The sequence below is a fragment of the Camelus bactrianus genome, chromosome 20 (genome assembly GCF_048773025.1).
Source record: "Camelus bactrianus isolate YW-2024 breed Bactrian camel chromosome 20, ASM4877302v1, whole genome shotgun sequence".
Classification (NCBI taxonomy): Eukaryota; Metazoa; Chordata; class Mammalia; order Artiodactyla; family Camelidae; genus Camelus; species Camelus bactrianus.
In genome coordinates this window covers 5,141,691-5,213,779 of record NC_133558.1, presented here as the reverse complement: position 1 = coordinate 5,213,779, position 72,089 = coordinate 5,141,691, and positions in this window count along the sequence as shown.

Here is a 72,089-nt window from a genome sequence, read left to right as displayed (position 1 = left end):
GTGAACAAAACTCTCTAAAAGTGGCTTAAGCAGAAAACCTTAGAAAATTGTCAAGCCTCATAACTCCAACGTTAAAAAAAACATTAACTCTTCTTCGTTGTTTTACTAATGTGTTTTACTTAAATTGTTTAAAAAAAAAAAAAAGAAAATGAAAACAAACAAATCTTGTGAAATGTATCTCCAAAGGTGAATTATTTTGTTATTACTTTACTACTTGGAAAGACATTATTTGTTTGAAAAATACGTAGGCATAAGTACATTATTTTATTCTTTTCAAAAAGAATGTCATATAATACATTCCATTCTCAAGCAGTGGCTTTACAGCTTTTTAGAAACATTGTCAATATAGAAACGTATGTTAGAGCTTGCAGAAAGATTAAAAGTCATCTAGGTCTACTTTTGCATTTTTACTGATGAAAAAACTAGCCCAGACAGATAGTGATTTACATCCTGTCATACTGGCTGTTAGTGGCAGGGAAGACGTGGGGACCCAAGCGCACTGAATCCATGTCCACAGCTTTCTCTGCTACACCATTTGCTAACAATTTTGAACTTCAGGGAAACTGTACTCATGAAAGAGTGGCTGATAAAGGGTACACCTATAAGCAACTACTTTTTGAATAAAAATGAAGAAACTGATCTCTGAATATTCATGTGACATCTAAAGAGTAAAGCAGGCTATTTGTAGGAACCACTGAGGGAAGACTGTAGAAATACTATTAGGAAACATATACTTTAAAAGATCGTTGACTTTCTAATCTTTTTGTTCCAGAAACGTCTTTTCACAACTCTACCCGTAACCCTTTAATACAATCATGTGGCTCTAAGCCCACTGCTCCAATGACCTAAGAGTTTGTAGTTTCTGATTTTGAACATAAAACAAATTAATCCAGTTAAAAGTCTTCTTCAATGTTTTTAAATCCTAAAAAGTCAAAGATTGATTTTTTTCCTCTCTTTTTCCTGATGAGAGTTCAAAAAGGAAGAAATTTAAGAGAATTCAAAATTTCCTCACATAAAAATTGAATCTCCAAGTCAAAAGAAAAAGTATTAAAAATGTTCTAACAGACTTAGCCAAAGCAATAAAGAAAACTGGGGCCTTTACTAAGTCAGACAGCCTTAAAACTTCAACCCCGAGGCCCGTCCATCTCTCTGGCCCTGCATCTGTTGTGCTCTCTCCACCCTCTGTTAGCAGGAGAAATCAACTGCGAGTGAGTTTCGCCGGCCTGGCCGAGGAGTCCCGAGTTCCACACTTAACAGTCGGTGTGGAAAACAGAAGAAAGGATGCTAGCTAGGGTCACCACCTCTGAGACACTCACCTCAGAGATTTGACAGCATCAGTCTCTTTAGCTTCCATTCCCTTCAGCCAGGAATGGGAGCAGGGTAGCAGAGGCCTCAGAAATAAAGATCTCCCATGAGAAAACAAGAAACAGAAAAAGAAAAGATCTGATCCAAACTTGATGTTTCATAACCTCTAGTCCATATTATCTCCCCTGAAAAAGGAAGTGTCTCTTTTTTTCAGAGCCTTCTGCAAAAGAAGTTACAGAAGTGTACCCATCCCCAAACCAATATCCTGAGCCACTGAGAGTCCACTGCAGTTTAAACTATCAGTTGCCTGAGATGCTTTATCAAGAGCTTTTTCCCCTAATTTCATAATTAGCCCATAGAGTGATGTGAGTGTCAGCAGCCAGAGTCCACGACCTGATGTCTGTCCCATATCGTGAGTCACTCAAAGTTCAGGTAATACAACACCTGACAAGAGGTAAACATTCTCAGAAAACATCTAAGTATAAACCAGCCCTTCAACGTGCAAGCAGTCTGTTTGTTTTGAATTAACGAAAAACTTCCCTTGAGTCATTCCTCATAAACAGAATAGCAGACATTAAAGGAAACTATGAATAATTTGCTTTGACTTGGAAAGGACATTGAGAAAAGGCCAAAGAGATTTTTTTTTTCTTTACTTGATGTTCCAAGCTGATTTGAAACAGGCCAACTGCTTTCACGCATACATGTTAATAGAGTGGTGCTCTGCTCGCGCAAATCAGAATAATCCAACTGGTCTACTAGCCTCCTAACAGACTCACAAACTTTGGCTATCATACATATCAATCCATCATTCAAAGAATAAATCTATTCTATAGGCTCGATGACCCTCAAGCTTTTGGGTCACTATCATAAATAAACGGAAGCTTATTTCGTCCCAAGTTAACTCATTCTGTTGTTGGTTAAATCAAATCGTCAGAAAGTTCAGAAAATTCCTTCACATATGACATCAAAATATAACTCCTTCTAGTACCCACACCTTGACCCCAGGTAAACTCTCTGAAGACTGTTCTCCAAAATACATCTACACCTTTTACACAGTAGGTTTCCAAATATTGGAAGACAAGTCTCACTCTATAAAGAAATCTCTTCTCAAAAAAAAAAAAAAAGTGTCAGTTTAGACCACACTTGATGATATTATCCAGAACATTCAGTATCACATGACTCTCTCTTTGCCCAGCAACAGTCTGTAAAATGTTGCACCAAAAATGTAATGCAATTCTCTAATAGTGTGTGCTTTAGTCTTTTAATCCGTATAAAAGCATTTAAAGGAATGTCTGATACTTCATAAGCACTCAATAAATGTTTGCTTTTTATTGGTTTCACCAATTTGGAAACAGGCACTGCTTCAGGAATTGGGAATAGAGTAGTAAACAAAATAGACAAAAATCCTTGCCCTTTTGCAACGTACTCTTGTTTATTTGACTTATTGGAACATTGATTCAAATACACCCAGGATTGTTTGAAATGTAGTTTAAATATACAGGATCAAAAACCAGAAGACCAACACATAGTTGCATACTTTTCAGATAGGTAATCATTCATAAGCTTGAGATCATTTTTATTTCCTACTTCTTAGAATTGCTGAAAGATAAGTGAAGGAAAACCTCTTCTAGCTGTAAATATCTAGAATAATTTGTAAGATCCTCCACTGTCTGTCTCTGATCTTTTCTTTTTTTCCCCAGATTTAAAATCTGGCTTTCTCCTTTTGTTTCCTAATCTCTACCTAATTTTTCCAATATCCTGTTTGCTTGCACACCTACACCCTTGCTAGTCCCTGTCCTAGAATACACTCCCCCAGTTTCTCCCCTGGGACAACTCTGCATCTTTTCCAGTTCAGCTCAAAACACACATTAGCTTCAAAGCCTTTTTTGATCCATCTGCATTTCCCCACAAAGAATTTGTAGCTTCCTTCTCTGTGTCTACAATATTATATTTATACTACAATGATAACACTGGTCTTCTCAGATCATCATTATTTCTTCACTTATCTGTCTAGACTAGAAAGGATGTAAGTTTCCTAAAGGTAGAAACAATGTTTTACTCATTGCTTTCAATCTGGAGTTTGGAAAAATGATGACTCTCACCACAAATACACAATAATACTCACAAGAGGACTTAGTGAAAACATTGAATTATATATCAGTAGTATAAATATAAGATATTATTTATAATATAAAGTTTTATTATATAAACAAATAATATTTCTTGAGTCTATCATTTGATTCTACATACCCAGGAAAGTTGATTTTAAATGCACATATTTAACTGATAGCATTAATTTTGGAACCAGAATATGTATTGGTTTAAAAAAATTGAAATAGATTTTATAGAAATCATTAGCAATAGTATAACCCCAATAATTATCTTTAGTTTAAATGGTTCCAATTTAAAATATTTAATATAACCTAAAGATATACTCTTAAGTGTTTTAGTAATCTAAGGTTATACTCGGGGGAATTTTTAAAATAAATTTTAAACATAATAACAATAAAAATTTTAAAAATAATAAATAAAATAAATTCAAATATTGCTTATGTCCTATTTATGAGGTTCAAAAGAATAAATAAATATTTAAATTAACAATGATTAGAATTAAAGTAGATGGCAGAAAACATAGTATATAGATACCTATATATTTCTGATAGATTAAATTAAATATCACGCATCAGATAGAAGCATTTAAACATTTCAAATAAATTTCTATTGACAATGTTCTTTACTGCAACAAATACTCAAACTAAGCAGAAACATGATCAAAAAACTTCAAAACGCTAAGATATTTATGCATTTAGACTTTCCATTCATTGGAAAGACAACACAGAAAAAGCATAAATCATTAAAAATTCTTGACATGTAAAGATGCTCACTGAACGAACGCAGCCTAATAACCACCAAACGCTGCTGAGAGCAGTTGAGAAAGAAAAGAGGAGAAAATATTCAGGTAAATTTGATGTAGATCTTGGCCACCACTCTTACCAAATGAAATCATCATGTGTTAGCAACATGACACTGGATTTCTTTGCCCCAAAGAATCTAAAGCTAAATTCAATACCTGAGATGCCCCCAGGATCCATCAGTTACGCACACTCTGGTCCTATAATTAAATACACCTTGATCATCTGCTTTCCTTTGATAACATAGGGGACATTTCTCTGCTGATTTTCGTCTCCAGTTTGGGTTCCTTTTGTCCAGATATTACCAGAGTTTGGCTCCCCAGGCAGATCCGAACTCACACCCTTTCCCACTTACTTCCTACTTGTGAGTGGGACTCTCAAAGCCAGGTGGTGAGATTCACAATTTCTTTAGACCCTTATTCCAAAGTTCTCTCAAGGCAGACAACTAATTCTGAGTTTTCCCTCTGGAGGTGTGATACTGTGATTTATGAGAAATACATATTTGGTCTTCATCCAGATTCGGTCTTTGTCCCAATTTCTGGCACAGAGTTCATAAAACGCTAGGAATTTCCTAAGTGATGAAAGCGAGGAAGGTGTCTTTTATTATGTTAATGGAGTGACTTTGGGACCATATCCAAGGATGGGAGGCTGGTTGCCTGGAGATTACAATGTAATTACAGGGTTGGAACTTTTACTCCCACCTCCCTGACCTCAAAAGAGGGGAGAAGGGCTGGAGGTTGAATCCATCACCAGTGGCCAATGGTTTAATCGAAGCCCCTAAGTATGAATTTATACCTGGCTCTGTACTTGTGGAACTGTTTTGCTTCAAGGCCATATAACAAAAACAAAAACCCTAGGGGAGCTATTTACAAAGGCATTTTAAAAGCTGGAGAATGTGAATTTATCCAAGAAAGAAAAGAGCCTAAATGTGTTGAGAATAAAATACAAATGTTATATTTGAGCAAACAAGACAACTAGGACTTGAATTTTCCTTAATTTGATTCCTTTAGAAGCTTAAATATCATTCTAATCTAAGTTTACATCAGTGTGATGGCACAGAGTGCCCAGATATTTGGTCAACATGATTCTGGTGTGCTTGTGAGGGTGTTTCTGAATGAAATTAATATTCGAATAAGTAGACTGAGTAAAGCAGATTGCCCTCTCTGGAGTGGGTGGGCCCCATCCAATCAGTTGAAGGACTAATAGAATGAAAAGCTGGCCTTTCTGGTAAAACAAGGAAACTTCCTGACTACTTTGAGCTGGGACACTGGTCTCTTTCTTGGTCTCATGCCTCCAGCTTTCAGACTAGAACCTATACCATGCTAATTGTAGATCTTAAGACTTCTCAGCTTCCATAATCATGTAGGCCAATTTCTTATAATATATCCTTATCTATCTATCTATCTATCTGTCTATCTATCTATCTATGTCTCCTAATGGTTCTGTCTGGAGAACGCTGACTAATAGTAATACAATAAGTGTTACTGATCTTTATTTAAACTTTCTAGCCATTAGTTTCCTTATCTGTAAAATAAGGGGTTTTGATTAATTCAGAGCTTCTTTCAGTCATACTCTATTCTACAGTTTGATAATTCTGGAACTAGTCAAATGTTCCTTTCATCTCTGGCTTTCACTGAATGAGGACTTAGCATGCCCTGACACTGAAATGGAGGATATTCTGTGTATTTACTAATCTCCTTTCACCAGAACTGGAAGTATGATTATTCCTTATTTTTATAGGTGGGGACAGAGAGACATTCAGCAATGTGCTCAAGATCTCAAAGCTTGGAAATGGCAGAACCAGTAGAAGAACCCAGACATACTGACTTGGAAAAGTTTATTTAAACAAAATGAAACAAAATGGAAAAACAACCTGAGGAAAACATGGAAAAAGAAAAAGTAGTGAAGTTAGGAAAGAACTTTTTGATACTTAAACACAACTCTTTGGGACAACTCTAAATTTACTTTTCCTCCTGATAAACAAAAGGTTCTGGTCACTGAACACCTTTCTCAGAAGGCTTCAGTTTTCCAAAGGCGACTTCTATTTTCATGTCCTAACACGAATTCTCTGAGTTCTGACTCCCATTCTCACATGATAAAAAGAAGTTCTGCCTAATGAAAGGAAGACATTCATGTGATTTCAGGCAAATACTTTATTCTCACACCTTTCTCCTCATTGATAAAAACTGGTGTTCCTATAGATGGTCCCAACTTCATTTGGTATGTGTTCTTTTTTAAGATTTACCTACCAGATTGTTTGGTTTAGAATATTGTTAGTATTCAATATTTTTGGATTGTATTGAGAAGTGAGAAGAAAGTAAATTTGTTTGAAAATATACCTACACTCATCAATATATAACAATAGCTTTTAATAATTATTGTCTCAGGCTTGTTATAATGGCTAATGGTCACTGTGTGTCAGGCTCTGAAGGAAGTTCTTTTATTATCTCCATGTTACAGTTGGGAAAAGTGGAGCTTAGAGATGGTAAATAACAAATACAACATCATACAAAAGCTCATATTTAACTCGTCTAGAAATTACACTTAAATTTAAGGAGATAGATTTTATGTACGTCCATGAAGCAGAAAAATTACTAACTTTGTGATACTCTGATATTGTGCTTTTTTTAATTCTATAATTACTGCATGTGGAGCAAGGATCCTCTCAGAACTATTGACCTCTTTTCTGTTAAGTAAAGTATTGAGTAAATCAAATGTTTTCAGCTATTCTTCCCCTGCTTTACATACAGTGTCTTGTTATAAAGCTTTAGATGGATACAAATTTAGGTAACTAATTACAGATACCAAATCCCTGCATCTGCTAAGAGTCTGTAATATCAAAGAAGCCCAAACCTGCTTCAACACTCTCCTGTTTTCCACGATTTCTTACAAATTCTGAATAGAATCCATTATTTGATAAGCCAGGGGGAGTAGTAAGCAGCCTTTCGGATTAACTCAGAAATTCTCCCATGTGACTGTTTGCCTTTCTGTTCAGAAATCCCCTCACTCCCTGCCTCTGATTGTTAAGGGGTTTGAGTTGGAAAGGGAGGTGAAGATTAGGTACAAACCAGAAGCACGGCTAACCTTTGTATGTATCAAAGCTTCTACTTGTATATATAAACGGGATGAATTTCCCGGAAAGGCGAGGAGCGGAGGCGTTAACTTTGCCAGGGGCACAGGAGTGTCAGGACGTTTGAGCGGCAGTTTGCTTGGCTCTGTGGGGAAGGATGAGTTTGTGCCCAAATGCCCCCACTTTGCTTCCAAGCAGGGCAGCAGCCTCACTTCAAACAAAGCGATCACAGCCGCACCTGGGGTTGCCAGAGCCTTCCAGGGCAGGTTCCTGGCTGCCAGACAAAACTCTGATGGAAGGTTCATTTCATAAATGCTTCCAAGTCAAAAAGCCACTTTTACTCGGCTGGTTTCAAGCAAATTGCTGCCCAGGCTTAAATTCCTCATCGCACACTGCCATCTACTGTCTAATGCCTGGTGCTCTGAAGAAAGAAGGAAGGATTCACGACACACTTGTGCCTGGACTCTTTTCAGAGTCTGATTTGAATGATAATCAAGTCTGATTGTTTCTATGTTCGCCAACAACACTGCTTTTCACTGTGCAGAGTCATATAGAATGCACGTGGACCAAAATCGCAGTATTTGACCTCACTTGGGGGAAAAAAAGCTATAGTCCTTACTGTAAAATGATTAGAACCACGAAATAATATCCAGGGACAAGAGACCCAAAAGGTCTTGACGGAGAGCCATTGCCTCATTATTTTAATTGGAGAAAAACGAAGCTGCCTGGAACTGACTGGACTTCATTAGCCTGAATGTGGCCCTCAAGGTCTAACCATAGTAGACCTTGGCAGCTAACGAGTGTCTGCAAATAAATGGCGGGGTCTGGGCCAACGTCAGAATAGCCATCCAAGTCTGAGGGTGCATCCATCCATCGCTGACTACTGACCCACTGTGGGTCTCCCCACATCCGTTTCCTTCTTTCACCCCCGGTGAGATCATTTCCCCAGGCTGGGTTCTTGCGCTTTTCGATCAGCGGGCTCAAAATCAGATGCATCATTCTTTCCTTCACAGGGGGAGTTCCCAACCGTGACTGCCACAAAAAAAAGCATTTTGCCGATACAACTATCCTATCCACTCGCCGATCATCACACACCATCTCTTAGCTGTTGTTGGTTTTTTGGTTTTTTTTTTTTTTTGGTAAGAGGTAACATCAAGTCATAGAACAAGTTCTTCTTTAGGAGGCCAATGAGTTATTCTTCTTCATGGCTTTGTCACTTAGCACAGGGATTGATGACCTTGGGTAGGACACCTGATGTTTGCAAATCTCAGCCTCAGTTTTACCATCTGGAAATGAGGATAATAATTCTTCCCCTTCCTGCACCATGGGTTGAAAGAGTATAATTTAAATAAGCTACACAAAAGTGAGCTCTCAGGAGTACTGCCGTTGTGACTTGGCTTTTCATGTGCACTTTTTCCATTTAACTCAAGTGTTACCTCCAGTTTCACCCCCAAATCTAAAGCTGTGTCTTGCATGAAGCTGGCATTTCTAAAGCACTCATGGAATGACTGATTCATGGATTCATAAGCTCTGTATTTTCTAGGAAATTCCAACTATTTTCACCGCAGCACTGTGTTCTCCAGAGAGTATTAACATTAATTTTTCAATGTTAAATAATGTCCTAGTAAATAGAAAAATCGCTCAAAGGACAAAGTAGGATGTTTTTAATTGAAAGCCTCTCCCACACTTTTAGTCTTTTAATTTTCAAAAACCATTTGAACTGCTATTAACTGTGTTTTTGAGAAGGTATACAAAAATAGAACAATACAATAAATGTATTTGCTCTGAGTTAAGAAATAGCAAGTCTTTCCTCTCTGAAAAAATCACATTTGAGTGATTGGGGAAAAGCCAGAATTTCCAGAGTGTTAAAACTGAAGATTTTCAGGCCACCCACTACAAAGCAAACGATTAAAAAAATTTTTTAAAAACAACTCAGAAATACATTTTAAAAGAACATTATATAAAGAGCAAAAATTGTGTGTGTGTGTGTGTGTGTGTGTACTGGATATTTCAGGAAGGAATCTATGTTGATGTATATAAATTCATTTATTCTCATTTTAATTATAGCTACCTATTAAGACACGATGGGTTAGTGTTACAGTAAAAAAAAACAAAACAAAAACAAAAAAAATCCTCACATTGACAAAGTATGGAAATCACCTTTGACGGGCTCAAACTCATGTCACTGACTTAATTACTGTCGTACCAAAATATCCACTACTAAATTTGTTCTCAATTCCTATTGCTGTTCCTCTAAACCAGCGAATGCTGTTCCACTTACCACTAATAAGTCTGCATATGACAAAGCTTAAATAGGGTCACCTTTGAGACTTCGGTGACACAATATTTTGACATTCTATTGAGGGAGAAAGGCAGGAAGCCAAGAGGAGGTTGCAACAGGACATGAAGAATTTTTCGGGCCACAAGCTTGCCTGCCAAGAGGTCAGCTAGGGATCTCAAATCACATCAGAGGCTGTGCGACTGCCAGGCCTGCTTCTGTGCCTCAGGAACTGCAACTGAGCCAGGCCTGACCCGGGTTTGGTAGCACGGGTACTTACAGATGGAGGAGCTCGCGCTGGGTAAGACGGCGCAGGGGGCGGAGCGGGTGAGCGCGGGGAGAGGAGGCATCTGGACCAGTGGTTCTCCAACGTCAGAGCGCGGGCGTCAGAACCACCAGCAGGGCTTGTTAAAGCACAGATTGCGGAACCCGACCTCTGGGGTCTCAGATTCTAGAGCGGGGCCTACTTCTCACACTTCTAACAGCTTCCCAGGTGGTGGTCTCTGGAGCAGACTTTGGGCACCACTGCCCTAGGGTAAAGCCACTTTGGAGACGTCTGCCCACAAAGGCAGGCTGGACTACGTCGCCATTGTTCTGAATGTTTCTGAAATGTCTCAGCAAAGTACTCCTTCCTTTTCCTATTTAAACTATGTATAGAGATTGGCCACTGTTGCTTATTTTGAACCATAAGCTATGCTGAAAACACCGAGAACATTCAATCTGTATAGGAGAACCAATCTGTATAGTAGAAACAAGAACTTAGGGACAGGTCTTTTTGTTTTTAATTTATCTTGGCTTCCTTCCTTACTCTACTCACTCCACTATATTTTAATGTTCTTTTACCTCTCTATCTCCCTTCCTAAGAAAAAGGATCCTGTCTTTTATTTCTAAAGCACTAGTACGCGGCCTAATCCATCAGCACAAATCAGAAGCTGAAAAAAAGGTTGTTGAAATTAATAAATGTTTCAGTTAAAGTTAAATGAATATATGAATGAATGAAGTTATCAACTGAAGTTCTATGTGTACTGGAAAAATAAACATAGATGCATCCTGGAGGAAGTTTCAAACATGTTTTGAGTACTTACTATAGGTCAGGTGCTATGCTAAGAGCTAGGGACATAGGGTGAAAAAAAAAATAGATGCCATTTGGATCCTCATTTAGTTTGTAGCCTCGTGGAGAAGAGACACATTAAAGACACAATTACCAGCGTCTACAATGGACTGTGAAGGAGAAAGTCACGGTGCATGGAAACACGGGTATTCTGTAGTCCTGTGGGTGGCCATGGAACGCTTCTTTGGGTTGTGAACAGTTAAGTGGAAACTACTCAGACCTAAACTGTAAGGAAGTGAACATGAAAACTTGCCTCTATATGAAGTACAAAATATGTGAATTTGTTGTATGAGTGATATCACTAGTGAATTTTGACCTTAGAGCAAGAAGATCACCTATTTTTTCCAGGTGTCGTCAGATCAGCAGATACACACTGGTCTAGAGGAACTCTGGATTTTTGTTAATCTTATCAAATTTAAAACATTGTAGAAAAAAAAAGGAACCCAAGTTATTAGTGAGTAATTAGTTGTGGGAGAGAGAAAAGGAACAACAGTAAAAGGAGTGGTAACTAACATGTGTGCTGTAACTGGTATTTATCGCCTCAAATCATGTTAACGCACGGATTACTTCAAATGCCCTAATTATATGCTAAGGATCAGATACATCTCTTGCTAAGAGTCTTGTAGTAAAATAAAAGCATAATGAGTCTAACTCTATCATCACTTCGGCTCTTGTTAATACAACTTAAAAGTTTATTTAAAACCAAGCAAATGCCACTTTCAGGGCACATTTTTGGCAAAAAGGCCATATTAAAAATAATGTGATAATCCACCATAAAAAGTACTTGACTTATTATAAAAAGAAAATTTTACATTAATATTAGCTTATTAAAAAAATCATGTTATTCAAATAAATTTATTCCCTGGACAGCTGAATATTCCAGTTTCCAAATGAAAATAGTTGATAGTTGGCACCTGGTTAATTCAAAGTCCATTAAGGAAAAAAACAGGTATTGGAAATTTAAAAAATTATTTTATGCTACTATTCTGCTTGTATGTCTTCTCAGAGTTTTAGCAATATTCCCATAATATATTGTGTAAAAATAAACTGAAATAATTTGACTTCTATGTAGAATTACATGAGCAGGAATTCACTTCAGGCTCCAATAATTTGAACAAGCATTCACTGAACACCTGTTTGAACAAGGCACCTGGTTACCGCTGGAGGATGGAGGTAGCATTTAAGGTGTAGGCAAAAGTATGCAAAGGCTTATAAACTTAGAAAGAGCACAAGACACTCAAGGAATTAGTATGGCCGAAAGAGAAGGTCGGTGTGGGTAGGAAGTGGTTGTTGACTGAGGGAAAGAACCAGGAAAGGGAGGGACATAAAGTCCAGATGCATGAGGTATTATAAGCCATGTATCATTGTATGTTGTCCCAAGAGCAGACTCTGAGACAAGGCCTTGAATACAGGTAGTTTATTTAAGAATTGATTTCAGGAAGCAGGAGAGAGGAAGCGATAAGGAAGGAAGAAAATCCAGGAAAAGGTCTGTTAATGAGCTGTTGTGACTATGAACATTAGGCCTCAATCTTACAGCGTACCCCTCTGAGATCCCATGTGGAGGATTTGAGAATAAGCCCACTGAGGCTGTGGAAGCCAGGATGGCCGGGGGATTTATCCACTGACGCCTTCCCCACAGTTTGGGAGTTGCTCCAGACGGGTGGCTGAGCATTGAGCAAGTCGCCACGGTGCTAGAGAGAGCCCTCACATGGAGACAAAGAGCAGTAGATCATATGCCTGATACGGGAGTCATCAGAAGTTCCCGGCTTGCCAGAATCAGATGGGTAAAAAAGATACCGGGTGGGTTGGGCATTCATATTGCTGCTACGTCATGGAACCGTTTTAATGTGAAAGGGTTTTAAGCACTGAAGGGACGTGATCAGAGCTGTGATTTGGAAGTTTATGCTGGCGGTAGTGAAGTGAGTACACTGAAGCTGAGAAAGATAGGAGACAATGACCAGTCAGCCACCCAAACAAGTGACAGTGATTCTAGAAATAAAGCAGCACTTAACCCGGGACTTATGCATCAAACCCAAGTGATGGCCAAGGGGCATCACAACACAGGCCAATGTTCAGTTCCCATAGTGGTTTGAATGGAGCGAAATGGAGAGAGAATTGACCCACTCTTGCCAAAAAAAAGTAGGGGCTTGTCAACCTGGAAAGAACACCACCCAGTTCCATGTTCACATTGCAAAAGATGATTTGGTCTCAGCAAAACAGCGTCATCTGTCACAATGCATCAATCTTAGCAATTCAAATACTATTGCTTTCCTAGATTTGCACCAACCTGATTGAGAGTTTTATGATTTTTGATTTACTATTTACAATGCTTATAACCTTATAGATGTATAAGAACTATAAGAATGAGAAGTTTGTAACTTTTTTATTTGGACAAACTTAAATATTATACTGAAACTAATTCTAAGCTAATAATAGAGATCTGCTAGAGTTTTCAAGTGATTAAGTACATTACACAAATTTGGGGAACCTCTGGGCCCCTGGTTGTCCCTTTGCACCACAGGCACATTTAGAATATGATCTGAACTTAGAGAATAATGCATTTACTAAGTTTTATATGACTGCCGTTGTTCACAGCACTCTAACAGAGAGAAACATTCCCTAACATAGCCTTATATCTCCTGCCCTCGGTATACCCCATGAAAATTCATTAAAATAATTTTCCCCTGTTTTATATATATATGTGTGTATATATATATATATATATATATTTACATTAAATTTAAAGTTTAACATTATTGAGATTCACCTTTACCTTCCTTTAGCAACAATTAATTAAAATGTTCACATTCAGTTGCAATAGTCAGGATTCCGACAGCAAACACCATGAGAATAGCTAGTTATTAAACTGTCAGAAAAGCAACATCACTAATATTAATGACACACCAAATACAAAATAAAATATAATAAAAAGCTCAATTAAATGTACCTTTGAGAGCTCTCTTTATGGAAAAAGGTCTTTGCAGCTTAATTTTACAGTGTGCCGAGATTAAATCATTACTGAACACAAGTTACATTGCCAAACTGGGTATGAAAAACAGGGTTCGTGACCACTCAGGAACATCTCAAGATTTAAAAAAAAAAAAAAAAAAAAGATCCAACATGTATTAAATACAATAATATAGAAAATTAACAATTATTGTATCACGTCAATCATCCATTTAATCCCTGTAAGTCACGAAAAAAAAACCTTGATTCCTTCTCTCACTTTCTTGCTTTTCCACCTCTTCCTGAGCTTCTCCCTCCCTCTGACTTTGGGGACCACCACTAACCTCTGCTACGGCAGGCGCCGCCGAGACAGCTTCACCCTCACAAGAGCTGCACTTTAATACATCCGCCTGAGTCACGAAAGCATGACTCTTTCTTACATATAAAGCATCAGTAGTCACTCCATCCTCAGTGTGACTTTCGAGCACCCGGAAATTCCTCCCAGACAACTAGATAAAATAAAATAAAGACATGCCGTCCATCTGTTCGGTGAGGATGGAAATTCATTAAACAAGGAAAAACCAAGTGACTCCTAATATCCAGTCTATCCAGACCTACAGCTTCCACTGTCTAAACCCTTCTCAAAAATATCTATTTTTCTCCATTCTATTGTCCAACTGTAGACCAAATGAACTTGATTTCATGTTTGAAAAACTCCCACCACACATCAGCTGGCCTTCCTGTGACCATTCTCACCCATCCGCTCCCCTCTTGCCATCACTCTGCACAACACAGCCAGCATGAGATGTTAAAACCCAGTTTTGACCATGTAACTCCACAGCTTAAAGGTCTTTAGCGGTTTCCCATTCACCTGAGAATAAGGACCAAACATTTTTACATGGCCTACAAGACTGCAGGACCTCCTGACCGCGGGGCGAGCTTCTCAGGAATCATGCTCCCTCCCGCCTTCAGTTCTCCTGCCTCTGTATCTGATTTTCCATTTCTCAAATCCTACCCCTGGATGCGGCTTCCTACCCCTGGGGCTTCGCACTATTTCTTCAGTCCAGTGTGCTCTTTCCCCTCCTCTCTACTTAGTTATCTCCTACTCATCTTCCACATTTTAATTCGAAATCGGTTTTGGCACATCTCGAGTAGTACCAAGCAAATAGAACACACGCAGTAAATATGTACTGAATGGCTGACTATACTAAACCACCACCAACAGAAGAGAAAAATGTAAGAGAAGGGGAATTTACTTTTACCAACAGTCAGAGATGTTTCATGAGAGAAGATTTAGGAAGAGAAAGGTGTCAGGAGAGAGCTAGATGGCGGTGAGGTACAAGGAGGAGACTGAAGACCTGTAAACCAAGGGCATGACAGCTGCAAAGCAAGCGTAGCTGGACACGTGGTTTTACCGCAATAAAACTGCAGGATTTATAATTAGGTGTCGATGTACTACCAAGACAAAGGAACTCACAGAGAAAAGCCCTTCCCGGCTTTACATCATGTCAGCATAGGTGGACTGGCTGTGAATATGGTTTGTCTGTTGACTGACTCCAGGCTCCTCTGCCTATTGGACCCAGAGCCACCACTGGCCAGAAGTGGGGCACCTGGACAGTGATTTAACATAGCATGCCTTGAAGCTCGGCATCCCTCTGGCATGCCCAAGCCCGTCTCCTACCGCCACCACTACACTCCTAAACCTCTTAGTAAAGGGAATAGCCTGGCTGCCCATTAGGGGCTGTTTATGAAGCTGGAATTCTAGAAGGATCATCTTCAAAACTGCTATGCCTTCATGAAAAAAAAAAAAAAAGAAGAAGCAAGGATATACTTACACAACAATACTCCTGTCTTTTTTTTCCAGTTGAAATATTAAACTTTAGAAATTATCAAGCGAAACAGTCTTACTTTATGAATAAGAAAACTGAGGTTCAGAGAGCTGGCTTGTTCCCACACACACCTAGAAAACCGAGCACCTCAGATCCCCAAACTATTTGGTCCAATGCTCCTTCTGTGAAGACAGAACGTCACCTAGCTTGCTTTCCTGCAGCCCATTAATGTTTAAAGATTTAACCATTTCTACTCAAAAATTGCATACCTATGTGCAGCTTTTTTTTTTACAGTACAACCTCATTTTTATCCAGCCTACTTCAATACATTGTCTTTTAAATTCTTTTTGTTTCCTTTTTTTAAAATTATGATTTTGCTTTGCCACATGTTTCTGCAATCAAGGTACGTTTTCTGTTTTATCTCATGCACGCAAGGCATCCTTAGCTGAGATGCAGTCTCTCGGTTTTGCAATTTAGTGTGAACACTTTCGTCTTTAATAAATAAATATAATAGAAGTGAACTGGCTAAAATAATACTTGACTATTTTCCTATCTGTTGGTCTAAATGTGACAAGAAGATATTATATGATTGGTACTCACTCTCAAGTAGGGTAGATGAAAATTTCAATAAAACAGTAATAAATTTATACCCTCTAAATGCTGTATGATAGCTTCCGCTTCATGTAATACCTTTACATAGTTCGCATTCAATTCACATTTTGGAATCAATTAATAAAAAGAATAATGTTCATTGAGTTTTATTGTGTTCCAGGTTCTTTTCTAAATATCTCACATGCAGATACCTCATTCAAGTCACAAAAAGACTGTGTGAGAGAATACTTAGGAACACGTTTCACAAGTGAGGAAACCACAGCACAGAGAGGTTAAGACACCTGCCCCAAATCATACCGACGCAGCTAGGACTTGAGCCCAGGTAGCTTCTTCACTCCAAGGCCTGCATTCTTAGCCACTACGCTGATCCCCTAAGAAATCACAGGAGGTGTTTCTTGAAAGCTTCAGATGCTTCCTCTTCTGTGGTAATCTTATGGGTAAGTAACATCAAAGGGAATCTATATTTGTAGCTCTTTAAAATGACGCGAATCCTGCAGTTTCGTGTTCTCCTCAATTTCATGGTTGGGATATATCTAAGCTTCAAAAAAAACAAAACAAAAATGACTTTTACCTTGACCTCATCACATCTTCTGTATCATCTTTTGACGTAGACTGTCTATATTAATTGGTTCTTAATTAATCTTTGTGCTTTGGGATTTGAAATAGCGTTAGAGTATTGGTAGCCCGTTTCTACTCTTGCTCATTTTTTTTTAAACAATGTTGATTGAAAATTAATTCAATGTGGAAGAAAATGACAACGGGCTATGTAGCAACATGGCCTGTGGATGCTCCGATTTTAAAGTCCCATCAATTAGAGCCCTAATTTCAACCAAAGTTTGCATTTAGACACTAAAAAGTCATCGTCCCGGAGCCTCAAGGCATAGCCCACGCTCAGAAGAATCCCTTTTGTCAGTCGATGAAGATATTATTCTTTATTCGGGAAGAGGACAAAAATACTTGTTATGGGCATTGAATTTCTAGTTAAACAATATGAAATTATTGAATGCAACTGTATCCTGCATGAGGTCTTTAAAGCAACATTTGAGACCTGAAAACACAAACACACACACACAACTTTCTGAATGTTCCTGTAAAGCCAGCCCCCAGCTATTGAGGTCTGAACAACATTTGATTAAGATTTAGATCTTACTGCTTTTTTTCTTACCCAGTGGGAGTCATTTTTTTTTTTTTGGTCTATTCAGAGTGAACAATATCTTGGAAACTATATTCAGATTGTTCATAATAATCAGTTGATTATTATTTGACTTATTTGTAGATTTCATTTTGCTCTTTGGAAATTTTAAAATTCGTATTTATCCATTGTCTAATTGTCTGTCCTTGAATTTCTCTTCTATAAATCCAAATATGTTACATGATGGATAAGTGTAATAATTCAATTGCTTTAACAATGGCCAATAACCACTGCAAAAATATATTCCTTGCTTACTTAATGCAAACCACAAACACACAAAAGCTTTTTATATTTTTCTGCTAGTTTCTAATATTGAAACATCATGTGCTACATTTAACAGAAAGTGAATTGTAAAAACCTTAGAGCCAGTGTTACGTTTGCCGAAAGCCAAATCAGAACATGCAGAAACTAGATGAAGTTTGAAATGGCAAACTGTATTTCTCTTTAAACTATATTCATCACTCATGTGTCATTAACACAGACTATTAAACCAGTTAGTACACGTGGCTATTTCTGGTTCTGAGTAAGGACAAATAGTTAATAACAAAATTCAGAGAAAACTTCCCTATATTGACATTAATCATGTATCCTTATTGTCAGAGATTTTAGCTATCCATCCAATAGCCATTTTCTCTTTTTAATTAGTAATTGAGCAGTGGAGATTTTGTCTCCATTGTACATCTTGCAGCTAGTTGTGAACAAATGACTAACTCTGGATTGACAGTTTAGGTTATCTGGTGATTTTGCAAGTTCTATAGAACTGCTGAAAAGTCTCCTTTGAAAAATGGAGCTGACTTAGGTGTGGGTTTTTTATGTTTGTTCTGTTTTATTTCGTTTTGTTTTACCCTCTTCTGTCTACTGCCTTCCATATATCTCTAATGTGGATGTGATAGCTGGATTTCCAGCAGCCATCTTGAAACATGAGGCAACTTGGAAAACTGAAACCACGTGCTAAGGATGACAGTGGAGGAAGACCAAAGGAGCCTGGGTAACTGATGATTTCAGAGAAGGTGCTCGCTCTGATTTATTTTTATGAGAGAGAAAAAGTAATCCTTCTACTTTTAGGGTTTTTTTGTTTGTTTGTTTTCTTGCGGCCTTTGTGTGTGTGTATGTGTGTGTGTGTGTGTGTGTGCAGTGAAACTTAATTCAAACTGACATTCCCCACCACAGAAGACAAAACATTGTATGTACTTGTGTCCTTTTAAAATAAAATGGATGCAGGATCTCTTCTGACTGAAGAAGGACTAGATAGGGGACATTGACAAGTTTAGTGTTTTTATTTTTCCGTCTAATTTAGTAAATGTTGGTCCTGCCAATATTTAGGTATGTATTTGTGGGGCCCGAGGGTTGAGGTAGCTATTCCCCAGCCTGGCACACTGGACTGTTCAGAGCTGGTCTAACCAACAAGGTCTCACTATTGTGTGTGGTTCAGATGTGAACATGTTTATAAATAAGTTGAGAAGAGTGTCAAACGGCTGATTCAATTTTGAGGATTCTTCATTTTTTGTATAAATACTGAATGCGCAAATTTTCTATCTCATTTCTTCCTTACCACCCCCGCCCCATCTCATCAGAGTCTTTTTTTCCCAGTAGCTTACGTATATTGAATAAAAGAATTGCCTTTTCATGTCACAAAATAGTTATGTCCTCAGTCTCCATCGGCTGAGTGCTGCCACCGTGTTCTACAAAGCCCTCTGACAATAAAATCTGAATAGCCTCCGTGAGCTTCTGTACTATGCAGTCTAGAGTTGCCTAGGCCCCCAGTTGAAACTCAGGGGCGCTGACCCTGCAGTGCAGAAAAAGACTGAGCAAGGCTGGGAATTACTGGTGAAATTTTTTAAGTTCCTCTGGTTATGACATGGGAGAAAGAGTAAGGACTTTCAAGTGAGACTTGATCTGAATTCCAACTCATCGTAAACCTGGGCAAGTTATTAAATTTCCCCAAAGCTTAGTCTTTTATATATAGGAAAGTAGGGGATGCTATCCTTGTAGGGGTCCTTTGCAGATTAAATGAGAGAAGGTATAGAGAACTGGCACAGATGTGGCACAAAACGGAAGCAATTTTAATACCGGCTCTTTTTCCCTCTTTTACTTGAAATAGCTTTTATATCAGCTCCTTCCATTCAGCTTTTATCACCATCCTCCTGTTTCAGATCCTTGTACCTGAAGTCCAAAGCACTATAAGTTAGTTGGCTGCTTACCCAGCAAACCGCCAACACTCATAGCTTAAGGTAATAATCATTATTTAAATCAAAATTCTAAGACTGGGCAATGTGTCCTGGGTTCAGCTGGGCAGTGTCTCTGACCCGGGGTGGGTTCCCTCGTGATTCTGTGATCAGTGGCCCAGTCAGCGGGGGGCCGGCTGATCTGTCCTGGTTCACCTCCATTCCACACAGCTTCTCATCCTCAACTGCCGATCATCGGCAGTTACATGGTGGCTGGTAAGACAGTTCGGCAGTTTCTCACAAAACTAAACACACTCTTGCCATGGGACCCAGCAATGGTGCTCCAAAGAGGTGAAAACCCAGGTCACACAGAAACCTGCACACAGATGTTTATCATAGCTTTATACAAAATTGCCAAATCTTAGCAGAAACCAAATTGTCTATGAGTAGGTCAATGCATAAGTAAGCTGTGATACAGCTAGACAATGGAATATCATTCAGCACTAAGAAGAAATGAGCTATCAAACCATGAAAAGACATGGAGGAAACTTAAATGCATATTACTAAGTGACAGAAGCCAATCTGTAAAGGCTGCATAGTGTATGATTTTCATACTTTATAATATGACATTCTGGAAAAGGCAGAACTATGGAGACAGTAGGAAGATCAGTGGTTGGAGGATGGGGAGGGGAAGGATGAACAGGTGGAGCAACAGAGGGTTTTCAAAGCAGTGAAAACACTCTGTATGATGCATACAGTGTGTGCATCACTGTGGTCAGTACCACTGTGGTCTGTGAGAGAGTACCAGAGTGCTGTAAGATGTTTCCACCTGGGGAAACTGAGTAAACGGTACATGGGATCTATGTATATCTGCACGTGAATCTGCAAGTATCTCAAAATAAAAGGTTTTTTTTTTAAAAAATTGTACATGCAGTAATACAATTATTTTCTTTTTCAAAATGTACCTAAGTACAATTGTAATTATTTTTATTTATTGCTTAAGTAATAGCTAAATAATGTAATATTTATTACTTCCAGAATGTACTACATCACAGTGTGAAAGAGTCTGGAATGATTTTCAGAGAGAGAGAAAGAGAGGAGGAAGAAGAAAAAAGATGGAGGGGGAAGAGGAGGAGGGAGAGAAGGGGAGAGGGGGAGGGTGAAGACGGGGAGGGGAAAAAAGAGGGGAAGGTGGAGAGAGGGGAGAGAAAACCAGTCAAACCTCAGACCATCACTGCTTTATTATTTTCTGTTATTTTTATAGCAAACTATTTTAAAACATCTTGTTTTTCTCAGTCATAATTTTGTTTTTAACTCATAATCCAAGGGTATTTTAAGAAGCATACTGATATGTTCTATTTCATTCTAACGATGAAGAACGGAAATAAAGTGGCAGTATAAATCTCTTCTACCATATTTAATCGAATACAATGGCTATTAATAAATGGAATTAAGTTTTAATCATGGCAGAATTGACTAAGCCTTACATTTTCTTCCAGTATTAAAATATAATTGAAACAGTAGAAAAATGGCATTACATTCATTGAATTATTCTCAGCAAGAGCAACTGCACTTCAGCAATGACATATATTATCTATGGAACATACGGTCCCATAGAGAGTTCCCAGCTTTCCAGATGGAGGTAGGCTTTGTTGTTATTCTTATTTCTTACTTTTTGGCATTTACCACAGAAAGTCAAGCACAGAAAGTTAATTGTAATACAGTGTTAACCTAAGGTTTCCTGGTTACCTAAGATACCTGTAAAGTATATTTTCGTGTTTCCGTATTCTCTTTATGAAGTTAGTTGTGAAATAGCTGTATTTTCTCCGGAACCGCAAACACGCTCCATGCCCAGCTGTACCATACGGGGGACTGGAGTCAGTTCTAATAAAATACATTGCACGTGTGGGGCACTGTCTTAACGCTGCAAGATTAATTAGAAAACCCTATAAATGTCAGTCATGTGGCTCAGAGAGTTTTGTCAGGTGGTTCCACGTAGACCCTCAGAGGTCTATCGATCAAGAACAAGGCTAGGAAAAGTCTTGTCATTTGCATCTATTTCCTGCAAAGGAGCCAGCATTAGAATTGGGTCATTTGAAGGCAAAATGTAATCACTGAAAAAAAAAAAAAAAAAGATAGGAGAAAATGAAAGGGTAAGAGAAAACGAAATTTAAAAAAGGTAAAGAAAAGGGCAGAGACAAGTCTACCAAGATCAATAATGAATGCTCTTAGACCACTGAAATGAACAAACATAACCTCAGTACTTCTGATTTACATAATTGTGCTGGAGTTATTCACAAGCGTATTTAAAAATATTATTTTGTCTTTAAAAATATACTTAGCCAATCCTATTAAATAGCTCCTTGGGCTTTTTGCTAAATACCGAATGTACACTATTTTCTTTCCTATTTTGTACAAAGTAACATGCAAATTCAGGGCTAGTATTTAGACTTACCACAACAGCATTAAAATCAGCAAATTTATGGATGATTCTGTATGCAAATGTTACATTTGTAATCAATACCTTTACTCTTGTAATCTATTTTTTCACTTACCAAAAAAATTCAGAGAAATCAAAATTAGTCCCTTCGCAGAAAAAATTTGGAGATCCTGTTCTGATGAAACACAGTCGGCCCTCTGTATCTGTGAGTCTGCATCTGCACATTCAGCCAATTGCAGATTGAAAATATTCAGAAAAAAAATTCCAGAAAGTGCAACTTGAATTCACCATGTTCAGCAACATAGCATTTACATTGCATTTGGTATTATAAGTAATCTAGAGATGATTTAAAGCTTACAGGAGGATATGCTTAGGTTGTATGCAAACGCTACACCATTTTATGTAAGGGGCTTGAGCATCACAGATTTTGGTATCAGAGAGGGTCCTGGAATCAATCCCACGAGGACCCCAGGGGAGGACTGCATCTCCTGAGTCCGTCTTGGACTTGCATGTCATAAATTTATTCTGTGTACTTCTTAGGCACACTTTTTAACTATCTCTAAAATGAAGGATCATACCACATAGATTACTGAGTTTCAAAAAGTAGAATGTGATTTGTACTTATTTCATTATTTTCTCTAATTAAGGAGTTTATTTCTAGAAATTCGGCCATTGAGTGGTGGCAAATACCTATGAAGGGTAATAATATTAGTTCCCAATATTTGGGAATGGCCACATTCCAGCCATATAATTTGGAAAATTAATTAAATCCTTATATAAATTTAGAAAGAAAAAATTACCTAAATGTGTAAATACCTGAATAATCAATTGTGTAAATCATTTTTTTGCAGAAATATGACACACCTACATCAAACATTGCATAGGGCACATAATGCAAGATTACAGATTTGTAAAATCGCTATTTTATTCCCAAGCCCATTTCTAGCTCTGTTCTTCCCATTTCTATTAATTTGATGCCACCTTCGCTCCCCCAGGCAAGGAGATGAATACTTACATGGCTTCGCCCACCACCATCCCTGTGAATGCTCCATCTCCTTGACTGTCTAACTCTTCTGATTCTTGGGACGATCTCCCTGCACGGACCTGCCTTTTCCCAGTTGAGTTCTCGTTTCCTCACACTTGAATGATTGTTCACGTCCCCAGTCCATCACCGCCCTCCCTCTCCCTTCTCTCTGCCCATATGATACACAAGTGTAAAGATAATTCTCTTGAAACACATATTTTGCCATAATCCTCTTCTACCCAGAAACCTTCTATACATTTTAACATTATCCTCTCCTCTCAAAAACTTTCTGTAACTTCCCACTGCGTAGAAAATTGTTCAAATTGTTCAGCGTGGCATTCAAGTCTGTATGTAACCTGAACTTCCCCCCACTTCTCCCATGCATACCAGTCTGCACTCCAGAGGAACAGAAGCACTTGCTCCCTCGGAGGACCCCCCTATGTCTTTTGAGCCTCTGTCATAAGATGCTTTCCACAGAGAGCGCATCCCCCACAGATGTGATGACGCTGTCCTGCTTCCTTCAGCTGCAGATAAATCTTCCCTTCTCTGACCCTCTGTCTACAACCCTTAACAGCAGTAATACTTTGGTGTTTATACACACGCTTTCTTTCTCTCGGTAGACTCATCATATGCCCTCCGAGGGTAGGTACCAAGGCCACATTCACCACTGCATGATTCACAGTATCTAACACATAAATATTTGTTACCTGGACGGATATATTCTCCTTTAGAAAGAAGACTTAAATTTTAAAAACTTGCAGATAAAATGATCCTTTAGGTTGCAATTATAATTTGTTCCTATCTCTTAACATTTTACTGATAAGTTAAATGTAGAAGGATATAAAAATAGAGTTTTAAAGCCATCTTTCCTAAATGAAGTGTCCATTGTGGTGTTGCACACATTAGCTAACAGTTTTTGGCCTTCCTGTAAACAAAGTTCTGAAGAGTGCTTGTGGTTACTTTTTAAAGTATTTTGCAATCTAGTTGCCACAAAATCATAAATTTATAGTGAAAATAATTATGAGAACAATGATCTTTAAGGATTCTTTTTGATGCTGTCTCGAAGGTTTATGTGTGGTTTTATTTTTTGACATGTGTGAAAAAAAGACTTTAAAAAAAAAATTCCTTTGTCTGAACTGCGAAAGAATTATAAAAGATCTTAAGATACACTTGGGCAATCCCCCTGCTTTGAGAGGACTCTGTATATGCCCGACTAGAAAGATAGGTAGGTTTTCAAAATCAGGAACGGTGTACGCAGACCTCAACTTGACTTTAAGCTTATTTTATAATACAAGCAGATGTGCAAACATCTTTTAAAAGTGCAAGTACCTTTTGCTATTTAAATAGGCTGCACTTCAGTCTCTTCCACTGAACATTCATAGTCTAATGTGAATTATTTCCCTCATCAGTGCTAGTACTAAGAATGCTCCGTTTTAATAAAATTCAATCCAGGGCAGCACAAGCTTACATAACACTTGAATTACAAAAGAATTCACCACAATGTGCTTTCAAATCATCAGTTTCCTGAGCACGTTTAAAGTATCATTCAGTTTATAACTTCTCAGAAGCATATTCATAATGCAAAGTGAGGGACACCTGTAGTTAGGCTGCATGGACTCTATGTAAAATAAAATGGATAAAAATATTTTAAAACTGCACTAAGAGTCCAGTAAACATAATAAAATCTCTGGAAGTTAGAATCTATTGAAAATAACAGGGAGGAAAAAAGGAGACCAGTAAGCAGTGAGAACTGGCTAGACTGGATGCTAAGTGTGGTAGTAATCACTTTATCAGGGAAGCAGTAGACTCATCTGATTAAAACCACGGGCATCCTACCCAGATGCCGTTCTGCAAGAACGCTGAGAGTTCGCTCAACTTCATATGAGTGCAACGTTGGGGTGAAGACTTTGAAGTAACTGCTCATTTTTATTACGATCTTGCACTCCACTGATGTATTTCTCTACGCAAATAAATCATCTGATGTGATCAGGACGATGATCTCGCCTCTCCTTTCTCTCTCTACATGTAGCATCCCGGGGCATCCACTTGAATTGTCATACATAGATCTGAAAACTAGTTGCCACCAAATAACTACAGCCTATTTTTTTTCCATCCGCGTCTCAGCAGACACTGTGCCACTGCATCTGTGTGTGGCATTGATTTCTGAATAAGCAGTCACGCGGACGTGTGATCAGTTATAAGGACGGGCTCACTGCACTTTCTTCTATCGGAAACAACCCTGGAGGCGCTAACGACTCTAATCACAGACTCTAATCTTTATGGATCTTAAGTCTAAAATTAGAAAACATGGAATATCATGATTACCTACAATATGAAATATTTACAAGGATAAGTGAAACTCCATCTTCTTTATATAAAAAACACTTAGTACAAAAGTGCATGATCAACCACCTTCTCTGCAGTCACTTGCTTTAAAAGATTAACAGATTTTTTTTAAATCAAATTTTTTCATCTAATCTTTGAAGTCACACCTCACAAATTTTAAGCAATTATTCTAACAGACATTGTTTGCTTCCATGTGGGTTGAGTATTTGCAGCTCTCAGTATTGTTAAGTTCTCCCATTTATTTAATGGGTATAGATTTTCAGTTTGGAGTCATCAAAAAGTTCTGGAGATGGGTAGTGGTGATGGTTGCACAATATTGTGAATGCACTCAATACCACTGAACTGTACACTTAAAAATGGTTAAAATGTTAAATGTTACATTATGCACATTTGAGCACAATTTAAACATTTTTTAAAATTTTCAAATATTGAGGTCTACAGAGGAGAATCAATTATTTTCAAAGTTATTAGCCATGAAACACTAACATTTTAGATCCAATACTATGTACCAGGCACCAGGACCTGTATTTTACTTGTATTAGCTCGTTTAACTCAAACAGCATCTAGAGTGTAGACACGAATATCATCCACGGTTGGTAGATACACAACAAGCAAAAAGAGGCTAAGAATTTGCCCAAAAATATACCTCTGGTGGGTAGTGAGCTTGGGATTCTGATGTGAGCAGCCTGCCCCATCAGTGCGCACACCTAGCATTACGACCTTTCCCAAAAAGAGTCGGTGAGATCTTTACCCAAGGTCACATGCACGGTACTATTTCACTTACACTTTTTTCCGCAGCAAGTTGTAGCCATAATGTACACACACACACACACAAAACCCAAAGGAAAGAAACTGTAGTTTCTGTAACAGTGTAGCCTTCATCCATCACACAAGCAGAGGGCAGAGTGGCTTCCTTTAAGTCGAACCCTGCCTGAAATAAGCCGACTATGTTAAGCAGGTCAGGAAATCACAGGACCTCCATGACATATGCAGTGATAGAGCCTTTACCTTCGTAAAGAATTTTCACAATGAAATAATCTAGTTTTACATCACGTAAATTATGCATTATGAGCATTACATAATAATTGTATTATTATTAATGATGACAAACTACAATCGCAGACTCTTCCAGTTTTCCAAGATATCGCTTCGTCTATTGTCTCTCACTTTATCCTCAGTGCAACCTTGTACAGATGAAGACAAGGGTATTAAGCAATTTGCTTAATGGCAGATCTGGGAATAAGACCCGGATCCTCTTGGGTGTGTTCAATAATTACTTGTTTATAAACTGACCTCTTGGGATTCTCCCAGAGAAAAAATGCTATGAATCTTAGGCCAGCTCATAGACTCCCTTATGTCAATTTAAGTTAAAGCAAAGTTACCCATTTAAAACATTTTTTGATTATGTGATAATTTTATTCATAAAATATCCCCAGTTATTGTAGTCAAATTAAGTGGAAAAAAAATCCAATCTCAACTCACCCCTTAAAAACTCAAATCTTGAATGAGTGACAACGGTCCGTGCCACAGACAAACTACACCATAAACTATGCTAAATGTGGGCATAAATGTTATTAAAATATGAAAGCAAAGGTGAAATATAAATTAAGCAGAGATAAGAAAATGCTATTTTATTTTTAAAATAAAAGAACCAGATGTTATGATGACTGATTAAAAAATGAAAAAGATACATGATTAAAAATTCTCAATACTAATTATGGAATCTGGAAAATGAAAACAAGAGAAAGTTCGTATTAGGTAAGTGGAAGGAAGATCATTTATAAAGTCCATTGAAACATTTAAAAACCAGAAAAGGTGATTATTACATATGTAGTGAAATGGATACTGGAAAGTCAATAAAATTAATGTGTGTATGAATTTTATAAATGAGAGTTTAGTTCAGAAAGTAATATCTAAGCCAGAATCTCAGCAGGAGTAGAAGTGAAGCAGAACTTTAATAAGTACCACAGGCTTTATGCACCCAAATCTGTGGACAGTTTCAAATCATACACTTTTTTTTTTATAATTTGAGGCCATTGAGACCCAGATATACTAATTGATTAGCCCCAAATCACACACTTAGGCTGAACCCAGGATTCTCATACAGACTCACGATCATGTTTTCAGGGCTGGACAAAGAGGACAAAGGGTCACACACCTGATACCACAAACGACAGCCCCCCAGTCCTGGTCTGCCCCCTGCTCTTTCCTCTCCAGTCTCCTTCCAGCACCAGGAGGGGCCACACACGCACACACAAACACACCCTTGCATTTGTGAACACGTCAGCCTGCAAATCCAAGATCTGCCCAAATCCCCCTCCCTGACCCACCACCTCTCGCACACCTCCCCGTGGGGCAGGCTGAGAAGGGAAGGTGGGGCAGAGGGAGAGGCCAAGGTGGGCTCTGAAAGCTAAGGAGTCTCTGGGTAGGAAATTCAGAGTCTCAGGTACCCAGATCATAGTGCAGAAGCTGGATCTTGGGCTTTGGATGGACTCTGCTCCTTGACCCCTGGGGTTCTTCCCACTGTGGTGAGGGGCGGGGTCAGGCTAAGCTGACGCAGGTCCTCTGAAGCATGGTCACTTAGTTGGGATGTCCTTTCCCAAGTCTACGCATGGCACTTTTTATAAATCCCTTATACTTACATAGTATTTGTGGTAAACAAAGCAGTTTCTCACATGTGATCTTATTTGACCCTCCCAGGACCTCCATGATGTAGAAAAGTCAGGTGTCAATGAGAAAACCAAGAAGCAGAGAGAAGGACTCAATGTCCCAAAGTTAGAAAGAAGCAGAGCTCGAGTTTCACACTACCTCCCTCCGTCCTGTTTCCACACCTTCCCTTTAACAACTACTCACGAAGACATTCTTTACTGTGTGAAAGATGCCGTGCTAGACCGTGACCGAACAGCGGGAAGGGAGCTGAGACCTCATCCAAGATGTCTGGTTTCAGGGTTTGTTAACTTTCAAGGTGAATGATGTTAAGATTCCACATAGCCGAACACAGGTTACTAATGAATTGCTTGATTCTTTTCGAGCAATATGTCAAAATACCAGTGATAAGGTGGCTTAAATAATAGAAATGTATGTTCTCACAGTTTCAGAGCCTTGAAAGTCCAGAGCCTTAAAGCTAGCTGCAGACCTGGTTTCTGATGAGAGTGTTCTTCTTGGCTCTGGACAGCTGCCTTCTTGCTTTGTCCTCACGTGGCCTTCCCCCAGGGACACATGCAACAAGAGAGAGAATGCTTGTGTCTCTTATAAGGGCACTAATCCCGTGGGATCAGAGCCCCACCCTTATAATCTCATCTGACCTTTACCTTCTCCTCACTGGCCTTATCTCCAAATACAGTCAACTGGGGGTTAGGGTTTCAACTTGTTAATCTGGGTGGGGAGCACAGACAGACATTTCATCTGTAACATTAATTCAGATACAAGTTGTGTTTCTATTACAAACATCATGCCCAATAAGTCATTGCTCACCTGATTTTGCAGGGTCTCATTGGGTTAAATTCTGCTAACACTGGAGTGTTTTCTTTGTGACACAGCCCTCGAAGAGCTTTGTATTCTACACTGATCAACATATAATTGAAAACATGTGCTAAGTGTGGTGACAGACATGCACAGCATGCCAGCGAAGTCTGTCCCCCCTGTTTCTGTCGTGAGCAAAACCTAGCTCCAGACCCCTCCGCTTCTGCCTGGCAGCCGTAGGAGGGGCCATCTCACTGCTGATGTGTCCACCCCAACAAGGGGCTAGGGGAGGCTTTCTTCCCAGTGATAGACACACTTGAAGTGATACTTACACACAACTTTCTAATCGGCCACATTTAATCATTATTTATTTATTACAGTCAGCACTTACTGTGCAAGGCGTTAGAAATAAATTGAAGAACCAAACAAACACAGTCCTGTCCTCATGAAGTTCACAGTCTATTGATTATCTTGCAAACATTTTCCTGTGCCATGAAAAATTTTTTGCCATGACATTCTTTTTGCCTGTGTTGCCCAACTGTATGAAACTTTCTCATAATATTGGACACTTATGACATTTATAGTAATGAAGGAGCTGTGCTCAAGAACACTGTCCACATTTTTTACTATTTTTTTGAAATAGAATCTAGGATCTTCCCTGATTTTAGGTTTTAATATGGATTAATCCTGCCATCAATGGAATTAATTTTTAATTGATCCCAGAAAATATATTTTAAACACTTTTATAATGCAGAATATCTTACTTTTTCTTTCACAAAAGAAAGGTAGCATGACCAGGTGTTCAATTGTTGAGACAGGACATTTTCTTCCCCAGTCTCAATGGCTGAATGGCTGTTATCTTCAACTGTTTCGCTGGGAATCTGTTTGATTTTGCTTCCTTGTAATAGTGACTTTGTTGTTGTTGTTCTGCCCAGTTGTGTTGAAGATTTATTTGTCATATATTCTTACAATTAAGAGTTTGAGCAGTCTATGTTTTTATCTGTGATCTCCCTTACTGAGGTCACCTGAAGCACATGGGACGTCTTTAATCTGCAAAATTGGATCATTTTTCCACGAGTGAAATAGTCAACAGTGACTCTGAATACTTGTCTGCTTTTCATATTAGGGATAGCTCCGTTTCTTAGGTTCAGATCTCTACTCTCTGTTCTTCAGATATGTCATCTTCTTTTTAATGATTTAAGTTGATTTTACTTGTTCACCTGCTTTACAGAAGTTCTTCTCAAATTTGCCCCTCAGCTCCATACTTGACGTTATTCTCTGAGGATCAGCTCTGCCCTTCACTGGCCCCTGGGACAGACTTTAATTCTCTGACTTTACCGTGGAACAGAGATTCACCTGTGCCTTACCCACCTCCTGTGCTCACTGTTTTCTCGTCAGTCAGCACTCTCCTTCGTGTGGGTTCCTGTGGCTGTCCCGGGAAGCTGCGTTCGCCTGCGTCTTACTGTCGATGCCTAAGCAGCATTACTCTGTCTAGCTCCTCACACAAAATAGTTTCATAATCTACTTCCTCTGACTTTTCAGAATGATTTTTCGTTTACCATGATGTGGGAGGACTTTACGTGGTCCCTGTATGAGTTCTGTCGCTGATTTCTGTTGACTCATCCAGGAGTCAGGCGATACCGGGCAGATGCCTCCAATGTTTACCAGTGACCGACAAAAATATCCCACCCATCAACCTACAGTCCCTGCACGCAGGGGCTGGTTGTAGGCTCCTCCTGAATCAATAAGGTCCAATTACTAGTTTCCAGTAGGATTTTGTCTGCTGGAATCGGCCTAAACACCACATCCGTTACCTGGTGCTTTTCACTATGAATGGATGAAGGGCACAGAAAGCTGCAACTGTCAGTACAAAACGCCATCCACACACACACCACCCAGCACTTTCTTGTGGAAACTATACTACCCAGAGCGCAATTTATTTGTACCAGCTCTCCAGCCCCCAGGCTGCTTTCTGCCTGGTTGTTTTCTGGGGCTCGGCATTTCTGATTAGTGGAAGAACAAGACAGGTGGCCAGTACTCTGCCTCAAAGAGTGATGATAGTACAGGGCAGTTATCTCACGAACAAGCAAGCAGACGCTGGGAGAAGGCGCATCTCCCCCCTTGAGGGGAATTATTGTTAGTAAGATTGGGTCACGGGTGCGTTTTCAGTCCAGGTGCATCATCTTCACAGTTATTAAAGCACCCTTCCAGATTCTGCTGATAGGATTACCGCCAGTGTGGTTTGTTTCTCACTTCTTGTTTATTTGTTTCGCTGCTGTCTGTTTTAGTCTTCCCATACCTTCTTCGGGACCTGGAAAGGTTTATACCAGGGGCTGCTAGCTACACTCTATTTTAAATCTACAAAACAAAAATTTTTAACTTGAAAGTCCATTTACACAGACACATAAAGAATTATATCATTGACTATTGTGATTGGACAAAGGCTGGCAACTTGAAGTGACCTCATTAAACTAGCTCCAGGTTGTGTGAACAAAATGCAAGCCAAAAAACCATCCAAAAGCAGATCTATGTGCACAGAGTACCCTGTTTTTCAATGATCAGTCAAATCCACAGCGCTAGAGGCTAATGATTAAAGTAACAGAAATCTTTTTCTCCTTAAGGATTTATCCTTGTACACTTCTGAAGAGACAGCCCCCCCCCGCCCGACTATCACTTCATACTACATAGTAATCACTTTCAAATAATGCCATTTCTTAAGGAAGATGAATAATCAATGATAATCTGGTGAACCTGCCCCTCAACCATACACACACACACACACACACAAGGACATACACACACACATGCACACACAAACACTGTTAGTTGGGAGAACACACTGTAGAGTTAATCACAGCCTCATCAGATGAGGGCAGAGACATTAGCACATTCAATCTATTGCAAAACCCATTCCCATTAGTATGCCCCCAAGAAAATAAATGAGAGAACCCCTTCAGGGAGAACTGGAGATTGCATCAACTTTTGCCACAAAAGAAGCTTGAAAATATTATGAGTCATCCCAGGAAAGATGGTCACCATGATTTAGTATTTTCTTCGGCTATTAAAACAAGACGCACCCAAATTTAAAAATAAACAACAGCCTTTATCTTTACACTATGTGAGAAAGCACAAAAAGAAGAGTATGACACCGTAAATAGCTTTTTTTTCCATTCAAGTTTGCATCTTTATTTCTGAAACCCATTTTAAAAACAATAGGGCAGGGTATGATGGAAATAAAAGGACCTTTTTTTCATGAGAACTTAATGTGTGACTACTTAGTAATGTAATTGAAAGCATGACTATAGTACAGTGTTGGGGTTCTACTGCCAGGAGATTATACCAAAATGAGACAAAATATTTCATATCCTTTTAAAATGTTCAAATATTGTAATACATTCCATGTCAGACCATCAGGTAGTATTTATACCAATTACTTTTAGTGATGATCTAAGCGATGACAGTCCCTCACGTTAATGCATAATGTTGCACAAGAAAAACATCTCAGATTTATGAATCTCACGGTTTCTTCAACTTCATTTCTTTTTTATTTAACCTTCCAGAGCTAAGGGTCAGGAAGTGGTTAGAATCATAAGAAAAAATGAGACGAATGTCCACACAATGGACACAAAACTTTTTAAAAGAATAGCCTTTTATTTGGAAGTTTTGCATGAATTTTAAACTAACAACGTGAAAGACAGAATAAATGCCGACCCCGTTCTCGGCCAGGCGAGCGGCCGACTACACTGTAAACAAACATCGTGTCGTTTTGAAGGGTACCAGTACTCAGCTCCTGGCACACGGGAGGTACTGAAAAACGATTAAATGAACATTAATTGATCAGTTACTTTTCTCCTAGAAGCCTCTACTGAACAGAAAATTTTAATTCATTTTCAAAAAGACTTTTATTGGGATCGTTTCTGTACCATTGCTTGCTTTCTGGCTACGTTCCCCTAATTTTTGGAATGAGGCAAACCAGATTGTCCAACATCAGAGATACCTCAAATTAGAGGTGTTAATAAAGGCATTTTACCTGCTTTTTGCTGTAGAGAGCCACGGCAATCCCATTTAAAGTCCTTTAACCTATTCACTTCGTGGTGGTGGCAACAGCAGAGCCTTCTGGGCTTTGTAACATAATAGGGCCCCTCCATCACCCTGAATTGTTTATTAGAACCTGCTTGTGCTGCTGATTTAGTTTCACCATGGTGAGGCCACCACTCCAGGGCTTTCCACTCTGTTTGGGGACTCTTCTGTCATTTTAATGTTTAGGGGTTTGTTTGTTTTCTTGCAAAATGTGCTTTCATTTAATTTTAGCATTATTTACATTATTTATTACCGGGAGACAAATTGAAGACTGGGGGGTTGAGAACAGCGCGCTGCGCTCACCAGCATCACTGAGAATACTCGGTCCCTCCGAAGGCATCGCAGCCTTGCTCAAATGTAGGCTGCTATTTTCAGTTACAGAGAGCAACAGAAAAATAACGCTTAGCCTCCTTCAAGACTCGAATTTTGCAGATCCAACTGCCTTACCGTACCTGATGGAGTTTCAGACTTTCCTTTGCCTTTTCCATCTCTGGTTTCCAGCAGCTGGATATGCTTCAGGCCAGAAAACAAATCAGCCAAGACCTGGGGCTCTGCTACCCAAACCCTGAGCGAGATTAAGGCTCTTGCTTCATTTTCCTGATTCTGTCTTCTGACTCTGTGGAAAGGCCAGCAATTCTGCCTCACCCTCTGCTCTGAAGCCTGCTGAGTTTCTCTGCCCCGTGCTTCCATCTCCTTCTAGAAGGAGGGACCCTAAATAGAACCTCAGCCCTCAAACCCCAGTGGGCTCAGCCTCCTTCTGGAGCTAACTCTCTCCAGCCTATTTTGTAAACTTAGCAGCAGGGCTGGCGCTGGTCCTGACTGTGCCTCCTCTTTAAAATGGGCTTTTGCTATCAGTGAAGTTCACCCTCACAAGACCTGAGGGATAGTGACAAGTCTAGTAATAGTAAAAGAGAATTTGAAAACAGAAGGTTACTTTTCCAGAAAAATATAATTTTCATAAATTAAACTAACCCTGTGCGAAAGTATGAGATTGCTGAATTGATGCGACTTTAGAAAAGGAAGAACATAATATTCTAAACTGCGTTTGGTAAGATAAGGATTGACTGACAGCTCTCAGCTTCCATTCAACCCAGGCATCGGAAATACCTTTCAGGGTTTTTTTCAGGCCACTTTTAAAATCAGACAGAAGAAAAGCAATTTTTTAAATAGTCTTTTAAGGATCAGTCAGTATAAACAACCAAAACCTTGTCATTCTTAATCAACAAAACCCAAAGTCACAAATCATGCTTCCTTGCATTCCTGACACCAGCAGTGAGGTGAGAGATTTAATTAGAAGTGAAATGCAGTGATCAAGAAAACAGGAGAAGGAAAAATACTATATGGCTGATGTGAAAAACCTAAACATCTATAAAACTATTTCCCTGGTGACTTTGCCATGGATTAGGCTGATCTGGAGTGGTAAGCCTTCAACCGCCATTGAAACGGTGAAATTCTCTCAATATCTGGCCTTGCAAACCACGGTATTCCAGAGAATCAGCAAAGAACAAAGACAATCAATGGGACTGAGTTCTTCCAAATTTAGGCAGCCTGCAATGCAAAGATACCCTCCAGAGTGACACATCCAAATGAATTCCATCCAAAATCACATCTTTGCATCTGTAGACCTTTCCTGGATAAAAAAGCTAATGAACAGATTCCATGACTACTTTTTCAGACATGCAAATTTGCTTTGGCAAGTTCTTTATAACAAAAATCTCATTGAATTTAATGAAATCGATGCAACAGCCAAAAGTTAATACCTTTTAGATGCCAAATGCTACAATCACCATTATTGTTTGATTGACTTCAAAAAATAACCCACAAAATATCCTTGATCTCTTGTTCAGTTTCTGGGAATTTCAGAAAAGTTCCTGTTAGTGACTTAATAGGATGCATTTATAGTTACTTATCTTTCCCAGAGTTGGAAAAGACTAAAGTCACTGGCATCTGAATTATTCCACACAGGATTTTTCTCCCAATATGGACTGATTACAGTCTAAGTCTCTATGCTTTCTTTTAATAGCTGAGTGATTTAATAAAGCAGGAGGGTCAAAACACCTGATTCCCTGAACTCCACGATCCCCTCATTCCAAGCCACAATCCCACTCAGAATAAAGAGAATCCAAACAGGATGCTGAAATATCTCTCATTTTTCACTCTCTAAATCTTGACCTGAAACATGCATTAAGGGAAACTGGCAAAAACAGTGGAAGCATTTCTGCTTTTCCACGTGTAGCTTCCAATTCATCTTTGGTCTCAGTTTAAAAACCAAAACTTTGCACTGATTTTTAAGAAATAAAACCAGATCTCACTTTCTAATAAAACAGATTCTTCTAGAGCCCATAATATTGTGCAAACGGGCTTTCTCACTGGAAATAGCATCAGCTTCCATGATTTTAGTACAAAGCTGAAGAAATTTCCTTCTATTTCAGTGACGATGACCTAGGTTTTCAAGAGTTGTGTAATTCCAAGCGACAAAATGTATCAATCTGGTGTCCTCTGATAGTTTTGTTTTTAATATTACCCACCCTTAACATCTAGCAGGATGCTTCACTTGTAATAGGTAATTAGTAAATATTTGATAAATGAATAAGCACATAAAGTGAATAAATGAATAAATATCTTAGATAACCTTGTTAATGATTAAGTGGCAGACAGCTTTTTAAAAAATTTGTATCCTTGAAAAGAAGTTTCTGCAAGTGAGGGGATATGATCTTCAAATAATATGCAAGTGGGGTTAACTAAACTAACATATAAATAATCTGAAAATACTTTATATGTGTGTGTATGTATATATACGTATATATAAAACTGAATCACTCTGCTGTACAGCTGCAACTAACACAATGTAGTAAATCAACTAAACTTTAATTAAAATAAAAAGGAATTTCTCAAGCAGGACTCTAGCCACGGATAGCAGGATTTCTGGTTCCAGTTTTTTAAATTCTTCTAATTAATAAATATTTAGGTCTCATATTTAGTCTTTTTAAAGCACTGTAGATCTCACAGAACAATGGCTTGTCATTTATTTTAATATTTTCTCTGCAGTTTTAGTAAGAATTTAAAAAAGAAAAAAAAGAAAGGGAGGAAGCCAAAAACCACTCGGCTTCTGGAGCACAATGTTGATGTACGGAAGGTAACTGACGGGAACACAGAAGATGACTTCCGCCTCCAGTTATCCCTCAGGAAACTGCTATTACTGCTGCCCCACCACATGTGTATGTATCACTCCAAAGGATGAGTTGGCACCACTCTTCAATCCCATACTTAGAAAAAGAGCCCAGACAGGAGGAGTATGCTCCAGTAAGAAGAAAATTGGTGTCAAAAACCATAGAACTAATGGTTGAGAAGGATAATTATGAATAGAGTTAGGAATCTAGAAGTGACTCATCTGTAAGAGACTGATCATCCCTCGTCTTCCCTTAGTGCCATCCCTTTATTGCTGCATGATCTTGGGCAAGTTACTTAATCTCTGAGAATCAGTTTTCTTATTTTTAAAGTGGGCATAATAATACCAGCTTCATAAGGTTACTGGGAACATTCAATAGTCAGGCACCTAGTAAATGTAAAACTTGTGCACGTCCTGCATACATATGTATGTGTGTATAGGCCACTTTGAATAAGTCAAAAATCATAATTTTTCTAAAATTTGTATTCTTACATTATTTGGGATTTTAAAGCAGAGAAATGTGCACCAATTAGGATACGTCTAATGGCAAATGCAAACAAGTTTATCTGACTAAATGTAGAGGTTATTCATAAAACAGAATTTTATCTTACTATTGAGAACATAGTGTAACATTTAAAATATTTTAAATCAACAATATAGACTTCCTACATTATATTTTATTTCTACCTAGCCTAACATGTTATGATTAATTCTGGGCACCCATAACATAATCTTAAACTCTAATGTGACAAGTCAGAAAAATGAAGGATTTTTTTTTTAAACCCAGCCTTTCATAATTTAAAATGTAACCTTTTGGTTTACATGATGCCTGCAAGCAGTGACATGGATGTTGACGACATTAATATCACTATTTCTGTCACTAAAATCTATAGCAAATACATTAGCAGCCACAAACGGAGGTAGTTTTTCAGAGAGTTTGTTAATTGCATTGCTGCTGTGAACTGAGTTTTGCAATGTGAATACATAAACACACAGAGCTGAAAAAGAAACACAAATCCTGGGACCATACGCAAACAGGCTGATAGCTATTGTTGAACCTATATACTTGTGTTTGGATGACATACTGTGTTCTCATTATTGACATCATGGAATGATATTTCCCAAATAATGATCCAAGAGACAAAGGCTATCTGTTTGAGACAAAGCCATTTACTCAACGTCCTAAACTAAAATCAGGATCTAATAGAGTAGAAAAGCAGATGCTCTTAGATCCAGAATCTGGGATTAACTGAATTCTTATTCATTTTGAATTTGACTGTACCTATCTTCAGTCCACCAATGCCCCACAGAGCAAAGAAATCTGTGTTCAACACACAAGTTCAAAGTGAGGGAAAGTGATGAGACAGTGGCCTATTGAAGAGGGTGGAGGCTGGGATTCAGACACCAGCAACCCTCCCTGCAGAGCCTACACCCAACCATCACAGGACATCATTCTTGCATAAAAAGGCAAACTTATCACCTGATATTCCTGGATAATGAAGGAAACATGATTTTCCATTCCAAGCAATGAATAATAATAATAATAATAATAATAATAATAATAATAATAATAATTCTGTTTCTGTCATAAAGAATAAATATAACTCATTACATCTCTACACCTCAATTTTGCTTTTTTTTATAAAATAGGATTAAAAGCTAAAAGTCACTTTCCTTACTCATCTACTGTGAATCCCAGCTCTTTAAAATTGGAAGGAATTTCTTCAACTGCTTACTTTCTTTCTCAGTCTGTCTATGGGGGAAAAAATTGTACAGAGAGTTGATAAACATTATGAGGGTCCCTTTCAAAGTCGTGAGTTGGTTGGTGGCCCAAGACCCCTGGCTCCTGGCTTCCAGCTCATCCCAGTGCCTGTCCCAGCGGGGAGCCCAGTGTACGTTTCCTAAAAGCCACTGTTTCTCACACGTCTTCAGAAAAAAACATAAAGACAGCATTCACTCAGCTTCATTGCCTTCGTTATTATCCAACTTGTAAAAGAATAAAGACATTTTGTTTAAAGCAGCATGCTGTGCCATTGGGCAATGGTAAATTCTGTATTCTTCTAAGAATTAATCTAAGAATAGGAAAGAGCAGACAGACTTTTATTTGATGCTACAGCTGCACCATAAAAAGAAGAAACTCTCCAAACAAAACAAGTCACTGGCAGGAAAACGTGGGGTTTCCCCATCAATGTTAACATCACATTCCTTATCAGGAAGCCCCAACTGCCACTGTCAAGAGGACAAAAAGATTCATAAACGAGATGTTGTAAGAATTTGCCTTTTTCAATGGCTCTCTCTTTTTTTCCTTTTATGCTCTGTTCTTTGAAATTGCCTAAATAACAAAACATGATCTTGATTTTACATATTTGACTTTGTGATTAGCTTGATTCATGTGGGACTTAAAGGTGGAAGGACATCACATAACCCGTAAGAAATCATTCATGGTTCTTAAGGTCTTTAAATAACGCTAATTCTAAATCCCCCCCATTTTATAGTTTACCCTAAGGTGGTAACTGAAAAATTAAGAAAAAAAGAAAATGACTTGGGAATAATTGGATACTTTAAGATTTAAAACTTAACAGAACAGTTGAGACTTTGTTCCTACTCATCATGTTTCATGAACGTAAAGCAAATAAAATTGGAGTTTGTGAAACAACGCGCTTTATTCATCCCATGTTTGTACTGAAACAAAGGGGGAGGGTATTTGAAGTTGATACTGTCTTGAAAAGGGGGTTCACTTTTATCCGGATTTAACATGTTATCAAAAATGGACATAAAAAGTAAGAAGTCACCCAAAATGATACAACTGAACCTTAGAAGCAATAATGGAATATTTTGATAGATCTGTATTTTTCATGACTGTCAATCAGAACGTTCTCTTCTATTACACTCTTACTGTTGATCGTCAGTCTATGCAAGCTCCTTACAACTGTCCGTTGGAGTTTGCTTCACACTGACTCGCACCATCTAGGTCACAAAATCAGAGAATGGGAGTCAGATAAGCCCTACAGACATGCGGGTCTAAGGAGGGCATGAGTGTACACCTCCAGCAGACTCTCACCAGATGGATGATCTGGGCTGTGTGGCTTCACTGCTTTGAGCCTTGGCTTCCTTTGCTACACAGAGGAGGGCAATAAAACCTGCCCTGTATGTGTATTTTAGTAAGAGTTAAAAGATCACAGGGCTGGAGTTCAGCATTAGTATTCTTATCAATGTCTAATCTCCCCTTTTTGGACATAAAAAAATTTGAGACCCAGGGGGAGAAATGCCTGAGTAAGGGTCACAAGGTCTTCAGGTCATGCACTCAGGTTACCACACCACCCAAGGCAGTAAGTAGCTTTATTTGTTTCAAATAAACCTATACACCAGGCTTCAGGCTTTGCTTAATGGATAAGATTGGGGTAGGGGGAAATATTTCAATAACGAAAACTGATTTGATTCCTACTTTTTATAGCTGAGTACACGCATCCCTTGATGTCTGAGGGGCGTTGGTTCGAGGATTCCCCCTCCCCTGGTACCAAAATCTGCGATGCTCAAGTCCCTTATATAAAATGGTGTAGTATTTGCATATAACCTATGCACATCCTCCCTGATACTGTAAATCATCTCTAGATTACTTATAAGACCCAGTACAGTATAAAAGCTAAGCAAATAGTTATAAATACAATGTAAATGTTTTGTAAGTAATTGCCTGTGTGGGATAAATTCAAGTTTTGCTTCTTGGAACTCTCTGGAATTTTTTTCAAATATGTGTGATTCAAAGTTGGCTGAATCCACAGGTGTGGAACCTGAGGATACGGCGGGCTGACTGAGCATGAGGGCAAGGACCAGGAGTCCTCCAAGGAATAGCAATAAGGATCTACAGGGAACACAAGACCTAACCCAACACATCGATTCTGCCTGTGTCCTACGTCATGGCTCAAGAAGGCTCTCCATCCTGAGGCATTATCAGTGGGAAGCATTATCACCACCACAGAAAGGAAAATGAGCGGGTGGGGAGACCGAGTACAGAACAAAGCAAGAGTTCAGCTCTGTCCACCCTAGGAGGGGGAGGAAGACTTTGTAGACTGAGCGGATTCTAGGCGGCTCACTGAGTTATATGCATGTTGGTGGAGGCTCCCCCGCAACCCCACCGCCCCGCCATTCTTAGCTCTCATCCTATTGTCTTCAACTCTCCTTCTCTCCTTCCCCAGCTGCCATCTTAGGGAAAAGAGGCAGGAGTACCCCTTCCCCTGCTGCCTCACTCTGCCTTACCTGGTCCTCCATAAGACATCCATTCTTTCCTTGCAGCTCAGTTAGATATTATTAGGAAAGCACCTAATTCATTCATATTAAGGTAAGTGACTGATTATCCACTTTTAATCTTCTTTGGCACATTGGCTTGGAAATCCAAATAAATGTCTAATGAATCACACCCCAGGCCATGTGAAGGAGGTGAGTTTTAAAGTGGTGTCTGTTCTCCTCTTGGACAAAGTGGGAGCACAGTGAGCCCAGACAAGCTAACTTTGCACATAAAATATGATTGCTGTGGCACCTGGAAAGGGGAAGTTGTCTTCTAGCTTTGCTCCCCAAGGAAGGCTGGTCTCTTTATTTACAAAATGCCTAAGGCTCACGGGATTTACTGTCTTGCAGCTTTGGGGGGAGAAAAAAAACCTTCCAGCTTTCATTTCTCTGAGCTCTTTAAGATTCCACTCTTCCGTCTGAGTTCTGCTTTCTGCTCCTTGGACACAGATTCCCAAACGATCTGCGGATTCACCCACTATCCTGGCTCCTTTCCTGACAGCTGGCCTGCGCTCTGTTATGGGAGTTCCCCAAGTCAGAGCTGGCTCACTTCATTATTAATTTATAGAGCCACAGGTGTATTTCTGAACAATTTAAGAAATGTAATTGAATCCATCATGTACCAATCCAGTTGCTTCACAAAATTCTATTCATTGAATTGCCTTCTACTGAGGGATACCAGTAATTACTCTCATGATGTGTAATAGTTAATCTATGCATCCTTGAAAAAACAGAAAAATCATCTTGACACCTGTGTTTCTCTTCAAATTACTACAGTGATCATTGGCTGAGAGCCAATGACAAAGAATGCTTTAAAAGAGCTAAAATGTTTAAGTCTTTTCCTATGATAAAGGTAGACATAGATTTCCTTAGTCTCTTTTGGGAGGGGACTTTTTTTTATCAGATAATATGCTTTGGATTGTCAGAAAAGAAAGCCCAGATCCGCATACGGATCCATTTGCTCTAGTAGCGCTGTTATGCCTTAGCCAGGTGAAAGGTTTGATTATTTATCTTGTGGGAGGGAGAGTAAAAAGCTGTGGGGCTATCTAATGTAGGTTAAAATGCCTTTCCATGAATGTTTCTGAGGTTTAACGTCAATGTGCAGCATTCTCACTCCATAGAAGGGAGATGAAATGTAGTTGTTGAAAACTTAATGCCCCCAGTGTATCAAAGTGAGGCCAAAGAAGAACTACGTTCATGGAGAAAAGTTGTCTCTGAGAAGACAACTTGCATGTATTTGTTTAAATGAAAAAAACCAGATTGCTCAAATACTGCAGACTGCTTGGGGTGCAGGATCGCTGGGGACTCCTCCAGGAAACTGAGAATATTTTCAGTAAGTCAAAAATGGTTTTTATTAGCTAATGTTAGGAAAGGAGGCTAAATTTATCAGACTGGGTTATTAATAGAAGAAATGTCAGAGAGTTTTATTTCAGTTGATCCACATTGACCTGATCTAGTTTTTAAGCAGAATCTCTAACATTTGCTGTTTAATCATAAATGTATGACTGAGATGAGAGGCTGCAGGAAGCGACAGAAAGAAGCCCGGATCTGGGACCAGACAACAGCCTCCAGTGCAGCGCCCCCTGCTGACAAGCTTGACCACTCAGGACCCCCACTTCGGAGCGTGCACAGTGAATGGCTCAGACAAGTGGTCTCTAAGTCCCCTCCAGTCTTTAAAATGCTCTGGGGTGAGAGATGCCATCTATGCCATTTGCCATTGTTACAGCTTCTGGGATGACAGGGAAGGCATCTGGTGTCCCCAGCTGCCCTAAGACTGAGCACTGGCTTTGGTCTTTGAACCTGTCTGTTCACACCTTAGCCTTGGACTGGATTTAAGATTTCTGATTCCCCATGATATGACTCCCTTTGTACAACTGGGGTCTTGAGAGCCATAATCTAAATTAATTCATATTAAGCCACTGTTGGCTCAGTCTCATTTTTTAAATGACTGTTGTAGGTAACAATGGCCCTTATTATTCCTTATTGATGACAACCCACAATACAGTAGTTTTCACCTTTTCACCAAAGATAACTAAATACATACCTACAATGGCCAGCACACAGTTAATTTTCTGATCGTCAGGAGAAAATAAAAACATCCTTGTCCTACTAATGAACGTATAAAAGAGTATTTTTTTAAAGCCATGATTTAACAAAATATTCTCAGTCATTCAAGAGATAAAGACTGTTTTTAGGATGATAAGGAAAGATTTGTTGAGGTAGTTGCCTAAGCCAGAATACTTATTTTAGTCTTTTAAACACTACATTTAAGACTACAACTTACACTCACACACACAAACACACACACACACACACACACACACGCACATACACCAGGCTCTAGTATACATTGACCAAGAGGAAATTAAGAGGAAAAAGAGAAATGAAAGCACTGAATTCTTCACCTTCTCAAAGAGATTATTGAAACTTGTTACTTTGTTCTTTCACTTGACAGTTACATCAATAAAGTTCTAAGTTCTCCTGGAAGATTTTTAAAAATCAACTGGCAGAATATGAAAGAGAGTGGCTACTTTTCAAACTGTTGTGAAAAACAAAAGAAAAATTAAACATTAAAACAAAAGCGTAAATCAATGAATAAGGCAGACCATGCATAACAGAATAATAAAAGTAAAAGATCTAAATTCCCCCTTTCCAAGGCAAAGACTCTCAGAAATCATTGAAAATAACAATCTAATATTTAGTTCTTTACAAGAAACATTTAAAAAGTAAAAACCACTAGACAATAGCATAAGTAAGCCTCTAAAGTGCACTCCCTCTCCCCTCTCCCCCTAAAAAGACCCACCGTGAAAATACTGATACCAGTATTATTTGTAGTGATAACTACACGACAGCAGGGACAGCGTAGACAATAGACAGAAGGAGTAGTTTTAGGAAGCATGCACAGCTTTAAGCGAGAAGATAATGGCTTCTATTCTGGTTGTCCTAATTTTGATGGACCCACAGAGTGCTCAGGATGAGGCATCTAGGAGGTAACTGAGAAGGACTTGGTTATATAATTGTAGCCAGTCTGGGTGGTCACACGTTGGGCTGATTGACTGAGTACCAGTTATGGGCAAGAAGTTGATCTCTGGAATAATAACTGACTAGATTTTGTGGTTGATTCGAAGAGGGAAGAGGAGCAAATACCTAACTCCTTCGTCACAGCTGAACAGCCGTTACCTTCGTGCCTGTTTAAGGTTCTCAGTGGAAGAAGATTAGGACAATAGGTCCAAAGTTAAAAGGTAACCCATGCTATAAAGAAACTAATATCATGCTCAAAATCTTTAAAACGTCTTAGTCATCAGTTACAGAAAACAAAATAACAATGCTAACAATATAAAAATATATTCATACTAAGTGGAGTAAGCCAGAAAGAGAACAAAAAATACCATATGATATCACTTACATGTGGAATCTGAAAAAAGGACACAGATCAACTTATTTACGAAACAGAGGTAGACTCAGAGACATAGAAAGCAAACTTCCAGTTGCAGGGAGGTGGTGGGGGAGGAGGTGGGGAGGGCTACATTGGGAGCGTGGCATTTGCAGACGCTGTACACCAGAAATTAACACAACGTTGTAAATAGATCATATTTCAATAAAAAAAAAGTATATTCTGCCAAATTTGGTTATTCGTGACTCAAACTAGCATCTTCCTCCCTTTAAATCTCACAAGATTCCTGCTCTATGAAAGCAACACTCCCCACACCGAGGGCCTTTTAGGAGCCCTCTATCACATCCACCCAGCACCAGGGTAGCACTGCTGTGGATCATCCAGACAGGCTGGCGAGAAAGGTAGATCACTTTTGTCAAGGAGGAAAATTTAAAGAGTTGTAGGATCATAACTCTTATCCTCTACAGTAAAAATGGCAGTGTTGATGATTTAAGAACTTTGGATGGCGCTACTCAGCCAGGATAATTATAAAGAATACCCCATTGTGGAATATTATTCCACAGGTCTGTAAATTTCCTGTCACTTTTCCTACTTCAGCTCATCTTACACATCAAAAAATCTCACACTGTCCGTAAAGTGGCAGGTATGCCATGTAACAGGTATATCAAAAAGGATCTTTTTATGTGAAATCACTTCATAAAGTGCCGTTCGAACGCGAGGCCTATCACAGGCCTCCGAGATTTAGAGGCAGAGTCTCTTTCTCTTTTGCTGGCTCTTGGAAATGGTCAGTACAACTGAATTCTGAAATAGAAAACAACAGCCCAGAATGGTGGTCACTGCTCTACAGTCACTGGATCTAATTCTTGCTTCAAATAGGAACAGTAATAAAGCCAGCTCTGAATTCAGCTCATCTTTTCTTCACGCCGTCAACCCCTTTCAGATTTCATCTTTGGCTCTGGTTCAGCCCCTTCTTTTGAGTGGTCACATTCACATGGCCTTCCAAATTACCTTCTTTTTCACTTTGTCTCTGAGTTTCAGAACTACCAGAAACGTAGTTTTTTACGTCTGGAGACAAAGTGCTCAGTGGCTAAGATGCAAAAATCTGGCGACCCAATTGAGGAGATGAATTAAGAATAGATACAGCCAATTTTATTTAATTTAGGTCTAGTTTTCGTTTTGATGGTGTTTTACTAATCCTTTCAAACTTTTTTCTTGCAAGCAGCATAATTCAAAAAGCAAGTGCAAACAAGTGGAACACTTAGTTTGTGTTTCATAAAAAATAACTGCTGACTTCTTGACTTGGGTTTTGTTGTTTTCGGTGGTGGTGGTGGTTTTAACGTTTTAAGCAAAGAATCTTCTTGCTTATACTTCAGGGTGTCTTCCAAAGCATGACACTACCCAGATGCATATTTAAAGGAAGAGGAAACAGTGTGTTTCAAGAGGTCTTCACCACCAAAAATTAATATTTTACTTATTACCTGTTCTATTTGTTTCAACATAGTATTTTTCAGGGGCACAAGCCTAGATCATTCGTCCTATAACCTTATGTAAGAGTTTTGCATTATGTAGAATTTGTAAGTTGTTGAGCAAAAATGAAGGCTGGGTCTCGCCATACATTTTTTAATGGTAAAAAAAAATTAATCCCTATGTTAAAATAGGAAAGAAGCAACTTGATACAACTTCTTCTTTTACTCTAATTCTGTTCAGTGCCTTGTGTTCATTTCCAGCACTTTGGGATTTCAACAATTGAATTAATGAACAAGCTGAATGATATTTAGCAAATGCATAAATCCTTTCCTAAATCGTTCAGACTTGGGTTCGGTCTGGTGAGTGCTCCATTCTCTGCGATGTTCTAAGAAACCTGTGCATTCTCTGAGGAGGTAAAATATCTGGTAACAGATAAACAGGTAGAATATAATCCTGTGTGATGTTTTGCACCACGTGGTAGATTTGCAGTATGTCAAGTGAGGTAAGCTGGAGTGACACTTCCCAGGATTCACTTCTCTGCTGAGCTCTGAGTTGGGGGCAGAGCATGAGAGGCCATTTGCACAAGGTCTGGACTGGAACCCTGCAGCACCATCATATTCCTTACTGCTGTGATGGTCTGGGGAGGCACCAAATGCCATTTTGTGTTGTTGTTGTGTTGGGGCTCTGGGGAAGCGAACAGGCAGTTCCTCACCTCCTTTCTGCTCTCCTCCTCCAGCTTATCCCCACCTGGGGCCAGTGCATCTTAAGCTCCTTATAGAATGGTTCCAGTCTCTCCCACAGGTCACTCCCATCATCAAAGATGGAGGCTGAGAGGTGGTGAGGGAGGCAAGTGGGTGCCAGTTGTCTCTTATGGGACCCAGCTCAGCCTCAGGAGTTCCAGCTGGTCCGAGCTCCTCCCCGCTTCGCATTCGTCGCTTCTTCCCGCCTGCCCGCCCCGTGGGCTTCGGGCCGCAGCACCAGACGCGGAAGCCACAGCCTCACATCGACTGCTCGCCCAGCCCCCACTCCTAGCGATGCGCTTCTCTGATCCGACCCTGAACACTCCGCACTGCCACTGTCTTCTTGACTTTTCCTATTTGTTGTTTACTTTGTTCTTTCCTCTTCTCTCTGCCTATCTGATCTTACAGGAACAGCTCAGGTCCCACCCTTTGCCTGACGCCCTCCCTGACCCTTGGGCTGATGGACCCCTCCCCGCGCGCTCGAGGCGCCCCGCCCTCCGCGGCCCATCTGTGGATCTGTCTCCCTCATACGTTCCTTCAGGGCAGAAACGCTGTTTCACTCATACTTGTTTCCCCAACAGCAACTACCACTACGCCCGGCGCAGAACCGGACTTGGATAAATGTCTGTTGACTTGAAGTCCGGTTCAGTTTGCTTTATCCTCTGGCCCTGTTGGGCACTGCTTGGGCTGTCACCAGGACTGTATCTAAAAGACAACTTTGCCCTTCTGGGCGCCCTGCTCCTGTTTCATCTATTTTTATGATGCGTCTATACATAGTTCCTGCTTTGTGCCAGAAGCCAAGCACCTTGGGGATGCATTTTCAGTCAGGTTGAATATTGGCATTTTTTTTTCCAAGTGGAAAGGCCCTCACCAGATGTGCTACGAGTTTTCTTGAGAAAGCTTATCATGAAAATAAGTAAGTAAATAACCGAATCTAAAAAGGCACCGGGTAGTTAATATGGTAGAGTACCCAGCACGTGGCACTGAGGGAATAAAATTGATGGATTTATTAGTTAATAAAAACCTAACCAAGGAACAAAACTATCATGTATACATATAACATTGCCGTTTTTAATGACATGACTGGAGAACTTGCCAAAGAAACGTGGATAACTTGTCTACCTGGATACAGTCAGACCAGCAGGCAGGGGCTCGCTCTCCTCTGCGATGCATTAGTTCTTCATCCTTGTTTAGAGTTTATTCTAAGCTATAGTTAATAGTGAACTATAATTTATGGTTTATATGAAATAGCATTTTTTTTATTTAAAAAAAATAAAAAACACCACAGAACAACTGGAGTGAAGTGTTTAAGAAACTCATCACTCGTCACATGGGTCTAGATTTATTTTGTTTGTCTAACATCTACAAAGGGAAATGTCAAAAGTAATATTTAAATATTTCTCTAATATGGCTAAATATATGAGAATTTTATTTAAAAAATCTTTCAACTCACATCTGTCATTAAGATTCTAGAAGTTGCTGTGTATTTCAGCAGGAAATGGGTACAGCTTTGTCTCGGAAATTTTATGTCTCAAAACATTTTTCCCCCAAAGACACTTCTAATAAAGTCCTGAGGAACCAAGTAAAAGCCTAACACACAGTAAGAACAATTTCTTATCAGTAAGTGAATTGTGAGTATAAACCTTCTTTCGGGAAAAGCTAGCTGTTTTTTATTTGCGAGAAGGACAAAAAAAAAGAAGGAAAAGAGACTTCAGAAAATTTTTCAGTGATTAAAAAAGCAAAACTGTTACTCAGAATATTTTCTTATAAATGAAACTAAGAGAATAATAGTTCAAACTAAAGTTTCCTGGTTCGATTTGTGTCCACTTCTATGCAGGACCTATAATGTCACCTTTGAGGTTGTCCCTGGGTGAACTTTATTTCTTAAGAGGAGATTAGGACACACAGGGAAATATTGGGGACGCATATGCTCCCAGAGCAAAGACCATGTGAGGGCACAGGAGAGGACAGCCTGCAAGACCAGGAGAGGCCTCAGGAGACCAGCCCTGCCTGCACCTTGATCTTCAACTCCCAGACTCCAGAACGGTGAGAAGATAGATTTCCGTTGCTCAAGTCACCCAGTTCTGGTACCTTGTTGTGTCAGCTCTAGCAAACTAATACAAGGCGAGACCAGGGAGGGAGGCTGGGGTCTTTGCAGGGCAGGGGCTCCGTACATCCTGAGAAGCCTGCACATCCTGTGGGCTATGGGGATTAGTAAACAAATATAAGTAGGAAACTAGCAATATCTTAATAATAAACTTTATTTTCTAAAAGTATCACTCTTAAACATGTACAAGATAGAAGACATGGGAAGAAGTCGAGAGGTGGAAACACTAGTGGTTGAGTCAAGTGATATGAAAGCCTCATGGAGGCAGGTGTGGAGAGTCAGAAGAGGACATTGATGTGAGAGGTGTTTCAGATCCTGGATCAAGAGCCTGATCACGTTTACCAACAAAAATGACACTCAGATCCACACTAATGCCGATGCCTACAGTATAGGAACTCAATGAGCATTTATGAATGAATGAACGAACAAATGAATAAATGAATGAATGAAAGAAGAAAGAATGAAAAGACGAGCCAGTGACCCTCTTCATCAGAGGTACCTCCGAGAATCGACCCTCCTACTCTAAATACAATGCTATTGATACTACCACCTCGCTTAAATTTCAATTTGCCACCACTAAATATTCAATCGAGTGTTAACTCTAAACATACAGGTACAACATCCACCCATTCCTGCATGATTTCCACGTTGTTTTCCTATAACATATGTTGATTGATTGCTCAGTAGATACACAGCCACGTGTTACCTTGGGTTCAGAAGTGGTACTAGAAAGTAACAAAGAAAAGACTTCTGCCCTAAAAGGGCTTAAAAAAAAAATCTCTGGACTACAAAAACTTTATTCTTTAAAACGCGTGCAGCCAAGCAGAAGGCAAGGGGAAGGGCTGCTGGTGTGGCCCAGACAGGCACTGTTCTATGGGCTCAGGGGAGGAAGACATCCATGTGAAACAGACTACGAAGGCAAAGTTGACTTGAGCCGATATGACTTAAACTGAGTACTGAGGGATGGGTAGATTTACCAGATTTACCAGAAAAGATAAGTAAGAAAACGTTAGCACAGCAGGGCCCCCCCCCCCCCCGGCTAGTGCGAAAAGAGGCCCAGGCACCATCTCGTTACCAGATTTGGTTTAAAGCGGGGGTTGGGGGGGGGGATCAGCTCACTGTGGTCCACGGGCCACATCCAACTTTCTGGCTGTCCTTGCATAGCCTCTGATCGAAGAATGGTTTTTACGTATTTAAATGGTTGGAAAAAAGAAGAAGAATATTTCTGGATGGGCAAAAATTACGTGAAGTCCAGACTTCAGTCATACTCCTTTATTCTCCATGTTGTCTGCAGCTGTTTTTATGCTGCAAGGGCAGAACTGAGCAGTTGTGACAGCGACCGTACGGTCCACGAAGCCAGAAACATTTACTGCCTCGCCCTTTGCAGAAGGAGTTTTCCAACCCCTGGTTCAGAGCAAGAAAAATAAGATCAAAGACCTAGATTTTTATTGACTTTTTTTGAACACTGAATGCCCTGTGCCCTAAAATGAAGTGAAGATGAGCGTCCTGCAAACGGGACCTGTGCGTGGCTCATAGATGCGTTAGTAAGATCCGCATTTTATCATGTGTGCTCTATGGAAATTAAGTTCCTAGGAATGAGAAAGGCTGTGATATGAAAAAAAAAAAAAAAAAAAAAAAGGAGGGGTCCCATGGACAAATAATAACTTTTGGAAATGCTGAATGATTTAATAGGCAAATGTGAATTCTGAATCTGCTAACATTTCTCAAACATGTTTCATCTACTCTGGCATTTTTTTCCTACTCCACCCTACTCTCCAACACGGGGCACCAAATGGGACTATTACGCCTTGAAATCGCAGTTAGCCAGTGCTGGATCAATGGTCTGAAGACGGTTTTATGATGCATGACATTCATTAAATACTCACTGAATTCTTTGAAAATTCAACCACCAAATCAGGTAAGATGTGATATTCTGCTGCGAATCTGTAATCTCACAAGTTGCATTCTGATATTAACATGGCTAACACACATCATATGCTTCCTGATGACCTGCAAGAAGCAAACTCTTGGCAAAGAAATACAGCTTCTGAAGGTGGAGAAAGTCTACAGGCCTCAGTGCTGCCCGCTGAAAGCCGACCAAAAGGGTTTAATGTAGCAGAAAGCCAAGGTAGCTAGGTTATCAAGCACCACAGACTTCACTCAGAGCCTCTAATCAGCAGGACCACTTGGAAAAACAGACAGCCTGCAAGGGATAATCACCGCTCGGAAGTCAAGTTATGCAAAATTCGTTTCCTTTGTGTGAATATCACAAGCCCTTGGATTGGCTGCTGGTGAGGACAGCCATCGAGGCTGATAGAATTATCTTACTTACTGACTTCTACAGTTTGGGTTTATTCCTAAAACTTTAACTGCTTTTCTTGATTTTATATCATGGAGAGGAGTGCTGACAAATTAAGGAACAGGATAATAAAATACTCTGCCGGAAACCAAACAGAAAGAGAGAAGTACTGCCAGTGTGTTGAATGGCATGCCAGTGTTTGGTGCTTTCACTATTTCTCTGTGTACTATAACCACTATTTTAGTTCACATGCCCAAAGAGAAATTCATTTGTCCAGAAAGCATTGATCTCAATATTTTTGCAAATGGTGGATTACAGACCTACTTTCCCCGCAAGTGTTTATCTACAAGCAGCAGGTTCTCAGGCCACTTCTGGGGAATCACCAAGGGTGTGGGGAGACACCCACAGGAGATCTGTGCTGATTTCACTGAGGTGACCCTGAAAGAAGGTCTCAGTGCAGCCCTGTGATATATTCTATGATTTCTCTACAATTATTAATTTTCTGGAAGAGTTTTGCCTCTTTATCAAGAAAGAAAAGATCTGTAAACAAAGACTTTCTTCATGAGAACATGAGGAGGAAAAAAACGGTATTTATTTTAGGGCTGTTGTGAGAATTAAATGAGTTTTAAAAATATATATGTGTGTATGGGGGTGGGGGGGGGAGAGGATTTGAAAAAGTGCCTGGCACAAAGTGAGTGTTACCCTTTATAATCATCATCATCATCAGAGAAATTTCCATTAAGACAAAACTTGAATTCCCATGAGGTAATAACCGTAAAATGGTCTGTTTGATCATTTTTGATGTGTATATGCTATGACTACTATTCTTTTTTTTTTTTTTAGTATTTTTTAATTGAGTTATAGTCATTTTACAATGTTGTGTCAAATTCCAGTGTAGAGCACAATTTTTCAGTTATACATAAACATACATATATTCATTGTCACTTTTTTTTGCTGTGAGCTACCACAAGATCTTGTATATATTTGCCTGTGCTACACAGTATAATCTTGTTTATCTACTCTGCATATGCCTGTCAGTATCTACAAATTTTGAAATCCCAGTCTGTCCCTTCCCACCCCCCTCCCCCTTGCCAACCACAAGTTTGTATTCTATGTCTGTGAGTCTGTTTCTGTTTTGTATTTTTGTTCTTTTTTTTGTTTTGTTTTGTTTAGATTCCACATGTGAGAGATCTCATATGGTATTTTTCTTTCTCTTTCTGGCTAACTTCACTTAAAATGACATTCTCCAGGGACATCCATGTTGTGGCAAATGGCGTTATGTTGTTGTTTTTTATGGCTGAATAATATTCCATTGTATAGATATACACATCTTCTTTATCTAGTCATCTGTTGATGGGCATTTAGGCTGTTTCCATGTCTTGGCTATTGTAAATAGTGCTGCTATGAACATTGGGGTGCAGGTGTCTTTTTGAAGTAGGGTTCCTTCCGGATATATGCCCAGGAGCAGGGATTACTGGATCATATGGTAAGTCTATTCCTAGTCTTTTGAGGAATCTCCATACTGTTTTCCACAATGGCTGCACCAAACTGCATTCCCACCAGCAGTGTAGGAGGGTTCCCTTTTCTCCACAGCCTCTCCAGCATTGATCATTTGTGGATTTTTGAATGATGGCCATTCTGACTGGTGTGAGGTGATACCTCATTGTAGTTTTGATTTGCATTTCTCTGATAATTAGTGATACTGAGCATTTTTTCATGTGCCTATTGATCATTTGTAAGTCTTCCTTGGAGAATTGCTTGTTTAGGTCTTCTACCCATTTTTGGATTGGGTTGTTTGTTTTTTTCTTATTAAGTCATATGAGCTGCTTGTATATTCTAGAGATCAAGCCTTTGTCGGTTTCATTTGCAAAAATTTTCTCCCATTCTGTAGGTTGTCTTTTTGTTTTACTTATGGTTTCCTTTGCTGTGCAGAAACTTGTAAGTTTCATTAGGTCCCATTTGTTTATTCTTGCTTTTATTTCTATTGCTTGGGTAGACTGCCCTAGGAGAACATTTTTGAGATGTATGTCAGATAATGTTTTGCCTATATTTTCTTCTAGGAGGTTTATTGTATCTTGTCTTAGGTTTAAGTCTTTGATCCATTTTGAGTTTATTTTTGTGTATGGTGTAAGGGAGTGATCTAGCTTCATTGATTTACATGCTGCTGCCAAGTTTTCCCAACACCATTTGCTGAAGAGACTGTCTTTATTCCATTGAATATTCTTGCCTCCTTTGTCGAAGATGAGTTGACCAAAAGTTTGTGGGTTCGTTTCTGGGATCTCTGTTATATTCCATTGGTCTATATGTCTGTTTTTGTACCAATACCATGCTGTCTTGATGACTGTAGCTCTATAGTATTGTCTGAAGTCTGGGAGAGTTATTCCTCCAGCCTCTTTCTTTCTCTTCAGTAATGCTTTGGCAATTCTAGGTCTTTTGTGGTTCCATATAAATTTTATTATGATTTTTTTCTATTTCTGTGAAATATGTCCTGGATAATTTGATAGGGATTGCATTAAATTTGTAGATTGCCTTGGGCAGTGTGGCCATTTTAACAATATCGATTCTTCCAAGCCAGGAGCATGGGATACCTTTCCATTTTTTTAAGTCTTCTTTCATTTCCCTCATCAATGGTTTATAGTTTTCTGTGTATAATTCTTTCACCTCCTTGGTTAGATTTATTCCCAGATATCTTATTACTTTGGGTGCTATTTTAAAGGGGATTGTTTCTTTACTTTCTTTTTCTGTTGATTCATCATTAGTGTAAAGAAATGTGACTGATTTTTGTATGTTAATCTTGTAACCTGCTGCCTTGCTGAATTCTTTGATTAGTTCTAGTAGTTTCTGTGTGGACCTACAGTACCATGCCATTGGCATATAGTGACACTTCTACCTCTTATTTTCCAATTTGGATCCCTTTTATTTCTCTCTCTTCCCTGATTGCTGTGGCTAGGACTTCCAGGACTATGTTGAATAGGAGTGGTGATAGCGGGCAGCCTTGTCTTACCCCAGATTTTAGTGGGAAGCTTTTGAGTTTTTCACTGTTGAGTACTATGCTGGCTGTACGTTTGACTATGACTACTATTCTTAAAATATGGCAAAACAGTGTAAAATTGACAAAATGCATCCTCATACATGCCATCATTTTATTAGTTTTCATATAAGATCTAGGAACTGGTTGGTAAGATACCTAAAGAGAATGATCTACAGAAAGTTCTAGAAGAAAATGGAAAGTATGCAGTTCACCCCTCATCTGGTGATGTTCTGGCACAGACACTGATTTTTATTTGGCCTCTAATTCATCATCAGCTCACGTGATCTGAGAACTGACTTATGGGTGAGCCAATCACTACGTTAATTTTCCTTAGACCCAAACCATGACTGTAAGTTGCTCAAGCTGGTCATATAAGAGTGACTCTCAGGATTAACAATGCTGCTGGAAAAGTCACTTGCTCTTTGTGGCAGACTTGAACTTAGTTGGACTTGTGTTGCTGCAGCCACCTTGCCACCATGAGGAGAGACCGTCTGAGACAACTGTGAGGTGGCAAAAAAGAGAGTTCTGATGACATTATTGAGCTCCTGGGACAGGCTACGGTTAAGTCTCGTCCTACTACCAACTTTGGAGTAAAATGAGCCAACAAACTGTTGGCTCTCTTAAGCCACTTTGGGTAAATTACAAAACTGGAATCGTAACCAAAGATTAAGCCCCAGAGCCTGGCTGAGAAGGGTCATGGGTTTCATTGGTAAGGCTTTAAGAAGAGCGCAAATGGATCTTGTATATGCTATCAGGAAAGGGAAGCAAAGAAACTACCGAGAATATAGAACCTAACATGTGCTGGGTATGTTCTCCTTACTAAAGCCTCTTACCCGTGTGGATTACAGTATTAGTATTTCACTCTCATTTCCGACTCTCAGAGTGTCCATTTTAGACCTGATCTGCTGGGTTCTGCTGCTGCCTCCTAGGTTACAACATTTAGTATCACTCTGCACTTGTGGTTACTTGTAGGCTCACCCTATCACACACAGTGACACCCACAGCCAGATGTTTCTTCTTTGCCTTGTACTTGTACAGAAATGAAAGCTCATCTCAGAAGGCATTTGTAACTGTTCCAGTTGTGTCCAGATGTACTTATTTATTTAGTCAAGAATGTTTAGTGGGAAGCCATTCTATGCCAGGCACTGGAGATGCAGTAGTAAGCAGACAAATATGCCTCCCCTTGTGGAACTTACACGCTAGAGGAGGGAGATAGAAACAAAACAAGATGAATTTAAAAACTCTAAGCGTGTTAAATGGTGAAGTAGATAAACGGGAACTGGAGATTGCTGAAATGGGTAGAAGGGAGGGTTACAGCTTTGAATAAAGGGGATTGGGGAAGTCTCACCAAGAGGGTGATGTTTAAGTAAAGACTTTAAGGAGGTCAGGGAAAAAAGCATTGTAAGCAGAGGCACTAGCAAGTGCAAAGGTCCTGGGGTGAGAGGATGTTCTAGAGACATATGTGTGCTCTAGGAATAGCAAGAAAGCCTCTTCATCTGGACCAGAGTGAGAAGGAAGAACAATGGTAGGTGAGTTAATGGTGTGGGCAGGTGAATGGTAGAGGAAGGTGGCAGATTTGGTAAAGCCATCTGAGCTCTTTATTTTTCTACATGAGGGGAAAACATTGAAAGTTCTACATAGAGTGACCTGATCTGACATACACTTTAACAGGATACTCTGGCTGTGTTAGAATGGACTTGGGGTGTAGTGGCAGAAGCGAGGACACCAAGCAAGGCTTGACAGCAATCCCAGTAAGGAATAACAGTGCCTCAGATCAAGATAATAGAGGTAGGAGGACTTGCCGGATTCTGGTAAAGCCAGCAAGAAAGAGTCCAGAGACCACAATGCGGCAAGGAGCCGGGTGGCCGAGGTCTCGGTCATGCCCATCTCCCCAGCTGTGCTCCAGCCACCTTGACCTACAAAGCTTTCTGCTGATGCCCTGCCCTCTTGCCTTAGCAGACACTAACCCTCAGTCACACAGCAGGACTCAGCCTTGAGGACCCACTCAAGAGGCCTTTCCCTGGAACCTGGCTCTTAAAGCCCTCCCCACACTGTTTCCTCATTTACTTGTTGTTCCCGCCTACTAAACTTGGAGCTGCTGGACATCAGGACCTGAGTCTTGGTTGCGGTTATCTCCTAGTGCTTTGAACAGCATCTGCCAAAAAGTTAGGGCTCATAAATCTGTGTTTAATGAATGAGTAAAATCACACTTTTACTTCAGCTTTTTTTTAACTTATTGAATTGTTCCTTCTTCACTTGTAAAATGGAATATCAACTTCCTTCCTAATTATGATGAAGTGAGTTTCTTAAGTGCCCAGGACAGGTCCTGGCAGAGACGGGCCACATAGATATTGCTAAACGCCACCGATTTTCAGTTCATCCAGCTCAAGTTGGCTCTGGCATTTTTACTGACTTTCTCAAGCTTTTGAAAACCAACTTTTCCACTTCTTATTTAAAGTGGCATTTTACCTTATTTTTTTTTTAATATTTGCTTTACCTTGTAAAATATTAGCCAAAGGATAAGGAAACAACTTCAGATTCAGTAAGAAAGATGCCAAACTTTTACAAAAGCTTTGCTTATTCAAACAAAAACAGTTCTGTGAATCCCCCCAAAGGAAGACTGGGTGCTGACCTAATCTTGTTTGCTTTCCTATTCAGTATTCTTCCTCAGCAACCTCCCTCGGGGCCTTAAAAGGAATTACCAACCGCACAAAGAACTGCCTTGATGGTCATGCTTACTTGGTGTTTCTGGTCTAATGGATGAGTGATACTGAAATAACAGAAAAGTGTGGGTTGGTTTTTTTTTTTTTTTTTCATTTTTATTTTGATAGCATAACATTTTGAGGAAGTCTTTTTTTTTTTTCCTCTCCTGAAGAAGTATCACATAGAAACAGCAAATTGAATGCTTAATAGAAAAAAAAATAGCGTAATACTCCTTGGAAGAAATCAAAATGACCATTATTTTAAATAACAGTACCTTCCAGTTACTGGAGACTTAATATCTGGGCTGAACAGGCACTGAGATGGATGGATTTTCTTACATTCTCACTTGGAGAAGTCTGTGCAATGTGTGCTGGTGTTATTACCACTTTGCATATAAGGACTCTGAGGCTCAGTGGTTAGGAACGACTTGCCCAAGATAACAGAGCCCGTCAGTGGTACAGCCTGTACGCTGACAGCCATGCAATGCTCATTTCCCTCTGGACGTAGCTGTTCATTTTTGTATTCCCATCTCCTCAGTCTTGTTTCAGGCCCTTACCATCTCACCTCCAATTGTTACAGGGGACCTTCAAGCTAAAGCAAGGGAGAGAGAAAGTTCTAGAAATTCTTTTTTTTTTTTTCTTGTTCATTATGTAGACCATGCTAAAACACTCTCACAACATGGCTTTGATCTGATACCTTCCCTACTCGAAAAACAGTGATGACTCTCATTGCCTGCAGAACACAGGTCAAATTTCTTTGTCATGCAAAGATCTTCATCCTCTGCCTTGGCCTACTTCTCTGGTCTTTTCTACATTGGCCCTTACAGTCAAGGCCACTGCATAAGATTCTGCACCAAAAGCCTGCTCAGCTCTGTGCAGTGACCCTGCTTTAAAAGGCCTGCATGCCAGCCCATTTGTCTGCTCTCCATTTCTGAAACACCCCTTGGGCTCTCCAACTCCAATTCCATTTCATCTCTCTTGAATGCCTTCCACCACCATTTGTCTACCCAGATCTCATCATATTCAAATGACTGCTCAACTTACTCATCTTTGATTATGTCTTTCCTGATCACCTTGGTCAGAAGCAATTTCTCTTCTTCAGCATTCACATAAAATTTATTCTGAACTATATATATGGTGTTATCCTCATATTGCTTTGGATAGTAATCTGTCTAATCTCCTTTACTCTATTTCAATCATCTTGAAGATAAGGAATTGTAAGTCAGGATAGGTTAGGTTACGGTGCATTAACAACAACAAAGAATAAATTCGGTGGGCACAACTGTAAATGTATAATTCCATTCCACGCTCATACCCATCAGCTCGGAACTTGGCTCCAAAGCATCATCCTCCACCACGCGGAAAGTGGCGGGTTACAACGACAAGGGGAATAGGAAGGTAAATTGGACACTAGTCCTCAGAGTGTCTGCCCAAAAGGGACACATAACACATGTTACACGTGTTCACAACTTACTGTGCAAACCAAGTAACTGGTCAAGGGTAACTTCGAGATGAGTTTGGATGCTCAAACAGGCCATGGACCTGGAAAGAGAAAAAATAGAATATTAATACTTCTCTAATGACTACTACAACCTTATTAGCACCTACGCGCACTACAAGAACTAAGGCCTTCGCCTACTTCTGCATTTCAGTCACGACTCAAGACTGTCTTCTTTTCCTTCTCGACCACAGTCAGTGTACAAAGACAGGACTGAGTAGGCAAATACTTGCCCTGTTCTGGCTTCAAGTGTCTCATTAGCATTAAAGAATAAAGCCAGAATGACCAGATGCTTGTGCCAACACTACCCCACAGTTGCCATGTGACTGTTTCACACACCACCAACACTGCCCTGCTAATAAGTAAAAGGAGGGGTCTGGTTGATGCCTCAACTCTTGACAGATCAAAATCTCAGGAGCGGAAAAGATAAGCGTATATTTCTTGCTCACACGTCTGCAGGCTGGTTGGCGTTCTCCTGATCGAGGCTGGCCTCAGTTGGGTTTTTGCATCTAAGCTTCAGGTTGGGTCAGCTTAGTCTGTGTCTCTCTCATCTTCTTCGAATAGCTACTCAGAGCATATGCTTGTCATCATGAGACGTAGGCGAATAAGAGGGCAAGTCCAATTTGGCAAGCCCAGTTTATGCTTCTGCTCGAATTACAACTGATAACATCCATCTGACCAGAGTAAAACACACTCAAATTAGGGGGTGGGGAAGAACACCCTCTCCACCATGAGACAAAACAAGCCACAGGGCCAAAGTGAGAGAAACTAAACTCCCCCCACAGATGAAGTGGGGAGAGAGTGAGCACTTGTGAGCAATGATCCAATCTACTCCACCTGACATACAAAGAGGAAAACATAAAACATGGATTTTACAGCAACATTTTTGATGCTCAAACAATACTTCCTGCAAAATTTCTCCAAGCTAGAAGGATAGATGTGCATTTAGCCGTAAAGCTACATAGGTTCACACTGTGTAGTCTGCCTTCTAGAGCTATATTCTTGAAATTGAATTGACCTCAATAAAAATATTTTTAAAAATTGAATTGACCAATGTCCTTCCACTGCAAATGGCACAAAGGAAGTGTTGGGTCACTAGAAGTGAGAAGCTTCCCTGAGTTGTCAGAACTTGGGAGGCTGTGTGGTACTCCAAGGCAGAGTTGTTTGAAGCCTGTGTGTCAGGGGTGATGGGAGAGTCATGGGCAGTAGTACCAGTGTTACACAGCTCTAGCAAAAGACATGTAATTCAGGGGACGGAGGCTGCAGCAGGAATCTTGAAGGCAAGTAGATTTTTCTTGCTTTCACCAGCAAAATAGGAAGAGGGTCTCAAGCATTTTGACTCTAAGGATGCGCTGGAGCGCACGTGCAGTTGTAGAGGGTAGCACTTGTTTACAAATATAATCATAGTTTGCAGGATATTAAATTTATAATGACCCCAAAATAGATCATCTATATAGCATAATAGGGGTCAAGGAGAGAGAAAAGAGGGCTGATACCAGGAGATACTAATGAAAATCAGACTGTACAGCATAGTCTTAGGAAAAGGGAATGATACTTAAACAATTTAAAATAAAACATTCTGTGGGGAGAGGATATAGATCAGTGGTAGAGTGTGGGCTTAGCATGCACGAGGTCCTGGGTTCAATCCCCAGTAGCTCCATCAAAAATAAATAAGTAAATAAATAAACCTAATTACTTCCCCCTCAAAACAAAACAAACCAAAAAATTAAGTAATTAATTAGTAAAAATAAAATAAAATAAAATAAAATAAACCATTTGGACAATTCACTTATACTGAAAGTCCAAGAAAACTAAGACATTCAAACGTTTCTGGACACAGAGTTTAACCCCCAGGGAAAACTCCGCAGGGGCCGTGGGAAGCTGCTTCTGACGTCAGTGCAGCTGCGCTGGTCTGAGAGGAGCACATCTAGACGGTCCCGGGGAAGCAGCTTAGAACCAGATGCTGGGCTTGAAAACCCCACCACGCTGACCGTGGGACTGAGGGCTCTAATCTACCAACAGGAGCACGATTTCTATCCCCCAAATCACATGCCGTGTGGTCAGGTAAAGCTCACTTTCTTGTCTAAACAAATGGCTGCAGGTGTTCGGGAGCGGGTCCTGCCTGTGAAGAAGAATGGGAACCAGTTATGTGAGACTGGGCCGAGCTCCCCGAGTTTGAAGAATGCGTTCTCTCCTCAGCTCTTCAGAGGTGGACGTGGAAACGGGCTGAACGCTGTTTACTGCGGCCCTGACGGCTCCAACCCGCACAGTCCAGGAGGGCTTTTGGTGGTGGAGACACTCTGCCTCTGTGCTGCCCGGCGAGCAGCCACTAGCCAGACACATGTGGCTGCTGAGCGCTTGATGTGTGATTAGTGCGACTTAGAAAATCAATGTCTGATTTTATTTAATTTTGGTTAACTGAAATTTAAATAGCTACATGTGGCAAATGGCTACCATACCGCATGACACAATTCTAGGATTCTAGAGTCCTCTGAGCTTCATACCCTTCTAATACTCACAAGCAGCTCCAATGGCCCTCCAGTCCTACAAACTCACATTCTTAGAGCCAATAACTCAATGCCAACAGCAAACGGCAGCCTTAGTGGCTCTCTCAGTTGTCAAAAGAAAAAAAAAAATTCTGCTTCTGGGCAGACATCTGACTAACCGTTGCATCTGTGTAACCGTTGCAGAGAGACAATTTAGCTCAGAATTATGTGCCACCCTGACTCTACCTGGCAGGTGCCTTCTGTGCTGGATTTCTATCTGCAAACTTGAGAAAGATGACAGGGTTTTAAATGATTAACTCCTCTGGGCCACATTACTTAATTATACAGTACATCCAGGGATAGGCACATGGGTCTTTTATGGTAAATGATATGACGGTCTTAAAAACTCATTAATATGTCATTAACCAAGCAGACATTTACTAATTAAACAATTAGCCCCTCTGTTCTTTTCCTTTGTTCCTCCTAGAGATGCTTGGTTACCCAGATCCCCAATTTAGCAGAAGGTCCCCCAATCTTTTCCCAGAGAAAAATCACTCATAAAGCAAACTCTGAGACTAAATGATTTCACCAGATTTTTTTTCCCAAGTTGGCCACAAAAAAGAAAATCAAAGCTGATTTCCATAGTATAAATTAATGTGGGTGTTTGTCTAGTTTAAATAAATCATGCTGTTCTGTAAATCAGTTTTAGATGTATGTGAAATAGCATTGCCATAGCTAGCATAAACACTGGATATAGCAAAACTACATATCCCAGGTGAATAAACACAGACAGACAAGATTAATGACTTAAAATGTGTTCTTATGATTCATCATGTAATGTCAATACCAAAGAAATGTGTGATGTTCTTAACTTTGTCTCTCGGACGGTTTTGAGTGTCCATCAGTCTCTGTGATAATTTTAGCCTAATCATATTTGCTGGGCTCAAACTATGCAAACTGCAGTACAAGAAGGATCATCTAGCATATGAAGACAAAATGGAGCAAGTATCTTCTGAAACAGTTTTTGCATATTTTAAAAAGTAAATGTAAAATAGTTTTAAATTTAGAATAGCAATCTAAGGCGATTCAGAAGCGCTGTGGCACACACATACTTTTTTAACATCATTTTGCTTATACACTTTATGGTTCAACTCTACAGTTTCGGTGACTTTTCTAAATATCCTGCTGACCTAAAGTGTTGAATAGTCAGCAAAGGAGCAAAAGCTGGGTCATAATTGGGCTAATCTAGGTGATGATAAAAAAAAGAAAAAATACAGTGGAAATGGTAGAGCTCAAATGAGAGAAAGTTCCAAAGCTGGGGCATTTGCTCAGAGTTGTTTGACTTTCTTTTACCCTCCTAGTTTTTGCATTGGCTTCTCTTTCTACCTTCTCAGTAGGCAGTGAAACTGAGTGAGCATTAACACAATACCCTTTATTATTCTAACAGCAGAATTTGTCTGGATAAGAATCTCAAGGGGGGAGGGGCATAGCTCAGGGGTAGAGCACATGCTCAGCATGCACGAGGTCCTGGGTTCAAATCCCAGTAACTCCATTTAAAAAAAGAAAAAGAAAAAAAATTTTAAATAAAATTGCAACTCCCCTTCTCTGCCCACCATACACACACACACACACACAATGTTTAAACATAGAAGAAAAAAAAAAAAAGAATCTCAAGGGATCTAATCTTGGGGAGGACCAGCACACTGATTCTTTGCTCTGTGAATGGGTTGGGATGGGTCTTAGGGACGGACCCTTTAGAACTGTACCCAGGGCACCAAGAGCATAAAGAGAGCCCACTTTATGGAGACAGCATTGGTTCTCAAACTTTGTCTCAGACCAGAGGTAGCTTTACAGTGAAGGGGATGAGGATTAAGCCCAGGACCACTCACTGGCACAGGCTGGTGTAGGCACCTGGAGTGAGTGCTCAGCTGCCACTGGGAACCACTCTTCGTAAAGATTTCTGGTAAATTACCCACAGTGATTTCAAAAGACGGAGGCAGTAATCTTCAATGATTCCATTACTTGCTGGGATTTCTTCTCCCGTTCCCAATAAATATTAACTTTCACATTAATTTGTATTTGTGATTTTAAATACTTTTTCTTAAAGAAAACTCATCAAGTCATGTAACTTTCAGGATGCATAAAATCAGGATTTTACTCTTGAGCTGACCAACCCTGTCAAGGATTAAACTGAATTAATGGACTTCTACTGCTAGAATGCATTCTGAGATGCTATCTGACTTAGCACAGAGTTGTGTAATATTAATTGAATATGTGAGTGTTTAAGGGTATTCTGCAAAGAGCACCATGATTTTCATGGCTTTTTTGCCAACAGAATAAGACTGGAAAACTCTGGCTCCATGTAGAAAATTCTGGGCTGGGGGATGAGCTCTGATCTCCTCACAACTTTGTCATTAAGTAGCTGTGTGGCCTTGGGAAACTCAGTATCTCTAGCCCTAACCCTGCTCATGTGTGAAAAGATGGAGAGGTGGAGGGTGAACTAGATCTTTGGTACCAAGGAAGGTCCACTACCAGGTCTCAGCCCCAACCTCCTAAATTAGAATCTGCACTTAACCAAAATCCCCAGGAGATGCATATCCACATTAAGGCCAGAGAAATGCAGGCTTCAGAATGATCACATTTAAAACCCTTTCAAGGTCTAAAACCTCAGCACTAAACTGGATAGAAAGATCCGTGGAAACAAACTACAATTTTAATTTTTAGGTGAAAAAAATGCAAAATTAAACTGTTGCTCAGTTTTACCTTCTCATCACTATCCTCCCATCCCCAACCCTGCCAAATTTCCCTTTCATCCTCAAGCCCAATCGCATTTTGCTCAATATCAATATTGTTTGGTTCATCTAATTTCTTTGGATAAATTCACTGGTGAATTTCAGTGTTGCTTAACCATGATGATCCTTTATGGCTACAGTTCAAAGACTTTGAAGACTCGAGAAATAAATCAAATGGAAATTATGTACTGTCTTTAATTTGAGTGATGTTCTGTAAAAACCAAAATACAGATTATAATTCAGTCATAGACATTTCCTCATACCCTTTAAAACTGTCCGCTCTCTCTGTTTTTTAACTGATAATATCTCCACACTTTGGAGATTAATTACCTCAAAAGGCTCTCATATTAAGCCCAAGCAAAGAACTTTGGAGGATAGAATGTTTGAAAGTAAGACCCAAGTTTTCTAGAAATTATCAGACAAAGCTGCCCAGTGACAAGCCTATTTTTAATACTAATTTAACTCCAGAAGGGCCACTGGGATGCATTTGGGTTAAAGGACTTTGTTGAGCATATGGAATATAAGTTTATGAGACATTTTTAAAAAGAAAATGTAAACCTGCAAAAGACTGCATTTCTTGCAACTAACGGGTCCTCATATGCGTAGGTGCACACTTCTTACACTACATGCAGATAGGCTTAGAGATAATTTGGGAGCCCTGATCAGTGTGTACTCTGCAAACCTTTGATCCCTAAGCAGGAAAATGGACGTCATCAATAAACCTGGTTCTGACTTGCATTAGTCACGGATTCAGAGCACAGTGAACTCAGAGGCCAGTAAATACCGGAAAACAGGAGAAAAGCCATCGGCATTTCAACACTGGAAAACATTTGCGTGAGAAACTTTTTCAGAAAGAGAAGATCAACCCTCCCCCCACTGACTGAAGACAAAATTAATTACCGCAGTTGGCAGGAGATAAACGGTTCTAATGTACAGAACTGTGCAACTAAAGCAGCTGCTGAGCTGGAAACCAGCCCCCAGCTTTGAACCTCAACCCCGACCTGACATCTCTCCCCGTGTTCAGTTCTGCCAGCAGCAGGCATGCTGGAAGTTTCCTCGTCTTGCCTCCGTAATTACACGTTGGGGTTCAGAAGTAATCATTGGCTGCCACTGCCCACATGAAACCTTATCCTCTGATTTGCAAAAGGTATGTTGTATTATCTTTTGAAGTGTTGAAATCTCCAGAGAGAAAAATTTATTAGGGGAAAGTTACTGTTATGGCAACAACATCAAGGCTGCCACAACACGTCGAGTTAACCTCCTTCCTAAGGACTGGAGTCAGAGCCAAGTTCAGAAACGAACTCATACTCCATACTGATGTCTTAAATGTCACTTTAGGTTAAAGTAAAGCCAAGGTAAACATCACAATTTATCTCAACATTCTAGTGTTTACTCCAGAACAACACCGGCTGGAAAACAAGAGGTTAAGAACTGAATAAATAATTCAAGCAAGTCTTTTTTGTTTTTTCCTTCCCCTCCCCGTCTCCAAACAGCAAAGGAGGTTGTCAGTTAGGCTACGTGGAGGTTTTGGGTCTTCCTTTGAAGCCAAGAGGAAAGTTTTTAATCTCGTCTTTAATTTTAATCCTTTAAAATATGTAAGTGATTTAGAAATGCACAGGTTAAATTTGGCAGAAGACTCTACTGGTAGGAGCAAAGCCATTTCTTTCAACTTCACAATAATAAAGGAGTTCAAAGCTGGCCACCTCAGCTCTCCAGATACCTCAGCCACGAGCTGTAATCCACTAATTGTGTTAAGTTCCCCTCATCAAGGATGTTTAGGATAAAGAAGCACTCGGTACAAACAAGGGAAGTGAGAAGGTCCCTGTCAAAGAAACAGCCTCATGCTTGAAAGTCTACTTACAAGTTGGTTTGTTTTCCCTGAAAAGAAGAAAAGTCTCTCCATAATTTTTAGAGAAGTTTTTCTTATTCAAAGGGAATTGCATCTCTTCAGCATCAAACATTCATAAGTTACCTTATGCAGGGACTCAGATCGCTCATTTTTTATGTACAGCTATATATTCTGGATTCTCACATGATTTCTATCAATTAAGATAGGTCTTGATCAATAGTGGTATCCTCGTGCCTGATAATAGTTGTTACAGTCTCTACATTATAAAAAAAAAAAAAAGCCGCTCCACACTTCAGCGGTGTAAAACCACCTCCGTTTTACTAGCACCGGGAGGGCGCCTTGTGTCTGCTCCGCGGTGTCTGGGCCCTCAGCTGGGGAGACTCAAGGCCACGGGCGACTGACCAGGGGAGGCTGCAGTCGCATGGAGGCCCACTCAGCCGTGTGGCCGGCGCTGGACGCTGGCTCTCAGGTGGAACCTCACCGAGCCTGTTGACCGGAACACCTCGCGCGGCCTCCCCATTGGCTTGTTAGGCTTCCTCCCAACGTGGAGGCTGGATTTTAAGCCGAGGCCCCTCAAAGACAGGAAGTGGAGGCTGCCGGTTTCTGAAAGCCCAGGGCCCAGGGATGACATGGTCTCACTCCCACTATTGATCAAGCGGTCAGAGCCCCGACTCAAGGCGACAGACACCGCATTTCTCAATTGGAGTTGTGACGAGAATTTGCACACCACTACGCCCCCATCAAAGATGTAATTGTTGGCATTTGCTTCACACGTCTTCTGCCCACTCTAATTAATTTTGTGCCCCTAATTTCTATTCAGTTTCTCGTGGCCCACTGCTTTCCTTAAGCTCTCGCTGCTGCCTCCCGCATTACCCTCACTGCTATTCTATTTCCTTGTTATCCACCCAGTTTACAACCTGATACCAAATCCTCAAATCCTTGCCCTAACCCAGTGGACGCCAGTCACTAAGCAGAAAGGTAATGGTGCTTGTTGGATGAGATAAAAAGGAATATGTGTTATACTAAAGCAGAAACCAAAAGGGGAACAGCTAAGGAACTGGACACAAGGACTTCCCATAGTCACTAAAAGCCAACATAAATAAGTCATTCCAGAGTCTTTTGGAAAGAAACCAATACAAATCTTGTTCATTTGTAAGTGTTAATTTATTATAAAATTGAGTGCTAATTGCTCCAAATAAATTGTCACCGCCCATTTTCATAGATTAAAATAAAACTTTTTATGATAATTATATTGAAATAGAAATAAAAGGTCTAAAGACGTGCTTTTCAAATGGAATTTTTTACCCAGTAAAGAGTGATTAAAAAGTGTTTAATATAACTTACACGTACTTTCTCAAATGGAAATGTGTAACATTTGCTTACTAGACCACTAATGAGTGAGAACAATGGAACTGCATTTTGGATACACAGTTTTGAATGGCAAGTTATGAATGACCGACCACATCAATCTTAATGATATTTTGTTGGGTTTTATGTTTGTTTGTCTGCTCTCACTTCTTTGTTTCATGTCTCCTTTTGTTCAGGAAGTTTAGATATTCTTCCTGCTGCATAATATCAAGAAAATACTTGACTTCAAAACTTTGGGAAGAGTGGGTGCAGGATTTTCAAGCTAATTTACTCTGCATTATGCAATATAATCCCCATTTAATATATGTTCAGTGATCCAGATTTAAATTGCTTTTCCATCCCTTTCTGGATGCCAGACTAGTGTTTCTTTTGAATGTGATAATGTGTAAGTAATTATAGAAACAGCTCAGCTTTGTGTGGGCCTATCAGCTGACTTTGGATTTAAGATGTTCTCAGGAGCATCTGAGAGTCCATGATCACCCGTCTCGTAGATTTCAAGTACACAAGAAAGTGAATCAACCCATCAAGGAATGTGATAATTTTAGAAAAATTGGAAGAAGATTGGGAAACTGCCTTACAGAGCTGAACGAGCCAGGTGAGAGAGGGAGAGAGGGAGATGGGAGGGAGGAAAGGAAAAAGGAAGAAAGAGAGGGATGAAGGGAAGGGAGGAAGAATCGAGGACCGCTGTGTTCAAGGAGAGTAAGTTTCTGCAGGGGCTGCACAATGGTTTTAGAACCCTGTCAGGGTGGAGTGGGTGCCTCCAGTGCCCACCCTCAAGTGTAGGATGTAAATGAAAAGGTGAGCTTGCAATACATAAAATTATTATAAAGTAATACAAGGGAGCATAAGGTCAATTGCTAAGAAGTTTTATCAAAAACAAACAAAAAATAAAAATAAAAATACAGTGGCCAAAATTAATTAGGTAGATTGGGGGGTAAAAGCTATATGGATGAGATGGAATTTGAGCCAGGATTAAAAAGATTAATATCAAGCAGAAAAACAGCATAAACAGGTTTGAGAAACTATATTTAGACTCGTGTGACTATCATGGGGGAGTTATGTTGGGGAGTCAAGGAAAAGAGTTACATGTGGAGGGTGAAGAAAGATTATGAGAAATTTAATTTAAAGTGCACTTGATATATCACAATGTTAATAACTCAAGTAGGCTTTTGAGCAGCAAAATTAATTGCAAAACAGCACGAGAAGAGTAATGTGGTTTTAAAACCACCAAATTCTGAGTCAAGGGACCTGGCTTCTACCTCTAATTCAGCCACTTACTGGTGGGGACTATAGGTTTCTCCCTTTGTAAGTCTCACTTTCCTAGTAATGATAATAATAAAATATACTTTGCATATTTTTATGAAGATTAAATGGCATAATTAATAAATGAATTAAACACTATATAAATTTTATGTAAGCTTTTATAGAAGCTCTATCTAAGTTTCAAGAAGTATCTTTTTTAAAATTTTTGCTGGTGGCATTTATGTAACATTTTATTACATGTAATTTTTTATTGCAATATGATTGACATACAACACTGTGTAAGTTTAAGTTTTACAATGTGTGTTGACTTGCTACGTTCTTACACTGCAATTTGATTACCACCTTAGTATTAGCTAACACCTCCATCTGCATGCCTTACATTCCTGCAGAACTCTTTAAGTTTAGCCTGGTAGTAGCAACCAGAATGAACTGGGGAGGGAGTGAAGTCAGATTAGCTCAGAAATGAAAGCAGAAATCCAAATATGAGAGGCAATCACATAAGCACAATGCAAGGACAGGGCATAGCTGCCTGGAGAATGATGATACCACTAACCAAAAGAGAAGTATCAGGGGAAACAGCAGCGAGATGCTATTAGGGACCCAGATTTGTCTATCTTTCTCCTTCACCGTCCTTCATTGTTGCTTTTGTCCTCATGCTCACGGCCTCATAGGCACAAGATGGCTGCAACATCTCTAGGTATTACATCCATATTCTCAGCATGAGGCAAGAGGCAGGGCCAAGAGTGAAGAGGCATGTGAGCTCAGTATGTCTCTACACAGGAGAAGCCAAAGCTTCTCTGGAAGACTCACCCTGTAAACTTTCACTCACACTTTACTATCCAGAATTGTATCACTGGCTGGAATGTGACAAAGGAATTGTGGATAAAGGTTGGGCTAATCAAACATCAGGGTTTGCCCACAGGCTGTCCTCAAGGGATTTTGAGAATATTAAATGAAATACCTTATCTAAAGTGCCTATCCCGTTGCCCATAAGACACTATAGTAAGTGCTCAAAAAAGCCAGTTCCTAATACAGTACAATTATACCAAAATATATGAGTGCCTACACAGTACCCAGCAGTCACTACATCCTGGGAAGAAACCATTGAATAAGATATGACTTCTGAGTAATTTCTGTTCTAAACCTTCCAGAGACAGTGGTTGGAAAACCAAGTAGAAATGTGTCACACGTGCCTAGAAAAGAGATGGGGAAGGCAATCATGATTTTAAAGTGGACATCACAGAGTTCAGTGCTGAACTATGAGAGGGTTATAGAAACAGAAAATGCAGGCGGAGGAGGGTACAGCTCAGTGGCAGGGTCTGGGCTTAGTGTGCACGAGGTCCTGGGCTCAATCCCCAGAACCTCCGTTAAAATAAATACATCAGTTAACCTAGTTACCTCCTCCCTGCCCCCAAACAAACAAACAAACAAATGAAAATTAGAACTCCTGGGACTAACCTTTAAGAAATATTAAAGGGGAAACAGAAAGGAACAGCCCCAGTTGAGAGAAGGCAACTTTAATGATGTAGTTACAGAAGCCAAGAGAAGAGTGAGATTTAGTAAAGGGCTGCAGCTTAACAAGCACCAAAGCCTGCAGAGGAGTCAAACCTGGAGAAGAGGGAGCGACGGAGCAAGAAGGACATCGCTGACGACTGACGCAGCAGCAGAGTGCTGGGCGTGCAAGTCTGACGTCAAAGGACTAGTGAAGGGAAGGGGGTGGGAGGACGCGCACGGTGGGTGGGGAGCACTCACTGAAGACTGTAGGACAACAGGCAATTAGGCCAAGATGCAAGAAAATGATGGCTGGGCGAGGCACCCTGACCAGGGCAGAACCTGCTAAGAAAGGGAAGCCCCATGTGTGTTTGAGGGCAAGGAGGAAGGAACCACTGAAACAAGAATTAAATCATGGTAAAAGAAAAGACTAGGCTTCCGAGCGAGATGTCTCAAAATAAGGAGTCGAAAACTCTCGGACACCTGGGGAATGGCTGCTACAGAGAACAGGACTCCGCGTGACAGCTTAGCGGAGAGGAAGAGCGGTTGGATTAGGACGGCAACGTGGAATCTCTCTGCTGAGATCAGGGTTGCCTGTGAGAACAGAGAAAGTGAAAGTGGGTTTAGAACAAGGCCTCTGGTGAAAGCAAAAAGGAATCAGGAGGGATAAACAGAGGAACTTCCAGGTGCCAAAGGGCAGCTGCAAGCAACAGCTGTCAGTCAAACTGTGTCTTAGGAATAGAATTAAAGTGAGAACATCTTATGAGAATCTTTTCTTTTTTTCCCCAGTAATTTAAGGAGAAGAGTGGATAAAGTCGTTCCAGGAATTATTTTAGATTGGGGGTTGATGTTGAAGGGCCTGTTTAAAATCAAGAGCCTTTAGGAATCCAGACTGATAGGTAGGAACCATGATAGCTAGAGGTAACCAGAGCATTCAGGTGGGAGAAGACGATGTAATCAAGGAAGTGAAAAGACTGGGCGAAAAGGAAGGGAACGTAGGTTCAGAGGGTGAGAGACACCGGGAAGTGGGCTCCACGGAGGTGAATTACAGGTGAACTACAGGCAAAGCTGGTGTGCTTACGAGCAGCCCACCAACTCCAAGGTTTCAGAGGTGAAGGGTGGCATAAAATATGCAGTTCTGGCGCATATGTGCGGGGAAAGCAGAATGCTGCAACTTTTGAGACTATGAGTTCACGCCACTTGATGCCCTGACAGAAAGAATGCCAGTGTCACTGAGAAAGACGGTAAGCAAGAGGAGTATACAGGGTGACTAAGAGCTTGAGTTCTGGGCTAGACCCAAGTTTGACTCCCCGCTACACCACTTACAGCTGTTTATCTTTGGACAAGTTATTCAACCCCTGCAAGCTTCACTCTCCTCCACTATAGCATGGAAATAATAATAGCACACATCTCTTTAAAGCCTTGCGACAATTAAATGAAGTAAGGCATGCCACATACTCTGTATAGCACCAGCACGGAGCCATTAACTGCTCAGTGAAGGTTAGGAATTTCCTCAGGAATAAAAAAATCAAATGTGGGGGAGCCACCTGGGGCAGCAGCGATGATGTCAGTAAAAAGACACTGGAGGGACTCTGAGAGACAAGGAACAGGGAGAAAAGGGCAGTGTTATGGAAGGATCCATGAAAAAGCTCGGACTCTATTAACGGCAGAGGCAAGTGTCTGTTAAGTCACGAAGGCAAAGGAAGAAATGGAAAGGAAAAATATGCTGAAGATAAAGGGCATTCCCCTGTTACAGTCAGGGTCTTCTTAAGTCACAAAAAGAGGAGGGGAGGGAAGGAAAGAGTACAGAGCAGGTGGAGAAACGCACAAGGAGATGAGCATGAAAATTTCAGCTGTCACAGGACCTGGAAACGATTAGAAGTTTCTATGTCTTCTCTCCATTAAGTCCTATCAAATGTCTCCACTTAAAAAAAAAAAAAAAAAAAGGCATCTGTTTCTCAAACACCCAGGGCCTGAGTGTTTGTGTTCTGTTATCCCAAGAGAACGTAAAGGCAGAAGGAACGATCACATAGGACATCATCACATGTGTGCTCACCAAGGCCAAGTAAGCTTTCACAGAAGACACTGGTCCTTGTAAATGGAAAAACACTGCATGGGGCGTTTATGTGGCTGGGTTTTGTGTGTGTGTGTGTGTGTTTGTGTGTGTGTGTGTGTGTGTGTGTGTTTTTCCCTATCATTATTTTTCCATCGCCACACTCAGGCCTCAAATATGTTTAAACAGTCATGGTTCAGTATTAACGAGATGTCTGATCTTGATCTGCTAATGGTATAGATTATGTTTTCCACTCAGAAACACTGTTTATTGTATTATGTAAGTAGAAGTGTTTGGTTGCGACGCAGAACAGGGGAGAACATCTTGCTCCAGGATTTATAAAAATATGAGGAATTCTTCTTGACCGTCCCCAATATTGACATCCACCAACTTTAGCTGCAAATTCACCTATTTCGATTCTGTTGGCGAGGCCTTCCACTCCACTTTTATGTACCACTCCCCTTTAGAAGTTACTGGGCTAGAGAACTTTGAGTTTTCTGTCCATTCACTGCCATCCAAAAGCAAGAGCTGCCACATGTTTTAAGCCACATCACAGTGGTGTTTGTGAGATTACGCTGGAAGATTCGGGGAAAGAAATCTACCTTTAGGCCACATCATTTGCATACGGGGACCTAATACCATTTCAGTAAGTGGAAATTGCAGCCTTCCAACACAAAACCAGCTATTAAAACACCACCACAGGCAACATATTGAGGCTGAAACTGACTTTGCCCAAAATGGAAGAGAATGAAAGGGCACGTCACTGAAACGCCGTGGCTTTAATCTTTTCCGTGATCCTTTATCTTCGTGGATTTCTCCATATTCTCCTTTGTACGTTTTACAAAAATCGCTTTCAGGTTTATGAAAAATGGGGCGTAAAGTGAGCGGTTTTTTAAAAATGAGTTACATGGAAGAAAGAACAGCAACTAAGATTTTTGTGATTAATTTGATAGACTTTCAGTAGGAAGTATTTAGTTTATCTGCACATAGAAAATGAATATTAAAATATTCATACCCCAAGGCTAGCAGAAAAAAGTAGATAACAGCTGTTGGTCTAAAATGTGGTTTCATTATGCAGAGACTGGAATAAGCTTGTAATTATGAATTAAAGCTAGAGCAGTTTAAAAAAAATGTTGAATAGGTTTTCTAACCCCAACATTTAAAATCGGTTTTCTGTTAATAAATAAAGTGTTTACACCGCTTCCCTCAATGAGCTTTCAAGTGGTATCAGCAAAAGCAGGCTTGCTTTCTGCTCACCTCAAAGAAAAATGTGCGGCAGATCCTTCACAGAAATTTCTTAATGATTTTTTTTCCTAAAGCAGGTTCC